Source organism: Sus scrofa, chromosome X (assembly GCF_054392235.1).
Source record: "Sus scrofa isolate SSC_HxYL_T2T_F1_AM1 chromosome X, Sscrofa_HxYL_maternal_Yorkshire_Landrace_v2.0, whole genome shotgun sequence".
In the NCBI taxonomy this organism is placed as follows: domain Eukaryota; kingdom Metazoa; phylum Chordata; class Mammalia; order Artiodactyla; family Suidae; genus Sus; species Sus scrofa.
The window spans coordinates 131,782,336-131,850,121 of record NC_139401.1 but is presented as its reverse complement, the minus strand read 5'-3'; the positions used below and the strand labels follow the sequence as shown (position 1 = coordinate 131,850,121).

Genomic DNA, 67,786 nt, shown 5'->3' with positions numbered 1-67,786 from the left:
CCCGGGGGGGACTCGAGGGAGACCCCGGAGAAGCGCGGAGACGGAGCCGAGAGCCCAGAGCCAGGCCCCCGAGACAACCCGCCCGCCCCGGGCCCCAGCCGAGGCGCCGTCGGCTCGGCCAACAGCCACGGGCTCGGGCTCTCCTTCCCCAGAAGGCTCTGGATGGTGGCGGAGGACGAGGCCTTCCCGTCGGTGCGCTGGAACGACGCGGGCGACGCGGTGGTCATCGACCAGGAGCTCTTCCAGAGGGAGGTTCTCCAGCGCAGAGGCGCGGAGAGCATCTTGGAGGCAGACAGCTTGAAGGGCTTCATCCGGCAGCTGAACCTCCACGGATTCAGGAAACTACGCCCGGCCGGCCCTTCGGCGGGCTCTCCGGGGAAGGAGACGATGATGGTAGCGTAGTGGCCCCCTGCGCCCTACGCTCGCGGCTGCGCCAGCCTCTTCCGGGCAGACCAGACGCCGGACGGGCCCAGAGGGTCCCCTTTCCGAGGGGCGCCTTTCTCACCGGAGACGGGGCCAAAGGGGCCAAGAGCGAGCCTGTGCCATTACACCCACCCCCTTAGAGAAAACCTGCGGGGGGGGGGGCACAGATCCTGGGGGGCCACTTGGTGGCAGGCAGCTAGGCGAACACCTGGGCCCGGGTGGCGTGAGCTCGTGCCAGGCGTGGCGGAGGCCTCTGACCCCCAGCTCCTGCGGGCCCTCGGGGGAGGGTGCCTCTTTTCTCCCGGAACGGCTAACCTGACTCCTCTCGTTTCAGATCTACCGCAACTCCAACTTCCAGAGAGACAAGCCTCTGCTCGTCGAGAACATCCAGGGAGCGAGGCTTCCGCGGGGACCCAGCGGGCCGGGCCCCAAGAGAAAGAAGCAGCTCGTGCCCACGAGACGCTCCCCGCGGCTCCGCCCCCAGGATCCCACCAAGGAGGCTGCCGGCTCCAAGGCCCCGAAGGAAGCTCCCAGTGCTCAGGGGCCCGGTGCCACCCGGGCTTTCACGTTCTCTGGCCTCTGGTCCAGGAGCAGTGTAGCCGGGCAGGCCGGGGCACACCAGCCCCTCCGTGAGCAAGGTGGCCCCAGTGGGGAGGGCACGTCCAGGAATGTCACGTTGGTGCCCCCGGCTACCGCCGGAAGTGACAGTGCAGAGCAAGTGCCCACCAGCCTCCCGGTTTGCCCAGCGTACGGCTCGGTGCTGTCTCTGTACACCACCTTTTCCTCCATCCTCCTGGTGGCCCTTCCAGTCACGGCCCCAAACGAGGCCCCCGAAGGGGACGAGGGGCAGGAGGGCTCCTCAGATCACAAGAGTGCCCTCTGCGAGTCGTGCAAGGACAACCCGAGTCCCTGAGCGCGCAGGCCCTGGTCACAGACAAAAAGCACCACCCCGAACCAAAAACCCAGCCTGGGCTTCAATAAAGACGAGCAAAACCCCACGGGAGGAAATAAACCACGGAATGAGAACCGCGAGTCTGTGCTCTCTCTCTCTCACCTTCTGTTCGCCACACGTCCCCACAGAAGCCCCGCGAGGCTGCAAACCCCGGCCCGAGTCGGCTTTGGTCCCGTCGTCCGCTTGCACTTGAAGCGGCAGCATGTCGCACGCGCGGCCAAGGATGTGGCTGGGGCACTGGGCCAGCCCCAGAAGGTCTGGTCCCCGGGCCTTGCCTGCCGGTCAGGAGACAGAGCGGCCCGGCTCCTGACCGTGGGCAGCATGTCCCATCCCTCGTGCGTGCTGCAGCCGTAAGGTCTTCCTCACGGGCCCCCTTGGGATGCCAGAAGTTTCTGATCAGCAGCTGAGCGTCCTCTGCTCACCGTCCAGGGCCTCCCAAAGAAGACCCCGGAAGCCAGGGCCACCCCCCACCGCCACCCCCCGCCAAGGGACGGGTGAGCAGGGCAGCCTGGCTCACAGGGGACAGGCCGCTCCGGCCAACACCTGGCGGAAAGCCCGTCACCCGCACAGGGAACAGGCACTAGAAACCCCGCTAACGCACGAGCCCAAAGCCCACCCATCAGTAAAAGATGTCCAGCAAGGGAACGGCAGCACCTCTCACCTTGCCAGCAGGGCTCGATCTAGGGGCCTTTCTTTGGATGGGAAGCAGCACGGCTCACGCGTGCGCTTCCTGAGCCTGGGGATGCTTTTCAACGGGACAAGAGGCAGCCCCTGCGAGGACAGACAGCGCCCCGTTTCTGAGTCGGCCGTCCCCTTCCCCGGGAACCAGGCCGTCGCCGGCCGGTCACTCCCAGGCAAGCCTTCAGTGCCCGCTGCCAGCCTTCCCCACCGGCCCCGACGCTGTTCAAACATCCTAGGAGTCTTCGCCGGAGCAAAGGGGGCAAACACCCCCCGGTCCTCTCCAAACCCCTCTCCCTGTCACGTCTAGATCAGCAGGACCCAAGCAAGGCCAGGGCAGCTGCCCCTTTGCCTAAAGGTCCAAGTCCTCGAGATGCTGTCACCGAGCCCCGAGTGGCAGCGCACAGGGAGCCCCCCCCCCCCGATCCTGGCACCCGAGTGTCACATCTGTGTCCGCCAACAGCAGAGAGTGGGCGGCGCCAATCCAGACAGAACCAGATGGGCACGTCTGGGCGCGACGGCGAGTTGACAGCGTCACGGTTCAGCCGGTCTCTCGGTCACCTTCCCTCGAGAGCCCACGCTGGTCAGGCTTCCTGCCCCAAGGGGATCAGGTGCTCGGGGATGTCGACCTGGAAGACGTCCCTCCCGCCTCTCCTGGGGACGGGCTCCAGCAGCCACCGGGGGTTTGCGAGCGCCGTCAGGTACTTGTGCTGCAGGCCGGTCAGGACCGCTTGGTTCTCCAGCTCCACCAGCTCATCGGCACTCAGGTCTTCTGGGCACAGCACGGTGTCCCCGACGTCAACGAGCCCTGCGCACAGAGAGAGAAGCGCACGGCTGTCTCCCTCCCCTAAACCAAGGCCCCCCCGGAGAGAGCAGGGCTCTTCAGCCTTACAACCCCTAGAGGTGAAGGGGACATCGCCACGGGGGGGCGGGTCCCTCTGGCTGAGCATTCGGGATGCGCCAACCTCTGCTCAGGGAGTTCGGGGCAAGGCCGAGGGGGGGAGACAAATGAAAAGGGGAGGCCTGGGCCTCAACGACCCCACCCGGGTCCCCGGCAGGGCAGGTCCCGGCCCGACCGCTGCAGGCAGCGGGCACAGACGAGAAGGGCCCCGGCCAGTGCGGGGAACCGATGCGTGAGCGGGTTCCCCACCAGGGAGGGGTTGGGGACTCGTTCAGGAAGCCCCAAGGGCTGGTCAGAGACCACCTGCCTGCCTCTGGGCACCGTGTTGCCTCTCGTGGTCTGGGCCATGGGCACACACAGACCCACGTGCACGCAGAGAGGGGACGGCCCCATGCAGGCCTGGCCCGTCTCTGCCTCTCCGATCACAAACGGGAACCTCGGCCCGACCCCAGCCCAGGGCCTCGCTGCCCCTCTGAAGCGGCGCTGCGTCGAGGAAGCTCAGCCCCCACATCAAGCGGTTCCCAAGCAAACAGGCACAGAAGCCCGGGTGCCAGCCTGAGGGGCGGCCCGCGCAGGTGCCTGAGCAGGGCTCCCCGGGGCCACTTGCCCGCTATCACCCCGCGGCCGAACTTCTCCCCGGCCTGCAGCAGGGCCTGGATCTGGGCGGCGCTCATCCCCAGCCGCTCCCCCAGCAGCTCCCGCCAGGCAGCGTCTTCCCAGTCCCTGTGCGCGATGTGCACGGCCAGCGTGCGGTGCCGCTGGCTGCTGAGCAGGGGCCGCCAGCGCGTCTCCAGGGTCTTGACCCCGTTTAAGACGAACCCCGCATACGGCTGCCGGAAGGACAGGCAGCCGAACTTCATGTCCGCACAGCTCCCCGGGCCTCGCGCGGCTGCGGAAACACAGAAGCACAGGGGTCAGCGGGCCTGCCGCCCCGGCCCGTGGCCCTGACCGCACCCCAACGCGCCCCGAGAGCCCACTGACCCGGGGGGAGGGGGACCAGAGAGCGCCGGCTCCTTCCTCCCGCATCCACGCGCTCAGCAGACAGGGCCTGGCACTGGGGGGGGAGGCGCCCGTCTGATGGAGTCCGTGGGGAGCCCGCGAAGGAGGGTGGGGACAGCGAGGGAAAGGCACGTGGTCAGTTCTACCACAGAGGCCCCTGGGCTCCGGGGGAAGCACAGAGGACCCAGGGCCCCATGGCTCCACAGCAGAGCGGCCAGGCTCCAGCCCCCTCCTGGCACAGAGCTGGACAGTCTGGGCTGGGCTCCGCCCCCGGCCCCGCCCCTGCCCCTGCCCAGCCCAAAGCATCACAGATGCCCCATCTCCCCGCCCTGCTCCAGGGCTGCGGAGGGCAGGCAAGCCCTTGGTATCCAACCGCAGCCAGGCCAGGCGGCAGCCCCACGGGGCTCAGGCGGCCCGCCAGCAGTCTCCTCCCCAGACCTTTGGCAGCCACCCTCCTCCCACCCTTCCTGCACCTCTGCCCTCCGCTGTCAGCAGGTGCCCTGCCCCCAACCGGAGCCCAGAGACAGGACACAGGAGACCAGCACAGGCCCTGGTGCCCTCGCTCCTGCTCCACGCCCCGGCCCTGGGGCGGACCCCATCCAGGGACGGCAGAATCCAATCATCAGAGAACCCAGGCGGTTCGGTTACTGTCACCCCCACTCTACAGCTGAGGACCAGGCGCCCAGGAACAAAGAGGCAGCCCGTGACTCCCGGGGGCCCGACTGCAGGCACCCTGGGCCCCGTCTGCTCTGCTTGTCCCTGGAGGGGCCCCTCCTCCTCCTCGCTGAGGGCACAGCTGGCGGCAGGAGGAGCAGGGCCACGGCCTGAGCCTCAGCCACGTCGCCGCACCACAAAGAGGAGCCTCAGTTCCCACATGGCCGTGAGGTCGGGGGACGAGGCGCCCAAGGCACCTGGCCCACTTCCTTCCAGGGGTTTCCTTCCCCAAGCAGAGCAGATCCACCCTTCTCACCAGCACCCACCGGGCCCCACCGCGCCTGGCTCCTGCCCCCTCTCCTCTTTCTTCGCCCCCCATGGCCACGAAGGCCTTCCTTCCATCCCCGGACCATGCCACCTGTCCCCCTCCCTCAGGGCCTTGGCAGGCGGTTACGGGTTACGAGGCTTCCCCCAAATCCACGGGCCGACCTCTCAAGCCCAAGTACCTCGCGGCAGGACCTTCCATAGAAAGGACAGGTCTTTACAGGGCTCATCATGTTCCCATGTGCGCATCAGGAGGGGCCCTCATCTAACAGGACCGAGGCCTCCTAGAATGGGGAAATGCAGAGACAGAGGCACACGGGGACTCCGTGCGAAGACGGAGGCAGAGCTGTACCAGCCAGGGGAGGCCAAGGAGTGCCAGCAAAGGCCCGGCAGCGACGGGAGGGCTGAGACAGATTCCCGCTCACAGCCGCCCTCGCAAGAGCCCTGATCTCGGGCGTCCAGCCTCCAGGACCTGAGCTAACACACGGATCTGCAGTGTAAGCCACCCCGTGGGGGGGACTCTGGCACGACTGTCCAGGCAAATGAACGCAGAGGTCGCCACGGGGTGCCGAATGATGTCTCCACTCCAGCACCTCAGGCGTCTTCCTCCACGTCACAGGGTCACTGCCTACGTGGGGTCCCGCTCTCGCTGGTCCCGTAAGTTACAGCCTCTTCCCCTGCTCGAGGGGTCCCACTCTCCGCCGCTATCAACACACACGGACTGAAGACCGCGTGAGGCCCCGGCCGCGCGGCGCACACCCCGAGATGCCTCCCCACGCCAGCGACACCCCCACAAAGGCTCCCGTGTGCACCCCACGGCCCACAGGCAGGGGCTCCTCACATGCTGCTTGGCCCTGAGCATCATCAGCCCGCTTCACCTGTGCCAACCTGATGGGTGACAAAGGGGCGCCCTATGCACTCTGTCTGGATCGGGCATGGGGGAGGCTGGCTGGCCCCTGTGGCCTGGCCCCGTCTGGTTCCTCTCTGGGGTATGTGACTCGAGCTCAGGTGTGCCAGTTTCCGCCACTGCTTCTCAGCCAACCCTCTTCTCAGTGCCGCCACCAAAGCACACCCATGACACCTGAACTGGGTGGGCGGCATCCCTGGAGAGAGCTAGCTGATGTCGCCCTAAAGGGAAGAAGGGTGCCGAGGGCCCCCCTACCTCTCCAGGCACAAGGCACCTGCTCGGCGGCCTGCGGAGCAACCTCTTCCTCTTGCCTCCGTGTCTTCACCTGCACGAGGACCAGAGGGATGAGAGCAAAGCTCATCAGCTACAAGACAGCAGTGCTGGCAGAGGAGCCAGAGCAGGGACTGGAGACCACCGGGCCCCAGGAGGGCCCTCCTCAGGAGAACCGCACATGACCACAAGCGCTCACTCAGGGCTGGTTCTGCACCAGGGCGGTGGGTCTCTCCAGCCCTGCTGGCTGAGCCAGGGTCCCCATGAGTCCCAGCCCGCAGCACTCAAATCCGTCCCGCACGACTGACTGATCGTGTTCTCACAGCCCAGTGGACCCCCAGGTCCAGCTGGAGACACCTCCCCGCACATGTCAGGTGGGAAGGACCTGGGGGTCCTACAGCCAGCCTGTCACCCTCCATGGCATCGCGGCTAGTGCCACTGGGAGGGGGAGCCTGGGAAGAGCAGCTGAGCACCGCATGGCGGGGGTCAGGTGTCCGCGATGAGGTCACAGCCTGGGGGCCTGGCGGGAGGCGGGAGGGCACGACTGGACCGGCAGCCCCGCGTCACCGGGACACACACACACACACACACACAGCGTGGGATGGTGGCGGTGGAGGGAACAGCAAAGTGCGGCCTCGGCCGCCCCGTGCGCGCTCCCAGTCCCAGGGCCCGGGAAACCCCTGCCTGGAGGTACCGTCCGCAGCCGCGGCGGGTGGTGGGCGCGCGGGGAGGGCCCGGCTTCGGCCACCGGGTAGGACAGTCCTCCGCCTCGGAGACCCCGGACCGCGGACAGGTGACACCGCGGGCGTGCTTTCAGCGCGCGGCACTGCGCAAACGCAGTCGCTCCCCCTTGCCCGGGCGGACGCACGCACGTCCATACGTACAGACGCAGCCCGCAGGTACGCGGTTACGTCACACGGGCTTAGAACAAACGCGCCTCCCCACACAGGCCCCGGCCGCTAGGAGGCATTGTTGGAGCCCCCAGGGTCTGAGGCGCGCGGGGCCACTGGGCCGGTCGAAGGCTCGAGAGCAGAGTCCAGAGCGGGACCCGAGGAGGACAGGAAGTGGGCGTGGTGCCGGGCGGGGGAAGAGTCCGGGTGGGAGGGGCCCGGGGAGGGGCTTCTGGGGTCCCCTGAGGGGACGAGTGGAAGAGGAGGAGCCGGTGGTGGAGCCTCTCGGGTGCCCTGTGGGGAAGAGCTGAGGGAGGAGGAGCCGGGGGAGGAGCATCTGGGGTCCCCCGTCGGGAAGAGCTGAGGGAGGCGGAGGGGGAGGCGGCTAGGAGGAGCAGGGAAAAGAGTACCTGGGGTCCCCCGTGGGGAAGAGCTGAGGGAGGAGGAGCTGAGGGAAGAGGAAAGGAGCCAGGGGATGGCCTGGGAGTTGCTGGGACAAGTCCCTCTGGCCGAGCTGGGTGGGAGGAGCTCGTGGCCGCGGCGGCCGAGTTGGGAGGAGCCGCAGAGGAAGGAACGGGGCGGGGGTGCTGAGGAGCAGGGAGTAGCTGGGCGGAGCAGGGCGGGGTGGGGCAGAGGGGGGAGGGGCTGGGGCGGAGCTGGAGCCGCGGGGCGGGGCAGGGGCGGGGCGGGGGTGGAGCCGCGGCGAGCGGCTGGGGCGGAGCCGGAGCAGCGGGGAGGAGCTGGGGCGGAGCCGGAGCAGCGGGGAGGAGCTGGGGCAAAGCTGACGGGGATGGCTCTGAGGCCCTGGGAGCCCAGGCCAGATGGGCTCAGCCAGCTCCTTGGTGGAGGCCAGGCAGTGCCCTTTTGAGCCCCTGACCTAGGCCAGGCCGCGGCGGGAGGCAGGGAGCGGGCAGGGCCTCTGGGCCGAGTCCTGCACCTTGGGGCGACCGCCCAGGCCCGCTCCCCTCCTCCAAGCCACCCTGGGACTGGTGGCTGAGTCCCTGGGGGCAGTCTTTGTGGGATGTTTTCTGCAGGTGAGAGGAAGGATCCCCGCCGGGTGTCTTGCTGCCTCTGGCACCTGACCTGTTCCAGACAAAGCCACCTTCCGCTCAGAAGTCTTTTCCTGTCCTCTCCCAGGTGGGGCTGGCTTCATGCCACCCTCCTGGCTCTGCTCCTTGTGTCCCGTACTGTCGCCCTGCCTCCTTGCCCTCCCCGCGCCCCCCGCCTCCCACTTCCCGGATGACCAAGTCCTGTGTCCCTGCCTCCCGAGTGTCTGCTCAGAAGAAATGCTGCTCCTTCCTGAGATCAGGCCTCATGGCCCATGGGTGGGGGCGTGGGGGGCAGGTGCCATCACCTGAGCCTCCCCAGAGGCCTGGACGCCTGCTGTCTCCTATTCCAGTGTGTGCCCACTCGCCACGGATTCCGCGTCCCAGTGCCCATCTGTCACCCCTGGGCTGACAACCCGGCCCAGCCTGTTTACGCCCCAACACCTCTGGGCCCAGAGGGCCTTCCAGTGGCCCCAGCTCTCCCTCCTTGTGGCCCTGCACGTGCTCTCCTGGGACTCGACGCTGTGACACATGTGGTGTGCCGGCCCGGAGACGATGGCCCCTCTTGTCCTGACAAACTCCTGTCCTCCTTCCAGGCATAGCTGCGGCATCCCCTGCTCCGCCTGGCCCGAGTGTCAGGCCCTCGTGTCTGTGAGTTCTGGTGGCACTCTGTACCTGCCCGCCCCGTCCTCCCCAGGGCTCGTCCTCCCCAGGGCTCTTCCTCCCGGGCGGGTGGCTGCTGTCCCGGAGACCGTGGCCCCTGCAGGGGCGCAGAGTCCCTTGAAGGCAAGGACAGAGTCTCCTCGGCTCTGTAAGCCCGGTGCCCGGTGGTTGCTCTGGAAAAGTGGCCTCGGCAGAGGCCTGCTCTCTCTCCCAGGGGGCTGCGCGTCCTCTCTCCTTCCAGAAGCCCGAGGACACAGGACTGCTGGCCATGAGGTGAGGGACAGAGGGTGTCTTTGTGGATTTTCAGCCTCAGGGCTGCGGGGACCCTAAGGCTCACGCGATACCCAGCTCCCTCCTGCCGGCGGCCCCTCCTGGGCCTGTCGCCCTCGGAAGGGTGTCCAGCTGTGGCCAGGCAGCCCAGAGTCTCCTGGGAGTGACGTCACATCACCAGGGAGGGTCCCCGGGTGGTGGGCCCTGGTGTCGCCCCGAATGCTGTCGTTGGAGCCCAGGGCACCTGCTCAGAGTCAGCTCCCCTTTCTGGCCCCGTGCCCAGGTCACCAGCAGAACTCACGGTGCCCGCCGCCCTTCTAAGCACTGGCCTTTGGGCCCCTTCTAGTCCCCAGCGACTGGGATCCATCCAGCGCCCGGCTCCAGCTGCCCCCTGGGAACTGGCCATGCCCACGCCTGGGTGCTCCCCTCCCTGGCTCTGCCAGCCCACCCAGTTTGGCCCTGGCCATCGTCCTGCCCCTCCCTCCTGCTCCAGGGATTCCTCCCCGGGCCGCTCTTCTCTGCGCCTGGCGCCCGCCCTGCTCTCCTCCTTTGCAGAGAGCCTGGGGTGGCATCTTTGAGGCCCAGAGAGGGTCCCAGTGCGCAGCTGCCGCGTGTTCTGGGGCCCCCCGGGCTGGGATCGGCTTGACCCCGTTTCCCGGTTGCCCGGGAGTCCTTGCCAGGGCCGCTTTCCTCTGGGAGAGGCCTTTGGCCCGTCGTTCTACTGAGCTGCTTGTCATCTTTGTGCCGAGTCGTGGGAGCTCTTCCTGGGGTCTGGGTGGGAATGCGGCCTGGGGCCTTGTGTTCCAGCCGCTTCCTCCTGCCCCTCGCGGGCCGGTTTCCTCCTCTCTTTGCAGGCCGCTTTGGACGCGGGGTTCGCCTAGACGCTCTGAATTGGAAGCGCCCCAGAGGTCGGGGAGTGTCCTACCCGCTGCGGGCCCCTGGGCCACTCCCAACCCGCGACGTGGGGCGGCGGCCCCCGAGGAGGAGGTGGCCTTGGGTCCAGCTCTGGGGCCTTGAGGAAGGGCCCCTTCTGGTCTGTGTAAGTGACTGGGGCGCCGCCCGGCTTGCGTTGCGCATTGACCCCCCCGCAGGACCGACCCCGGGCGGCCGCGCAGCCTTGTGTCCTCTGCCCCAGCTCTCCCTGCTCGCCTGCCCGGATCTGGGCCGTGGCCAAGACACCCGCTGCCCGGCCCGCCTTCCTCCCTGTGCCCTGGGCAGCTCCCGCCGGCCCTGGCCCTCACCGCCTGGCCCGGATCCAGTGCTCCAGCCCCAGAACCGTAGGAGTTTCTCATTTGGCCTCAGCGACCCTCGGCGGCCTCTGCAAGAAGCTGCGGCGCGGGCTGGTGCCTGCACAGGGCACGTGGTCCAGGGAGTTTCCGGGCCCTTCTGGCGCTGCCCTGCTTGCATTCCTGTCCCCGGCCATTATGTCACCTCTAACCTGGGGCGAGGGGCGCTCTTGGGCCTCGGGGGTGCTCTTGGATCTCGGGGCCCTTGACCGCCCTCAGTCTCTGAGCAGAGAAGCTCCCACCGGGCACCTGGCCCTGCTCGGCTGCAGGGCCTCCCTGCATCGGGCTGTGGCCGGCACCCGGGTGCGGCTTGTGTGTTTGTGAGACGCAGGGGCGGGAAGAGGGCTCTGGAGTGCGCGCTGCCCTCCCGGCACCCCGCCTCGTCTGTCCGGGGCTCCGGGGAGCGGGCCACTGCGCTCGCTTGGGGCGGTCGAGCCGCCCCTCGAGGGGCTGCGGGTCACCGTGACGCTGCGACGCTCAGGAAGAGAGGCTGTGAAGGGTCAGGAGCAGAGGACACTCCTCAGGGACACCCCGAGGCCAGGCGTCCCCAGCTGGGGTGTATGTCCCCTGCTTTTGCTGTGCCTCTTTCCTTTAGTCCCTGGAGCTCACGCAGTGTCACCGTCCTGCCTGGGACTTTTCACGTAAGTTAAATGCCATCCCAGGTTCTGGAAGATTCCTCAGAAATCATGGCGGGAAGCCCTGCTCCTCCTTCTGGCAGATATTGATTCCAGGCGCTCTGGGCTCAATACCAGCTGTCGTGGCCCCGGGAGTGGCCCGTCCTACCTGGGACCTGCGGCCCCTCTGCTCAGAAGCTGCAGCGCAGGGGGGGCCTCCTGAAGCCGAGACGGGGCTTTGGGCGCTCCCACCGCAGTGTCACTTGGACCCTGTGCCCGGCAGCCCCCTGCGCTCTGGTTGTCCAGTTTCCCAGCATTGTGTCACCCAGTGCGTGGCCCAAGGTCCCTTTGGGAAGGGCTGGGGCCACTGCAGTGTCTACTTGCCTCGGTGGTGCCGCGTCCTTCTCCCTGGGGACCCGGCCACATCCCCGGGCCCCAGTTCCGGTATCTGAAAACCGGCTCGGGACAGGACCTGGGCAAGGGGTCAGGACCTGTTTATGGGGGTGGCTGCCCTCGGCCTCCTGCTGTCCCGGCTCTTTCGAGTGTCCATTTTAGACAGTCCCCTGGCCGCTTGCCTGTCCTTCCCACCCCCGAAGGCCGTGCTGTAGCGCCCACCCCCCGCTCTGTGGCCAGCATCAGAGCTCCCGGTCAGCAGTGGCCATCGTCATCGTCCCCGGCTTGGCGGGCAGGCCCTCTGCCGCGGTTCCTGGGTGGCGGGGTGGGGGGTCCTCTCCTCCCTTCCCAGGCTCGGCGCCCCGCCCTCTTGGCCGGAGACTTGGCTCGGCCTGGCGGCCTGGCGGCCGGCTGCCCACCTCTTCCCGTCGTCCTGGACTCCGCTGCCTGCCGTGCTGAGGTCCCACAGCACATGGCGGGGGGGTCCCCCTGTTTCCCGGACAGGGCACACCCGTGGGGAAGACCCGAGTCCCGTTTGGCTCCCTTGGGGGGAGGGAGGTGGGTGCAGTAGCTCCTTGTGGGGCGGGGGGAGCTGCGGGCCCAGAAGTTTCAGAGACACCAGGGGTCCGTCCGATGCAGGGCCTCCCAGCCTCCCTGTCCCTGGTGTCGGGGGTGCGGGTTTTCCCGGGTGGGCTTTGGGCGCTGGTGTGACTGACCTGCTGGTGGGAGGTTCGGCCCCTCCTGTCGAACCCCACGGGGACATTTGTGGGCTGCCTGAGCCGGGGCTCCCCCGGGCTCTGACTCTGCCCTCCGCCCTAAGCTTCCCATCCCCCTGCGGTCAGCAGAGCCCAGAAGTCCCCCTCGTCTGTTCACCCCCATGCTCCGCACGCCTGGATCTTCTCCCCCAGCAGGAAATTCCTCTCCACCTGCCGGCCCAGCGAAGGCTCCAGCGTGAACGTTCCAGCAGCCGGACTCTGGCCTTGCACCCGGGGCTGTCTGCACGTGGCCTGCCCCCGGGGCAGGGTCTTTGTTGAGAGCAGGGCAGGTGATGCCGGTCCCAAACCCAGAGCCCACCTTAGCGGCTGCTGTCTGGACCAGGGCAGAGCGCGACGGCTCAGGCTGGGCCGCTCGGGAAGCTGATCCCGGGAGGGGGTTGGCGGTGCCACAGGCTGCCTGGGAGGAATGGGGCAGGCTGTGCCTTCAGCCTGCTGTGTCGCCCTCACAGTTTCTGCCAGCCCGTCTGGGAGCTGCAGGGCAGGGACGGGCATTAGAGGTCCCCGCCATGGGCCCCGGCGGTCAAGCCTCGCTGTGCCCGAGGCCTCGCGACCCACATCGACCGGCCGGCCGGCCGGGAGAACCAGCATCCGGAACTGGTGCCCGAGGCGTGGCTCTGTGCTGAGTAGGCACGCGGGGCACCAGCTGCCTCGGTCCCGGCGGCTCCGCGCTCTGCCCTGCTGCGGGCCTGGTGGCAGGTACTTTGGCCTCGTGCCCCAGACCACCCCTGGGTTGGGGAGGGGACATGCTTCCTGGGCTTTGGCTAAGTGGCCACCTCTGACATCGGTGTGAGCGCAGCCTGATGGAGGAGAGCAGATCCGAGCACCAAACATCAAAAGGCAAAGCACCTTTATGTCCTCAGACAGCCATCCTGTAGGAGGCGCCTTGTCAGCGCAGGGACACTGGTGTCCATTGGCCTCTGTGTCACTGGGGCTGGGGGCGCTGGGGCATCTTCCAGGCCGACCCGTGAACCGCAGAGTCTGAAACGAGGCAGAAGGAGGTTGGGTGAGCGTGAAGGGCGGGGAGCCGCTGACTCCGAGCAAGGGGCTGAGGAAGGGCCCGAGAGGAGGCCGTTTGGGGGGGTTCTCGACCTCAAAGGGTCTCCTTAGCTGGGGACGGGGGGAGGGCCCCCCGAAGGGCATTCAGGGAACAGAGGCACGATATATGGCTGGAGCAGAGAGTTTGTGCAGGCTCCCCAGGCTGACACTATCAATTCATGTCCACTGAGCTGCCGTTGGCATAGCACATTTCGGGATGTCCATGTGTTGTGAACTTTCATTCCTTGCCTATAGAGGAATGAGCGTGTGCGTGTGTGTGTCATTCATTGCCTGTAAAGAGAAGTGTGTGAGTGTGTGTGTGCACACGCATGTGCATGTGCACACACGGCTATCCAGATACAGCTGGGCATGCTGCAGTCCTCTACAGAGGGCGCCCACCGGAAGCACATGCCTTGTCCCACCATCACAGACCAGGGATTGAGCCGCAGCACCACCGCTGCTGGGGAGGGTTCCTGCAGATCAGTTTACCTCTGAGCCTCCATTTCCTCCTCTGAAGGATGTGCGTCATGTGAACACGTCCCCATGAGGAGTCACCATGTTTGCTGGTCTCCCTGATGGGTGACATGGGTTGGTTCATGTGAGAGCACCTACTGGCCGTAGTGGTTGAAGAGGCATCTCCGTTCTCCTGAAAGAGTCAGGAAGAGTGTGGGAAGGCAGGCTTGTGCCCCGAAGCCTGCAGCTGGGAGGCAGGCAAGCAGCGCAAAACTTCGAGCCTGGAAAGGAGGAGGAGGAGGACGGTGACACCACTGGCCGCCAGTCCCAAAGGCCCTACAGGATGTGGTGTGGTTGGGGTCCTGGGGGGCCATTGTTGGCTTTTGGCCCCTGGAGACAATGGAGGCAGCCTGGACCAAGTCAGACTGACAGGGTTTGAGAACTGGGGGCCATGGCAGCACCAGGACTCCATAAAGCTGGGAGCCTCTTCCCTGAAGCGTGGGAGGTGACGTCAGGCTGCTGCCTCAGGGAATACAGGTCTATGACCTGCTCGCCACGGTGCCATCATCCATAACGCTTTGGCAACCAAAAGTGTTCTCACCAGTTTGACCTAACCCTTTTGGTGGTAAAGCCAAAAATGGATGGCACGAGGCTCTCTTAGCATCCTGAATTTTCGTTATCCCACTTGGTGTTCCTAGTCATGCGGTTCACGTGGAGACATCGGTGTGTTCGCTAGACCCCGCCAGGGTGTTACTGATATCCACTCTGTGCCCCCTGAAGTCTTTCTGAGTTCCCAGACTCACGTGGCCCCAAGGCTTTTGGACAAAGCATTGTGCACACGTGATACTAACACCAGTAAGAGCTGACCTGTTTTGAGGACTGACACAGGCCCAGGGTTCCTGCATGTGTGACCTTCCACCAGCCTTCGGCCACCAGGGATGCCGTGCCTGGGACAGGCAGGACAGAGGCCCAGCCCGAGGTGGACCTGGGTGTCGGGATATCCGCCTTCCTGCCCAACGGCCCCAGGATGTGGAATCTCCTCTGTTACCATCCACAGTTTTCTGTGGTGAAAATGGGATGAACCTAGAGCTGAAATCAGGAAGGGCCCTTGGCAATCACGTGTGCACACTTGTTTTTCTCTCTGAAAATCTGCCCCCCGTCTTGTGTCAGGAGATCCTGAGCCCTGTGCATCTCTCAATGCAGTCACACACAGCCTGGGTCCACCCAGGTAGTCCTGGGCTGTTGCGTGATTTAGGAGTCCCTGATTTTGCAATGCAGGTGATGACACAGGAAGCTTGGCAGCGTCAGGCTCACCTGGTTGGGTTGCCTTAGCACGTTTTCACAGAGGGCCGAGTGGGAAACAAATGCAGCCGGAGGATCTGAGCCAAAATGGCGCGGCACAGCAGCAGCGCAGGTTCCTCTGCTGGGCCGCCCCCTCTGTCTTTGATACACCTGTAGCTGATGATATTATTAGGATTAACCTGGGCCCTGAATCGCAAAGCACATGTTTCCCCTGAGCAAAGTTGGGTTTTTCTGCCAGCCCATGAATTGCAAGTCCTCTTGCCTGCCCAGCCCTGCTTCCGTGCCTTGGAGACGCTTCTTCTACCCTGGTTGCCTGTGAGAACAGTGCCCTGGCCTGGGTTTCTCCTTGGCAGTGTGGCATCGTGGCTAAGAGGCCAGGGGTTAAGTTCCAGCTCTGCTGGCAGTGAGACCTTGAGCCAGGCATGACCCTTCTCCAGCACGAGTGCCCACATCTGTGTTCTGGACATACCGACAGTGTGTAGTTCCTGGGGCAGCAGTGAGGATTCAGTGACCTGAAAGGCTAGAATGAACTTGGTGCCCAAAGATGTTGTGGGGAAGAAAAGCAGGAAAATTAGGTTGGGGTCTTTAGTCTAACTTTGGGCCCTCCCACCAGCTGACAATGGCATAAAAAGTGCCAAATGCCAAATGTCACCTTGCCTCCAGCCTGCTGTTGTGTCCCTCTAGGGCTCTGGGAACTTGTTCTTTAAGCAGCTTGTTGCTGACTTAGCAGACAAGTTACACTGAAAATGGAAAACTAGCGTCGCTTTGATCATAGTGCCAGGGAAAAGGCACCAGGAGGAGGCCCTGCTTGCTCCCTGGAGTCTGTCAGGCAACTGGGTGGGCAGCACCTGAAGGAAGGCTAAAGCCTTCCAAAGCGGAAGCATCTCACTGGCCCAGCTGGCATCTCTCTGAAGTTCATGAGCCATGGCGTGGGACTCAGGAGAGCCGGAGCGAGGCTGGGGCAGGCCAGGCAGGCCCGGATCTGGAACTTCATCAGTTAGAGTCCGGCCAGGCAGGCAGGACCTGCTCTCCACAGCCCTGGTGATTGAGCACCTGCTGGATGCTGGGAACAGACCCGCAGGCAGTCTCTTTGTGGGCCTTCACATTTCCTGATGAGGCCTAGGGAAGTTAAGCGGTGGACCAGGACCCCCCCGTGGGGCTAAGGTTGAAATCACATCTATCCGACGGCAGAAGCCCATGCTCTTCAGTATCCCATCATGTGACCCCTCAACATGCCGTTGGTCAGAGAAGTGGGGGCCATGCCGCCAGCGGGAGGCAAGCAAGCAGTCAAGGGTGCTGACATTTGGTAGCTGGTGATTTCTGCCCAAGGTACAAGGTCAGACTAGGACTGGGAGTTTCAAGTCTTTGCTCTTACCCAGGGTTCAAATCCAACACTTGGGGCCCAAGATTTCAACGGAGAGAAATCCCAGCTTTGAGGACTTTCGCAAGCGGAGCCTTTCCCATGAACACGCATGCCCTTTCATCCCCTCTGGCTTGCCTTCCACCCAACTGTTTTTACTGGTCCTTTAGAGACTCCTAGAAAATTTCCCTGTATTGCTAGACATTTACATGACATTACAGAAATATCACAGCACACCAGTTACACAAGAGATGACGTCCACTGCTTCCCAAATGCCACATTTCTTTAATTATTTTGATTAATGTCATAGAAAACGAGGGCTTTTTTCCCCTCCCCAAGCCATCGAGGTTGCTCCCCTTGCTCCCTTTTAGGCGTAGGCTACTAACTTCACGAGGACCCCTGTCTGACGAGCCCCATGGTAACTCGGTGTGCCGCCAGAGATTCCTCCCACACTTCTGTTTTTCCCCTGAAAGGCTCCACGTTTCAGGCTGTCTTCAGCTGTTCCTTCTTTGGATGCATCCATTCGCGCCCGAGGTGTGTTTCCTGACACGCGTAGGAGAGGGGCCCCGGGGGGAACGTCGCCAAAGCCTCACAGTGTCTCCAGCCAGTTCCATTTGTCCTCTGGCTTTTATGTTCGAAGTGCGGGAGGGGGCGGGTTGCCCTGGCGATTTGGCTCTGGGATCCTCTGGGCGAGAAACATCCACCTGTCAGAGCCTGGGGCTGCAGGCTGCCTGGCCTGTGGGGTCCTAGGAACAGGCCTGGGGCTGACGTGCAATGACCAGAAGCCCCTCAACTATGAACGTCCTTCGTGTCTCATTTTTCCCCCTTCCCTGAGGCTTTTTGTAAAGATAGATGGCGGGGGGTGGGGTGGGGGTGGTAAGCAGAAGTCCTCCCCAGAGTGAAAAGGAGCAGGGAAAACCAGGAGGAAGGGGTGACCAAACGCAACCTTATTCTGTGCAGTACTGATGAAGATCTGATTAGGCCACTCTGTTTTGTTTTCAGCTGGTGCTCCATCTGTGTATTGTTTTAAGAAAATGAATCTCCAGGGAAGCAGTGCCAGCAAACACCAGCGCTTGGGCCGGCCCTGGTGGAGGCTTTTAGAAGTTCCTGGCTCTGACAGCACTAGGGTGGCCCGCTCCAAGCTCTAGAGGCCTGTCGGCCCAGCCAGAGCTGAGCTGGCTGAAGCAAAGAATGACAGGATGGACAAATCTGGGTTTGAGAAAAGGAAGGAAGAAGAGAGGGGAGGTGTGGACAAGGAAGGAACAGGCAAGGAGGCTGTTCCCAGGATGGTGTCCAGAGGCAGACCCGACTGGGGCCAGCGTCTTGCATGATGGGGGAATCATCTCACCTTATAAAGTCCTTGGCACAGCGTGTGACTTAGGGCAGGAGCGCAGCAAGTGTCAAGGCTGCAGTGATGCCCAGTCCCTCTTCTGCCCCCTCATGTTCCACAGGACTTTCCTTCTACTTCAACAGGATCAGACCATGGTTGTGATCTGGTTCACTTTCCCCCCGGAGTCCCCAGCTAGAAACCAGGCTGTTCCTGCTGTGCCATAAACCCCTGGGCAGCCCACTCCCCAGGCAGTTACAGAACTGTCCAGCCCACCTTGAGGTAGCCACTTCCAGGAACAGGGGAGTGGCTGTGAACAGGATGCCCAGCATATTTGGCAGCAACCACAGCCCATGTCAGGCTCTTCTCAGATTCAGTTCATATGCCCACAGAGACCAGGGCCCAGTCTCCGCTGGCAGCAGGCTGAGCACAGCCTGGGCTGCTAGGGGTCAAACTGGAGTTTCAGCTGCCAGCCTACACCACAGCCACAGCAACTCAGAATCTGAGCTGCAAATTCCGACCTACGCCACAGCTCAGGGCAGTGTTGGATCCCCGGCCCACTGAGTGAGGCCAGGGATCAAACCTACATCCTCATGGATGCCTGTCAGATTCTTAACCTGTTGAACCACAATGGGAACTCCCTCATCCAAGTAATTCTGTTCATGCTTCTCATCCCAGTGATCCCTTGAAACCCAAGGGTACTAGCCCTGGGGATACAGCAGTGAATGGAAGGAGTGGAACCTGCCCTTGAGGAATGCCCATGCGAGGATCCGGGATCCAGAGTGAGACAAGCCTTGAATTCTCCCCGGGATCCTCATCCTTCTGCTGTGGCAAGTATGGAGCAATATTTACCAATAAACTCACGTGTCCTGCCCTCCTGCCCTGCCCTGGTGTTTGGGTCAAAGGTGAGGGTGCTATCGAAGTCCAAGGACAAGAAGACTTGTGCTCCCTTGCGGAACAGTGCCCTATACAGTGCTCAGTTTTACAGTTCCCCTCACGTTGTCACAGCTCAGCTGCAGAACTGCCTGGGGCAGCCCCCCCGCCCCCGTGCTTCCTGTCTTCCTGTGGCACTAAAGCGGCATAAAAAAGCAGCTGAATTTGCCTATGCCCCCAAGAATCGTGTGCGTGTGCGTGTGCGTGTGTGTGTGTGTGTGTGTGTGTATGTGCGCGCGTGCGCGCGTGCGTGTGCATGTGAAAGCGAGAGAAAGAAAGAGTCGCCCTCCAAAGAATGTCACAGTGGAATGTGTGGACTGTGTAGCTAGAAGCCAGGTTGGGAAAATGGCTTGGAAGCCAGCATGAAGTGGTCCTCTCTTTGAGGGCCAGATGCTCTCTCTGTTCTCCAGATGCCATGAAGCTAAGTAAGCCTCACGGAATTTAGGTGATAATTCAGTTCAGTTCCAGAAGGAGAAAATCTTGACTTGCTCGATAACAATAGTTGGTAATTAGGAAGAGGACCCTGAAGTAACTGGGAAAATGTGAGGTTAAGTTTTCTGTTATCTGGTGGAATTGAGGTTGAAGACAGGGCTCCTTCGTGGTAGGTAGAATTCTATACGGCCCCCAACTTTCCCACCCCCCTACTGTATATGTTCTTGTGCGGGTGCAATGGACTACTTGTTTGTAAACAATAGAATGTGGCAAAGGTGAAGGGATTTGGCAGGTGTAATTAAGGTCCCTAATCAGTTGACTTTGAGCTCATCAAAAGGGAGATTATCCTGCCTGCTTCTGACCTCATTGGGTGAGCCTTTCAAAAGCGGGCCAGACCTTCCCTGAAGTTAGAGATATTCCACTTCTGGCCTTGATGAAGGAGACTGCCATGTGAGGACACCCATGAGCAGGCCATCAGCAAAGAACTGGAAGTGGTCTCTAGGAGCTGAGAACAGCCCTGGGCTGATGGCCAGCAAGAAAATGGGGAGCTCGGTCCAACACCCGCAAGAAACTGAATTCTTCAACACCCTCAATACGTTGCAAGAGAACCCAGAGCCTCAGATGAGAACACAGCTCTGGCCAGTACATTGATTGCAGCTTTGTGACACCCTAAACAGAAGACCCAGCTAAGCTGCACCAGACTCCTGACCCAGGGAACCTATGAGGTATTAAAATGGGTGTTGTTCACAGCCACGAAGACGCTGGTTACGCAACTCTTTTTTTTTTTTTTCCATTCATTTATCTCTTGGACTTGAACATTTTCCCCCCTATTTTTTTTTTTTTTGTCTTTTTTGCCATTTCTTGGGCCGCTCCCGCAGCATATGGAGGTCCCCAGGCTAGGGGTCCAATCAGAGCTATAGCCGCTGGCCTCTGCCACAGCCACAGCAACACGGGATCCGAGCCGCATCTGCGACCTACACCACAGCTCACGGTAACGCCGGAACCTTGACCCACTGAGCAAGGGCAGGGAGCGAACCCACAACCTCATGGTTCCTAGTCGGATTCGTTAACCACTGCGCCACGATGGGAACTCCTGGTTACGCAACTCTTATTGGCCCCTCTCCCTCATTCACCGAAGCTCAGGAACCTGGCTCACAGGTTACCTTGGTGTCTTGAGTCCTGCCATCATCCTGGGTGACTTCAGTGTCTACCTGGGCATCCGGTGCGACTCTCAGCTCCTTGACTTCCTCCTCACCTCTGACGCTCGCTCTTCCTCTCCGCCTCCCCCCACTCCCGTCCCCCGTCTTCAAGGCCACATCCTAGACCTTGTGGTCATCAGAATCCGCTCTACTTCAAACATCTTAACCCTCAGGATCACACTCTCTGGCTGAAGCCAGTTCTCTCACACTCTCACTCTTAACCACGGTCACCCAAACTGCTCTCTCACTGGCCCTTCCTGTGTGCCTTTACTCTGGTCCTTCTGCTGCCACCACCCAGCAAAACGACAACAATGACATAGTTATGCCAAATGGTGCATGTAATTTTCTATCTCAGCTTACTTTCTGCATAGCTCATTACATTCCTTTTTTGTCCTTTTAGGGCTATATCCACGGCATATGGAGGGTCCCAGGCTAGGGGTGGAATCGGAGCTATAGCCGCTGGCCTACGCCAGAGCCACAGCAATGCAGGATCTGAGCCATGTCTGCGACCTACACCACAGCTCACAGCCACACCGGATCCTTAACCCACGGAGCAAGGCCAGGGATCGAACCTGTGTCCTCATGGATGCTAGTCAGATTCATTTCCGCTGAGCCATGACGGGAACTCCAATCTTACTACATTTTAAAATGTTTTTAAGTTGTGTTACTTTGCTAGGGCTGCTGTGACTAAGTACCACAACCTAGGTGGCTGAGAATAATAAAAATGTGTTGTCTTACAATTTTGGAAGCCAGAAATCCACAATCAAGCTCTTAGCAGACTTATCCTCCCTTGCCTCTCGGAGCTTGTAGTGGTTTCCTGGCACCGTTTGCCATTCATGGGCTTGTAAACGCATTACTGCAAACCTCCATTCTCACGTGGGCATCTTCCTTCTTTGTATGTATATGTCTGGGTCCAAATTTCCCCTTTTTATATAAGCATATCCGTCAGATTAAGTCCCACTTTAATGACTGGATTTTAACTCCATTACCTCTGTAAAGACCCTATGTCCAAGTGAGGTCACCTGCTGAGGTACTGGGGGTTACGATTCTAACCACACTCTTTTGTCGGGGGTGGTGGTGGTGGTGGTGTGGGCAGACACAACTCAAGCCGCAATGAAAGTCAAAGAGAACAAAAGGCATATAGTGCAAAGCAGGAGTCCTGTGCCCTGCCCCTCAGCATCCCATTTGCATTTTCAATGTTTCCAGTTTCAGTTCATCTGGTAGTCCACCCCTATCTTTGTAAATACTATGCCTGGATCTATATCAATTTTTTGTATGTTGTTGTCAACTTTAGGCACTATCTGCTGACTTCCTGCTATGCTCGATAAGATTATAGTTCACTCATCCTTTCCTCTCTTTAAGTATACATTTTAACCTTTATTGTTTTTTTTTTTTTTGTCTTTTTGCTATTTCTTTGGGCCGCTCCCGCGGCATATGGAGGTTCCCAGGCTAGGGGTCCAATCGGAGCTGTAGCCACCAGCCTACACCAGAGCCACAGCAACTTGGGATCCAAGCCACGTCTGCAACCTACACCACAGCTCACGGCAACGCCGGATCGTTAACCCACTGAGCAAGGGCAGGGACCGAACCCGCAACCTCACGGTTCCTAGTCGGATTTGTTAACCACTGCGCCACGACGGGAACTCCCATTTTAACCTTTATTGTAATGGGTCAAATGTATACAAAAGTATAGAAAATCGAAGAATAAAACTCATGTGCCCATCACTGAAGTTCATCAGTTATCAACTCATGACCCATTTCCTTTCAGCTTTCCCCACCATTTTCCCTTTTCCTTTTATTAATACATAGATGTAGCACTACTTTCAGGTCTTCTATTGACTAATTTTGTGTCTTTGAATAATACCCCTATACCTTTATTTCTCTCTCCATAAACTAGGGACAATAGCGATGGATTTTCTACTTTGTAATCATGATATGAATGTGCCTACACCCCCCTCCACTTCTTTTCCTCCCTTCCTCTTCCCAGCGTTCTGTCAGTTGTTATTGCAGGTTGGGTTCCCACAGAAGCAGGCTCTAAGATGAGATTAAAATGCAGGAGTTTCTTCGGGAGTTCTCTCAAGATCAGCACCTGCGGAAAGGAAGCGAAGGGGAAGGGAAGGAATCAGGAGGGGGCAGATGGAAAAGGTGGGCTGTGATGCAGTCTCAAAAAGGCCAACCCTCCAGGGAGCTCTCAAGCTGGGATGACCTTTCAGAGATGTTCTAAGCGGGGGCAAGAGGCTGAACCTCTATACCTCCCCATTGAATGGGGGCTCCCTAGATACAACTCGGGCCTTGGTTGAATTGCCTGGGGAGGGCTGACAGCAGCTGACAGCACCCAAGCTAGCTAGGGAGAGAAGAATTTTGGTCTTAAGGGAGTTCTGAGCACTAATCATAGCAGCAACATAGCGGCATTTGTACTTTGCCATTGTCCATTGCTCTTTCACCATAATTAGGTCTTCTGGGCTTTGTTACTGATTGATAATCTAAGTTGAAAAGCAAACCACTGTCTTTGCAGGATTATGATTATGGTAAGATTATTCATTACAGCACAATGTAGGATTAGGATTCCATTTCCATTTCTATAGTTACAGCCATGACCCCCCAACGCTGCCCAAATGGGAATGTCCAAATAGAGTCTCCATTTTTATACTTTTTGTCCCAAATCTTAACATGTCCTAGTTCACTTTATATTAAACCATGACTATCTTTTATAGGTTTTGTTTTTCATGGAGTTCCTGGTTGCGTCTTTTGCAGAGGGAAGACTAGGGCTATGCCTTCTTCTAGCCATAGCCCTAATATCTTTTAGCTTCTTATTCTATTTACACCCTGGAATCCATCCCATTCTTATTGAAGGTCGCTGACTTCTGTGCCAATTGGAACTGTTTCCTTAATATTTAGAGACTTTTCTTTGGGGCACACTATGCTTTTAGCATATAGCTGAGTTCTTCCATTATCTCAGTTACACTGTCTATTGAATAAAATCCCCTTATTTCCTGGAGGTCTTCCTCCCAGAGTCTCTAACCTTTTGTTGCAATCTGGACTGATCATCCTCCAGGCCTGCTGCACAGGAGAGGATTTTTCTAAGTAAATAAATAAATAAAGATATAATGCGGGAGTTCCCACCGTGGCTCAGTGGTTAACGAATCTGACTAGGAACCATGAGGTTGCGGGTTCGGTCCCTGGCCTTGCTCAGTGGGTTAAGGATCCGGCGTTGCCGTGAGCTGTGGTGTAGGTTGCAGACGCAGCTCGGATCTGGCATTGCTGTGGCTCTGGCGTAGGCCGGTGGCTACAGCTCCGATTCGACCCCTAGCCTGGGAACCTCCATATGCCGCAGGTGCAGCCCTAAAAGGATAAAAGACCAAAAAAAAAATGATATGATGGATAATGATATAATTTAATTATATCTGATTAGATTTATATATTATTTCCTAATGATATAAGTATGTGTTATATATACACGTGTGGGCATGTATGCAAGTTATGGGGCGGGTGGCAATGGTGGCGCACTTCCATACTCCCTCTGGTTGCTGGGGGACATCCTTAAGCAGCCTCCTAAGAAGGGGTCCAGTAGGAGGGGTGTGGTTGAAGTCTTGCATCTCTGAGAAAGTCTTCATTCTATTCTCACACTTGTTTGACCGTATGACTATGTAGAAAACTTCACACTGACATTTTGTATAATTTTTACTCTCTGCAAGCTTTTAGAATCTTTTCCTATCCTTGCTGTTCTGAACTTTCACAAAACTGTGCACACGCTTGGGTGTGTTCTCATTTGTTGTGCTACGTCCTCAAACTTTTCAGTATGAACTGCTTTTGCTTTAGCTCTAAAATTATTTTTCCGATATACCTTTGTTTCCTCCCCTCCAGTTTTCCCTTTCCATTTCTATAACTTCGTAAGATGTTGGTCTCTTGCCTTTTGTTTCATACGTCCTGGATTGTGTCTCGCCTGTGTTATTGAGGCATAACTTGCATATGCTGAAGTACCCAAATGTTAATAATATAAGTATGTGTTATAAATGTTAGGTGTAGAGCTTGATTTTTTTCATATGTGCTCACTCATGTATCGCTAATCACGTAAAATACCAGAACTTTTCCAGCGCCCCTGAAGACTTCCTCACACCCCCCTCCTGTTCCCTACCTTCCCCAAAGATAACCACTGTTCTGATGCATCGTCACAGATCTCTTTTGCTGTTCTAGAATATGCCATATAAATGTCATTGCACACTAGGTGCTCTTTGATGTCTGGCTTCTTGCAATCGACATTGTATTTTTGGAATTTAACTGTGTTGTTGCATGTATCGGTAATTTGTTCTTTTTATTGCTGCGTTGCATCCCAGTTTGTGATTATATCCGTTTGTCTATCCAAATTATTGGATACAACTGAAGGACTTTGGGGCTGCTCCCGGTTGGGGGCGATTACAAAGAACACTATATCAATATTCTCGTCCGTGTTGTGTGGTGGCCAGAAGTCTCGCATCTGCTGGGCATCAGCCCTGGGGTAGAGTTGCTGGTTCATGAGGTAGGCACATGTGTAGCTTTGGCTTTGGTAAACACTGCCACAAAGTTTTCCAAAATGGCTATACTCATGAACATTCACACAAGCAAGGTATGAGGGTTCGAATCCTGTCATATTCTTGCCAGCCCTTGGTGATATCCTTTCTGTATTTCTGTTCCACATTTTAAAAATTTCTCTAAGCTTAATTTTCCATTCTTCTGCTGAATGTTGAATTTTGCGATCGTAGTTTTAATTTCCAAGTGGTCTTTCATGTTCTGTTGTAATTTTTCCAGAGCAATCTGTTTTGGTTTCATACATTCAATAGCTTCTCAAATCTTTCTGACATCACTGAAAGATGTTTTTATTTGTCCTTTTCAAATTATTCTTTTCTGTCCTTTATTTGTCTCTCTCCTCTAGGCCAGCTTTGCTTTTGTTTTTCTGGATACTTCTCTGTCACTCTGGACACCATCCTCAACGGTTTGGCCTTTCTTTGGTATCTGACTGCACTTCAGAATGAGGCTGCCTGGCGCTCTGTCTGTACCCATGGGTGGGCTTTGGCTTTGCAGGCTTTGGTTCAAGATGAAGAGGCAGCGAGCTGAGACTTTCGTTGGGGGTCCTCCGAAATGTCATGATATGCAGAGATTTTTGTGTACGTGGTGGTTTCAATACCTACTCCTGCTTTCTTGGCCCTCTCCCAGACACTTTATTCAATTTCTTTAGAGAAGAACCCTTCTCTTTGTCATTCTTGGGTTAAATAATGGCTTTGGGGCCCCCGGGGGAGATGACCCTTCAGTGGATCTCTCTGGTTTAAGTCCCACTTCTTACTCCTGCCCACTGTCGCACCTGCTGTCTCTGAGTCGGGACAGTGTCTAGGCTAAGTTTTTTCTTCCTTAGGTGAAGTTCCTTTGTGGGTATTCTTGGCTCTGACTTCCTTAGTCTGCACTGTGGCAGCTTCCAGAAATTTGGTGGAATTCTTAAGCCTTTGTAGGTCTCCTCCTTTTTTTTTTTTAACTTTTTAAGAATTGAGACAAAATTCACATAATATAAAATTAACCATTTTAAAGTAAACAATTCAGTGACATCTAGTGCATTCACATGGTTGTACAACCCCACCTCTATGTAGTTCCAGAACATTTTTATCACCCCCAAAGGAAACCCTGTAAGCATTAAGCACTTGCTCCTCATCCCCTCTCTCCCAACCCCTGGCAACCACCAATTTGTGTTATGTCTCTACAGATGTATCTATTCTGGATATCTTATATAAACGGAATCATACAATATGTGACCCTTGTATCTGGGTTCTTTTGATTAGTATGATGCTTTCAAAAGTCATCCATGGTGTAGCATTGACCACGGTGTAGCATCGTTCATGGTGTAGCATGGTTCATGGTGTAGCATGCATCAGTACCTCATTCCTTTTATATGGCTGCATAATATTCCACTGTATGTATATAATACAATTCCTTTATCCATTGATCCGTGGGTGGACATTTTGGCTCGTTCCACTTTTGGCTATGGTGACGTGTTGCCATGAGCATGCATGAATATATGTTTGTTCTCAAACCTTATAGGCATACTCCTAAGAGCAGAACTGCTGAGTCATATGGTCAGTCTATATTCAACTTTTTGAGGAACTGAAAACTGTTTTTCACAGGAACTGAATCACTTTACATTCCGAAGAGCAGTGTCCAAGGGTTCCAATTTCTGCATATCCTCACCAAAACTTGTTATTTTTAATTTTTGATATTAATCAGCCTGATGGCTATAAAGTGCTACTTTACCGTGATTCTGATGTACAGATCCCTAATAATGAGTTTGAGCAGCTTCTTCTATCCTTTTTTTTTTTTTTTTTGTCTTTTTAGGGCTGCACCTGCCGCATGTGGGATTTTCCAGGCTAGGGGTCAAATCGGAGCTACAACTGCCGGCCTATACCGTAGCCACAGCAACGCAGGATCTGGGCGGCATCTGCAGTCTACACCACAGCTCATGGCAATGCTGGATCCTTAACCCACTGAGTGAGGCCAGGGATCAAACCCGCATCCTCCTGGGTCCTCTGGTTGGTTACTGCTCAGCCACAACAGGAACTCCCCCATCCTTTCTTGCTCTGAGCTTAGAGTATTTTCTTTCCTTCATGGTTATTTCAAAGGGCAGAAGAGATGTGAATACAGAGGTGTAGACATCACCCCCCCCCCAGTGGAGGCCTCTTTGCCCCAGTGGCTGAGAGGGCAGCCCTCCAGGGCTGTCTGCCCCTTGAGGGCTTGAGTCAGCTGGGGAGAGCCACCTTGCCAAAGATCGCACCTCTCTGAGGGTAGGCACATTCAACGACTCATCAAGGTGATATGCAAATAGCTGGCCATCTCAGCCTAACTTGAGACAACTCTGGAGGGCTATTCTAGCTCTAGATTGCCCCGTGGGGTTACCCAAGGCCTGTTGCACAGCTCGACTGCTCTTTCTGTCCACTCTTGCTCCCTCCCCACCCTCTCCATGGACATTTCTCCTAAAGGCACTTCCTCCTAAACATTCTGCACATTCAGCTCTGTTGTAGAATTGACTTTCTGATGAGCCCAAGCCGTAAGAGACAGTAAGCGCATGTGTCTGCTTAAGGAACTTGAGCTGCAAGTGGAACCAGTCATTATTTCTTCAATATCCCAGAAATGTATTTAATATTTTCTTGTTTAAACTATTTTTTTTTTGTCTTTTTGCCATTTCTGGGGCCACTCCTGCGGCATATGGAGGTTCCCAGGCTAGGGGTCGAATCAGAGCTGTAGCCACCGGCCTAAGCCAGAGTCACAGCCACGGGGGATCCGAGCTGCGTCTGCGACCTACACCACAGCTCACGGCAATGCCGGAGCCTTTACCCACTGAGCAAGGCCAGGGATTGAACCCGCAACCTCATGGTTCCTAGTTAGATTCATTAACCACTGAACCATGATGGGAACTCCTGTTTAAACTATTTGATAAGATCGGGTCAGTGTGATTTGGATGCTCCTGTTGAATCTCTTGTAGGTACTGAGCTACCCATCTTGCCCATCCTGAGACATCCAAGGCCTGAGTTTATTATGATGCTTCCAGCTAAATATTTTAGTTTTTAGTGAACGTAGTTTTCTCCCTTAAAAAAACTGCTCAATGAATTGAAGGCCCTGTATGAATGTAGCTGAATGCGGCTGTTGGTGAGAAAGGCATTTCACATTCTGGTCTGTTGGGGGTGTTGGAGCACTTTGAAAAAATATTGGCTTTGACATTTTCCATAATGGGACTCGTTAAAGTCTAAGGTGTCCACAGCAGTCAGGGCTGCTTCGTGTTCCTGAACTTGGACCGTGTGTCCAGCAAAGTCAGCCTGTAGTTTTTGCTTTCATGTCTTCACCATCATCTCCCCCTACTTCTGCGTCTCTTCTTTCAAGCCTTGTCAGTTGCCCTCCAAGTTCAATGTCAGCTGAGCCTAAGGCCTCTTGGCCTTTGTTGGAGCATTGAAAGGCTCCTCCTTGCCCTCAATCTTTTCTTCCATTATGGCCGTAGCTAGATTGAAGACATAGAGGCTGTCTTTTCTCTCCAGAATTGTGTCGCCATCACACACCTGGCAGAGCTGGTGGCTCGGCCTTCATGGGCCAGTGAAGACCCTATGGTGCAATGGGTCTCAAGTGGCCCATTTCTGTGGTTTCTGTGGAATGATGCAAACCTGCCCTCATGAATTCTCATGGCATCTGTGCTTTCATGACCATAAGAAGCCACGTATACATCTGCTTGAGTTTTGTTAGGGTCACCCTGGGAAGGGATCGGACCTTGGAGTCAAAGGTCCAATCCCTTGTACTCATTTTATAAAGGAGTAATGGAGTCGTATTCATCTTGTATTGCTTCACAACAAGTTACCACAAATTGCGTGGCTCCAAACAACACATTTATTTGTTCACAGTTTCCATGGGGCAGAAGTCCGGGCACAGCTTAGCTGGATCTTCTGCTCAGAGTCTCACAATGCTTCCATCAAGCCATTGGCCAGGCTGCATTCCCTTCTGGAGCTGAGGGCCCTCTGTCAGCCTCATATGGTTGTTGGATGAATCCATTTTCTCAGGGTTCTAGGACAGAGTTCTCTTGGCTTCTTCCTGGCTATTGGCTAGAGGCCACCCTCAGGTCCTGAAGGCCACCCACAGTTCCCTGCTCTGTGGCTCTCTTAGGGGAAGTTATAATATGGCTTCAAGACCAGCAGGAACTCTCGAGTACGCGCTAGCAAGATAGACTCATATCCAAGACATACTGTAGTCACAGCTGTGACATCCCATCTCACCTTTGCCATATTCTATTGGTTAGAGGCACAGGCTCAGAATTCCCACTGTGGCACAGTGGCTTAAGAATCTGACTGTAGGAGTTCCTGTCGTGGCTCAGTGGTTAATGAACCCGACTAGTATCCATGAGGACACGGATTTGGTCCCTGGCCCTGCTCAGTGGGTTAAGGATCTGATGTTGCTGTGAGCTGCAGTGTGGATCGCAGACGTGGCTCGGATCCCACATTGCTGTGGCTGTGGTGTAGGCCATCAGCTACAGCTCCGATTCAACCCCTAGCCTCGAAACCTCCATATGTTGTGGGTGCAGCCTTAAAAAGACAAAAAAAAAAAAAAAAAAAATTCTGGCTGCAGTGGCTCAGTTTGCTGCGGAGGTACAGGTTTGATCCCCGGCCTGGCACAGTGGGTTAAAGGATCTGGTGTTGCCACAGCTGTGGCTCTGATTCAATCCCTGGCCTAGAAGTTCCATGTGCTGTGGTTTCAGCCATTTAAAAAAAAAAAAAAGCACAGGCCGGAGCCACACCCACACCCACACCCACACCCAGTGGGAGGGGATTACACATGGGCAGGACTCAGGGGGCTCACCTTAGGGGTGTGTACACCACGGCTGTCGGTGAGTGCCAGTGCTCACCCTTGTTCAAATTTAAACTCTTCTAGAAAGACGCAGATGAGCCTGCATGCTCCAGGGCATCATAGCCCTCATGAGTGGTCTCTCCTACCTGGCCTTAGAGGCCCGGCTGTTGTGCAGAAATTCTCCGTGCCGCCCAGTCCCTCGGCACCAAGCCACAGGGTGCTTGAATCAGTGTTGGATCCGGTGCATTTGTCTTCACATCCGATGCCTTCCTCTGGAGAGGCTCTCTTTTTGACAAATCAGAAGTCCGCCTCTGTGATGGGCATCAGGTATTGCTGCTGTCCCACCTCCCGGTGGCTGGAGGGGGCGGGGAGGCAAGGACCAGTCTGCCTGCCTCCTGCCCGCACTGGACAGGCTGGCGCACAGGAAGCGTCCGCCAGAGAACAGCAGACATCTTTAGATGCAGGGACTGTGTGCGACTTTTGGCCTCATTCCCTTCTTTGATCAACCCTGGGCTTTACTGAATTATTATTATTATTTTTTTGTTTTTTAGGGCTGCACCTGCGGCATATGGAAGTTCCCAGGCTGGAGGTCGAATGGGAGCTGCAGCTGTCGACCTACGCCACAGCCACAGCAACGCCAGCTCCTTAACCCACCGAGTGAGGCCAGGGATCGAACCTGCGTCCTCATGGATCCTTGTCAGGTTCATTACCGCTGAGCCATGACAGGAATCCCCTACTGAATTATTTTTTAATTAATGGTGTTTTGATAAAGACAAGATTGCTATCATTTGGTCCTTAGTTCTTAAGCTTGCAGGAGGCAACTGTCGTGATGCCAAGGAAAGAGGAAATAAGAGTGATTTTCTAAATAGACACTGGGGTCCTTGTTGATGTCAGGCTCAGAGTTTCCTGAAACATTAAGGCCATTCTTTGGGGAGGGAAAAGCCACCCATACAAGGGAGGTGTCAGGATGAGGAGGAACAGCTGAGATGCCACCTGAAGCCTGGCAGCTTGGGTGCTTGTCTGGGGCTGGCCAACCGTGCGGGACTCAGGATGCTCTGGCCTGGGGAGGGCAGGCGGAGACCGCCCTTCCTGAGGGGACAGCAGCCAGGCTGTGGTGTGAACACCACCACCAACGCCACCCTTCTGGGACCCGAGGAAACAGCAAAGCAGATGCAGTGGCAATGGCAGCAGGCCTCAGACGAGGCCCACGCTCTGCACTGGCTATCAGCTAAGGAGCCTGCCTCTCAAGGAGAGCTGCCCTGCGCTTCCACGCCCCCAACGTGTGCCACATCAGGAGATTTAACCTCTTGGGGTGTTAATTTCTGGATCTGTAAAACCGGAAGGACAGCAGCATTTAGCTCACAGTGTTGGTGTGAGGAGAAAATTAGCATGTTGCCTGGGGTATAGGAAGCCCCCAATAACAATACTAATATTTCTGCATTCCCGCAGGCAAAAGCAGTAAGATCTCTAATCGGCCTGGTATTGTGTTAGCTTATTTCTTTAGGAGGCGGAGGGGGTGGGAGGGGTGAGTCAGAGACGGAGAGGGGATTGTCACACTTCCTGCCCAATCTTCAGCCCCAGGCAGACGGTGGTGACTGATTCTTGCCTGAGAATTCGCCTGAGAATTCTGACTCTCGCTCTTCCCACCGCCTACCTGCTCCCCATCTCCTGTTTCCTCGCCAGCCACACCAGCCTCTGTGCCAGCCGTGCCAGCTACACCAGCCTCTGCCATCGGCTAATACTGCCAAGCATGCTCTCCACAATGGCTGCTCCCTCACCTCCAAGTTTGTGTTCGAATGTCGCTTTACGAGCAAGGCCTTGCCTGGCCACCCCATAGAAAATAGCGTGAAACTCTCCGTGTGCCCCGCTCACCTCCTGTGTTAGTTTTCTCCAGAACACGCATGCCCACTGCCATTCAATGTTTATTTGGTCATTAATTGTGGGCGAGCTCCACCAGGGCGGGGACTTAGAACTCCAGAACCGCCAACAGTGCTTGGTATACGTATCTGGGGTACTCATTATGTATTTGTTGAACAAGTGCATAGAAAAGGGGTCCCTTTAGATGGAGGAAGGCAGGTTCTCATAGGGTCTCATTGAAGGAGAATGGCCTTTGGGCCGGTCTGCAAGGAAGATGTGAATTTTGTAGAGAGATGAGGGAAGGGAAGGGCTCCCAGGAGAAAGCATAGCAGGAGCAAAGGCAAAGAGGCAGGAAACCGCTGGTTCAGAAAAGTGCTTGCAAACTCAAACCAGAGACGCCTGGAAAGACTCGCAAAGGAGCCGTCCTGCTGCGGCGGCGCGCCCTGGCCGGACGGTGGGCGGGGCACCTGGGCGGGGCCGGCCCCGCCCTGGAGCCGCGGCCCCGCCCTCTGTGGCCCGGATTTCGCGCAGGCGCACTCGCGCCCGGGCCAGCGCCCGGGCCTGTGCGCCGGGCGGCTGCGGCTGCCTTGCGCGGTCCGCTGGGGCTGCCCACCCGAGGCTGGCGGCGGGGGCGGCCCGGCCCGCCTGCCCAAGCTTGTCATCGTTGTCCCGGAGCGGCCGCGCTGGGGCAAGAATGCTGCCGCCCGGCCGGGGCTTGCTCTGGCTTGGCCTGGTCCTGGGCTCTGCCTGCGCCTCCCTCGGATCCGCGGCGCCGGGCAGCGTCGCCACAGGTGCCTCCTGCGCCCTCGCCCACGTTGCGGGGCTCCCTCCCTTTTTCCCTGCCCACGTCCTCCCTTACCCGCTTCGCTCCCTCCTTCCTACAGTTCCTTCTTCCATCTCTCCCTCCCCTACCTCCCTTCCACCCACTTCCCTCCCTCCCTCATTCTCCCTCTGCCGTCCTGGTTTGAGGCCATGGCCAGAGCCTAACCCTGCCACCCAGGACTGGGGCTTCCTCTGTGCACCTACCCCCACCTTCCCTGGCTTGGCTGGCTCAGTTGTCAAGGTGGCTGGGGCCAGCTATGGGCCTCTGGGTACCCCGGCGCCCACCACGGGTGGGGGTTGGGTGTCGCTGCAGGTGATCTCACTGAAGCCCCTGTCTCGAGTGCAGATGCTCTGAATGTCCTTCTAATCATCGTGGATGACCTGCGCCCCTCCCTGGGCTGTTACGGGGACAAGCTGGTAAGGTCTCCAAACATCGACCAGCTGGCATCCCACAGCCTTCTCTTCCAGAATGCCTTTGCCCAGGTATGTGTGCGCACCTCGAGGTGTGGGTGTGCTGCCTCCTGCACCGAGGGTTGGGGGATGGCACCCACTGTGCCGGGCATCTCTTTATTAGAAGGGAGCATGGTCTGGGAAATGGTGGTTGAGAAGAACCTGGTTATTCACTGGCAAGGAAGCTTATGCCTTCACGGTGCTTCTCCTTGGGTAGAGGGTGGCATGCCATAGCCCGGTCCTGCCCAGCTTTCCTCCCCAAATGGGGGATTGCTGGGTGCTAAGGAGGGAGTGTTGCCATGGTGGCACTCCTCCCTGTGTCCCTTCCTGTGGCCACCCCCAGGATCCTTGCCTGCTCTGGGTACCCAGGAGATGCCATCAAGCAGAAGGGCACAGTCATCGGCTGGAGTGAGGGGCTGAGGGCGCCCCCCGCCCCCAGCCCCCAGCCTGGGGAGACTTCTTTCTTTTTGGCATCTGGGTGAGGCCCAAACCCTGCTGGATGGCTTGGAGAGCTGCCTGATGCAGCCACCCCAGCTCTTCACTGAGGACCTGGAGGTTGCCTGGTTACCTTTCAGCTCACAGACTCTTGTTTTCCTCTGAGGACGTTTCCTTCTGCTTCTGCTTCCTACTAGCAAGCGGTGTGCGCGCCGAGCCGCGTGTCCTTTCTCACCGGGAGGAGACCGGACACGACCCGCCTGTATGACTTCAACTCCTACTGGAGGGCGCACGCCGGGAACTTCTCCACCATCCCGCAGTACTTCAAGCAGAACGGCTACGTGACCGTGTCCGTTGGAAAAGTCTTTCACCCTGGTACTACTTGCCCAGCAGAGTCTGGGCTCTGTCCTGTTTTGTGCCTGAGTCCTGGGGTCCCCTCCTGGGGTCGGGGCTGTCTTTGCAGGGGCCTCTTGGGGAGAGTCACTGCCACCTTGGTACAGAATACTCCTCAGCTTGGCGGTGTGTTCTCACCCAAAGTGAGAAATGGCAGAAGGGCTTTTCTTCCTTCGGAATCCAGGTTCCTTTAGCTCCTCGGCTGGAAGGAAGGCCACTGGTGGGGGCACGGGCGTGGTGGCCTTGGCTGCGAGTCCAGCTCTGCGCCTGACCCTCTGTATCCAGGCTCCCTGGCAGTAAGGCGAGACCAGGGCAGCTATGCTGACTCGCCCAGCGAAGAGGCTGCAGTTTGGTGGCGGTCGCCTGCCTACTGTCTGAATTAGATCAGAAGGAGGAGGGTAAGCTGGGACCCAGGGTCCCTAGAAGTGCCAGGGGCCACCAGCCCTGACTTTCAGCACTGGTCAGCTGGCTCTCTTTAATGCCACAATGAGAATGCTGAAGCACAAACTTTAAACCTTTTTTTTTTTAACTTGAAGTAGTGCATGATTATTTGATGAAAAGTTTGGGGGGGAAGGAAAGTATAAATTGAAGAATATAAATTACATGTACGTGCACCACACAGAGGAGGGGGGCGTTTTGATGTCCCCATGTTCTGGGCATATTTTTTTCTGCTTCGAGCTTTTCCCGTATATACAGCTTTATGTCGTGAGTGTTTTAAACAGACATTTTCCCACATAGTTACTCTTCGTGCAACATCGTTTTTAATGGCAGCACAGTCGTCTAGCAGAGGTACTGGGGTTTAGTTCCCCCGGTTTTCAGGCCTCCCTGTCTGGCAGAGCGGGGCGATGAGCTGCTCCGGAGGCAAACTGAACCGCTCTGGGCAGTGGTGCCGGGAATTCGGGCCCCTGGGTTCCAGTCCCGGCTCTGCCACTTCTTGGCTGTGCGCTTGACCTTGACTTCCTTCCCAGGGCAGCCTCCCAGGGGTGCATGGAAGTGTGTAGAAAGCCCGAGCGCTGCGCCCACTAGCGCTTATCATGAGGGGCTACCCAGTTTTGAAGGCGAATCTGTCCGGAATCTTGTTGTGCAGCGAGAGGCCCGCGGGAGTAGGACTTTCTGCCGTCGGTGGTGCTCGGTGCTCGCATGTCGGCCCCCTGGCCTGAGCACAGCTGGAGGGAAGAGACGGCTTTGGGGAGGGAGCGATGCAGCCGAAGGGAGATCAGGCTTCAGGAAGGCAGGCAGCCCAGCGATGGCGCCCGGCCTCCTGCCTCCTGCCAGTTAGAATGTGTGGGTGGCTCTGGGGACTGTGGCTGAGCCAGAGCACAAACGCTTTGCCTGCAGCCCTCGGGGGGGCACATTTTCCAGCTGGGTCTTTGTTCTCAGCACTTGGTTCTGTCAGGGAAGGGCCTATTTGAGGAGGCCACCCGCCACCACTGATTGAGTGCCAGGCATGTGCCAGACACTGTGGTGGCTGATGCCCTGATCTTTTCCTCAACGGCCAGCAAGGTGGGTTGTCACTGTTGTCACTTGGTCAAGTCATTTGCCTGGGGTTGCATGGGAACCAAGGATTGGCTCCCCCCCCTCCCATGGGCCTCTGTGCTGGCGATGCTGGTTCCTGGTTCTGCCCACACCTCCCTCCAGGTCCCTCACAAGCCTCGCTGCCTCCTGGAAGCCCTCGCTGCCAACCCCCACCGGACCCACGTCCCCCTGCCTGGGGTCTCCCCTGCCTAGACAGCGCCTCTTCTCCAGACAGCTGGCAGGCGGGCCTCGTGTCCTGCGGTGCTGTCTTGGCTTCCCAGGCAGCCCGTCCGCTGCCCAGCTCAGGGGAGGGTTTCTGCGTCACGAGCGAGCACGGAGCCTGGAGTCCCAGGGCAGGGGATTGAGTCTCAGCCCACTCGTCTGGCACCTGCTTGGCATCTGGCAGGGCGCTGATCCCCCCTTTGCCTGGCAGCCCCCCTCCGAGGCTGGGGGAGCGGTGCACAGTGTTCTGTGGGGCTCTCAGCCCGTCGGGTTCCTTCCTCAGGGCCTGGCACTTGGTACTCAGAAAGCAGCCCACAGAGCTGGCTTTCGTGGGGCCCGTGGGCTCTGGGTTTTATAGGTAAGGAGACCGAGGCCAAAAGAGAGCGGGAGGCTCTTCCCCACTGTCTCTGAAGCGTTCGCTTTGGGTGGGGAGGGCGTGGAAAACTCCGCACGCTTTTATTTCACGACTTTCTTTTTCCCCCAAGGAATATCTTCCAATCATAGTGATGATTCTCCGTACAGCTGGTCTCTTCCGCCTTATCACCCCTCCTCTGAAAAGTATGAAAACACCAAGGTAAGGCTGCGAAAGGGGTCCCGGCTGGGGAGGCAGCTCTTGCCTGTCTCGCAGATGAGCGGGGCTGGTGTGGGGGGGGCGCGTCCCTCGAGCTGCCTGTGCGGTGAGGTGTGTTGGTTGGTCTGTGATCACGACTTGACAGAAGCGAGGGTTGGGGTCTTTAGCATCCGATCCGGTGGAGAGGGAGCTTCGTTTTAGAAGCTGGTGGGGCTGTCTTGTTCTAGAAGCTGGTGCTCTAGTGCGTAAGACTCGCTGAATGCCCTCTGGCACTCACGCTGGCTAAGGCTCGGTGCTGAGGGTTAAAGGAAGAGAGACCTGCGCTCAGGGGCCTCGGCCCAGACTGGGAGAAGGGCTTTGCATTCGGCTGCCTGGCTGGCCGCCTGGCTGGCTGGCTCAGGCCTAATGGGGGTGTGCGGGTGCTGAGACCTTTGATAGGGGTTTTAAAATTCTGGAGCCTCGTGGGGCAAAAGGACGCTATAAGGAAATGTAACCTGGGTTCCCCTGGGTCTTTGTGAGGTAGAAATTATGCATCTGGAAACTCCACGCACTGTCACCTTAAACAGTTAACTGGGACCCTGTCATTTAGAAGCTTTCGTCTGTCTTTGACGTTGAAAACAGACTTTTCGTCTTTTCGTTAACATTTCTGAGCGATAACCCATCTACCGTAAACCAAGAAAAATGAAAGCACACACCTTGGTGATTGTAGTGCCCTCACAGGTTCGTGCAGCTGTTACCAGTTCACCTTCATGCCGTTGTCGCCGCCGCAGGAAGTAGCCTGTACCCGTGATTGTTCCCTCCCCATTTGTGCTCAACCCCCAGCCTGTGGCAACAGCTGATCTGTTTTCTTTCTTGGTGGATTTGCCCGTTCTGGACATTTTGTACCAGTGAAATCCTGCAACTGGTGACCTTTAGTGTCTGGCTTCTTCCACTGTGTCATGTGTTTGAGGTTCACCCATGTTGTCGCTTGTGCCAGAACTTCATTCTTTCTGTAGCAAAGAGCACTCCGTTTTAGGGGAGCTGTACATTTTATTTGTCTGTTCAGCAGCCGCTGGACCTTTGCGTTGTTTGCCCTGTTTGGCTGCGGTGAATATTGCTGCTCTGAACAGCCCCGTCTGGGTTCTCGCGTGGAGTTAAGTTCTCAGTTTTCCGGGGTGGAATTGCTGGGGGAAGTGTTCGGGTGGACTCGGGTTTTCATTTTTCTTGGTCTGCGCCTAGGAGCAGAATCGCCAGCTGGTCCAGGAACGCTGTGTTTAGCTGTTTAAGGAACTGCCAGGGTGTTTGCCAAAGCAGGTGCTGCGTTCTATGATTCCACTAGCATTTGTCAGCGAACTGACGATTCTAGTTTGTCCACGTCCTCACCAACCCTTGGTATCTTCCACTTTAAAATTTTTTAATTAGAGCCATCCCAGTGGGCGTGAAGTGCCATCTCACTGGTTTGTATTTGCAGTGTTTTCATCTGCGTTTCCCTCGTGGCTGATGATGCTTATGGGCCGTTTGTATATCTTCTTTGGAGAAATGGCTGTTCAGGTCCTCTGTCTGCTTTTGTAATTGACTTGGACAGGCATGTTTATTTTCAGATCATCAGTTTGCTTGGCTTTCCTTTAATTAATCAATTATGACGTGAAGACAGAGGAGGAGCAGTAGGAAACTAAGTGCCGGTGGATTTTTGGCCTCTGCCTGGAAAAGAAGAAATCCTTCTAAGTTTTATTTTTATTTCCTGTGTGCCTGTCTAGTCTGAGTGACTAATACTGTTTTTTTTTTTTTTTTTAAAAGGGCCACTCCTGCGGCATATGGAGATTCCCAGGCTAGGGGTTGAATCAGGGCTGCGGCTGCTGGCCTACACCACAGCCACAGCAACACGGGATACGAGCTGCGTCTGTGACCTACACCCCAGCTCACAGCAGTGCTGGGTCCTTAACCCACTGAGTGAGGCCAGGGATCGAACCTGCGTCCATATGGATACTAGTCAGGTTTGTTCCCACTGAGCCACAGTGGGAACTCCTGGATGCCTAATACTTCACGGGCTGGATATGTAAAGGTTAAATCCATTGTGTGGAACTTTCACGACTTCTCTTTCTTATATTTAAAAAGCTGACTCGCGCAGTTCCGTGGTGGCTCAGCGGGTTAAGAGTCCGGCCTTGTCAGCGCTGTGGCTTGGGGTCACTGCTGTGGTGTGGGTTCCATCCCTGGCCCAGGAACCTCCACATGCTGTGGGCGCAGCCATAAAACAAATACGTAAATAAAAAGCTGACTTGAGATGTTTTGTTTTGAAAGACCTGCAAGGGACCAGATGGAGAACTCCATGCCAACCTGCTGTGTCCTGTGGATGTGGCGGAGGTGCCCGAGGGCACCTTGCCTGACAAGCAGAGCACCGAGCGAGCCATACAGTTGTTGGAAAAGCTGAGGACGTCGGCCGTTCCTTTCTTCCTGGCTGTGGGCTATCACAAGCCTCACATCCCCTTCAGATACCCCCAGGTAAAGAGCTGGCTGGCCCCACACAACAGTGACAGCTGTGTCCCTCGTCGAAGGAGGGCGACAGGGATGCCTGCTGGCGTTAGTGTGCTCGGTGATGTGGAGACGGTTTCAGAGGCCAGGGCTGAGACGTAGACCTCGGACGCGTGAGAACCTTGCGGGAAGCGCCTGGTTTTCCGCCTCCTCCGCTGGAGAGTTTTTCCCGTACAACTCGGAGCACATGTTGGGTTGGCCGCTGAGATCAGCTTACAGAAGGGAGGCAGTAAGCCCTGGCCCTTGCGACACAATTCCAGGGACCGTGAAGCCATCTGCAGTAACTGCCTTTCGCCCTAAGTCCTTAAACACAGGGCGCGACATTGCTTGTTGGGGCCTCGAATTCTGTGCTTGCACGTGTATCTTTAGAGTATGTAGCCCCTTCTGTTTTAGAATATTTTTCAGGTTTTGCCTGTCGTGTTTTCCCCGGGCCGGAGCAGCCCATTCTTCTGACTTGGCAGAGCACAGCCCTCGCTCGGGACAAGGCCGGAGGCCGGAGGCATATGCCCTTTGATGCTGCAGGTGTCTGCCTTTGACTGGCCCAGGAGATCTGGCGTTCCTGGCAGGAGCTGTCAGCCCCCTGGATGGAGAGGGACTCACTTCTGGCTCTTGGGCAGAAAGAGTTAACCTAGCAGACCTGGCCGTGATCCTTTGAAAGGCCCGCTTGTGCCCTTGGCTGGCCTCTGGGAACTGGGATCCCAGGAGTCTTGGCACCGTTTCCACGGAGTTCTGCTCTGTGCAGGCGGAGGGTGCCTGGCGACCAGCCCCGGTAGAAAGCCCAGGTGCTGAGGCTTTAACAAGCCTCGGTTTCCCTGGCAGCAGCATCGCACACAGGTGGGCGCACCGCTCGGCGCAGGGGGCGTTAAGCACATCCCGTGTGACTTTGCCAGGAGAGGACTCTGGCAGCGCGTGCCTGGTCCCCCCGACTGCCCTGTGCATTGCGATCGGTAGCCTTCACTGCAATCCCCGTAGCCGCGAGTGTGGCTGAGCCCTGGGTCTTGCGAGCCCTCCTGGTGATTTGCTGCGCGTGGCGGAGATTTGGGGATGGGCAGCACCTCTCCACACCTTTGCCAGTGGGAGGGGAGGTGGGGGTGGGCACGGGAGGGCATCGATCTCCGTGGGAGAGAGCAGGCGCTGCTCGCTTTGTAGAAACAGCCAGATGCCTTCATTCCCGTTGGCATCTCGGGAGAGTGACTTTGCGACGGGGAGGCACCCGGGGCGCGTTGGCGGCCTCTGTGTAAAGGGGTCACAGGTTTATAGAAGTGTTAGGGGGAACAGTACAGGTGCGACCTTGCGCCTTTGCCACAAGGATAACAGCCTGGTGGTTTCATGTGCTTTTCCCCCAAGGAGTTTCAGAAGTTGTATCCCTTGGAGAACGTGACCCTGGCTCCTGACCCCCAGGTCCCTGCCGGCCTCCCTCCCGTGGCCTACAACCCCTGGATGGACATCAGGCAGCGGGAGGACGTCCAAGCCCTAAACCTCAGTGTGCCCTATGGCCCAATTCCCACGGACTTTCAGGTACCGAGGATGAAGGGGGGCATGACGTCATCGGCTTTCCTCCGGGGACCCTGCCCCGCCCCTCACGTCTCTGCGCGGGGCGCCCTGTGGGCGTGCTGGGCGGGTGGAGTCTCCCCTTCAGCGTCTCCACTCCCAGAGGAGGGGGCGTCTGGAGATGAGGGCAAGAGACCTGCGCCTCCTCGCCAGCCCTGAACCCGGGTCCCTCAGGTCTGGGGTGGCTGGCGGCTCCCTGCCACCCAGATCTCTCCGTCTGCCAGTTCTTGCGGGTACCCCCATGGGAAAGCTGCCACCACCACCGCCACCCACTACTCTCGTGAGGTGGCTTGGTGAGCGGGGCCTTGGCGCAGAGGCAGCTGGGGCACCAGTGTGGCCAGTGCCGTCCAGCTGCAGTGTCTGGGTGGCCACGATGTGGGGGTGGAGCAGCCACGGAGTTGCTGTCCTCATGCTGATTCCTCAGCCACCCTCTCCCTGGAGTGCAGAGCACATGCTGAGCAACAGTCATTCCAGAATGTTCCACACGCCTTTTCAGGGTGTGTTTCCTGGGCCACCTCGTCAGCAGCCCCACAGGGCTTTTAGAAGCAGAGCCCTGGCCCCACGCGGACTCGGAGCTGTGATGCCAGACCCCCGGGCTTTGTTGTCTTGGTTCCAAACAATCTGGTTCGGGTTCTTCTTGTGCCCCCGCCATCCCCCACCTGCCGTGTGGCCACGGACCGACCAGTCGTTGTAATGCTCTGAGCTTCAGTGTCGTTAGTTGCAAAATGGAAATGAGCCAGAGGAAGGTTTTCCGTGGTGACACCTGCTCTGGAGGTTGTCACTGCCTAGGATGGCGATCCCCTCAGTCACTTCAGAGTGTGGCCTGGAGGACCTCGCTGCCCTGCTCATGCGCTGATCCCTGCCCCACGTTCGCTTGCCACCCGGCCCTGCGTGTCGGCCTCCCACAGCTCTGGGGGTCCTGCCCCAGCCCCACCTCAGTCCACTGTTGAGCGCCTCGGTTCTGTGCCCCCTCAGTCCCCAGCCCTCCAGGTCAGGGGCCACGCGGGGCTGCTCAGCACCCCGACCACAGGCAGCGCCCTTCCTCCAGGCCCTCGTGCCCCCCCCCACCGGCCCTGACTGCAGAGCCCCCATGGCAGGTCACCTATGCTTCCCGCCAGCCCATCAGCACACATGTCCGTTTGTCGTCCTGACCACGACACCCCCTCCACTCAAGCTCGCATCCTGGGGTCGGGGCAGGGAGTCCCTGCGGCCGTGAGGCAGAGACGTGTCCACGCACCCAGCCTCCAGCCCCACAGTCTCGTGCCGTGTGGGCCCCTGCCCGGTGCCCTCTCGGCCCCGCCTCTCAGCGGGTGACAGCACTTCCTGTGCCCCTCGGCGCTTGGCAGCGGTGTGTCTCTAGGCCTGTTACTCCGCCTCTCTGAGCCTCGCGTGCTCCTGCGTGAGGTGGAGATGGCAGCGCTCCCCTGGGCTGGTTTGGGGGACCGGGTAGCGCCCAGCGGGTACTTGGTGAACGGGCGCTCCGAAGAAGCTCCTCGCCTGTAGCCAGACTGCGCCGCTCCAGCCTCTGCATCTGCTCGTCTTCTGCCTGTTTCCCCGTCCCTCCTTCTCCTTTGCTCGCCATCAAGGCGGAGAGAGTGCTGGGTGGCCTCTCTGTCCTTCCTTCCCCGCCCACCTCTGCGCGGCCTTCGGCCTCCCCACGCGCTAAGAGCTCTCGCCCCGCGTCAGCACTGACTTTGTTGGCGAGTAAAATCCATCCTCGTGGGGCCTGGCCTTCCCCGAAGCCCTGCTCTCTCACCATTGACCAGGGCCACCCCTTCTGGAACTGTTCGCCCCCTGGGCTTCCTTGCCGCCCCTTCTGGGCCCTCGTGGTCCCCACAGCAGGCCCCTCCTTCTGTGTCGGCCACTTAGGAGGGGCTGCATTCTTCCTGCCCCGCATCTGCCAATGACCCCCAGCCTCGCTCCTGATCGCCAGGCGTGAACGTCCGCTGGTTTCGAGAGACCCCACGTGGGCCGCCCCCACCCCTGCTCGTCCTCTTCTCCCTCCTCCTCCTCTCGTGACCCCTGGGTGCTGGCAGCTGAATGAGAAACCCAGTCACCCTGGGCGCCCTGGGCTCCTTTCCCCGCCTGCTCCCGCCGCTCCCGCTCTACCCCCCAACCTCTCTCAAGCCCGCACATCCTCTTGCTCCTTGGGCATGGCTTCCTGGTCCGCCACCGGGGTTTGGGGTAGACGTATCCCTTCAGCAAGTGCCTGTGGACCCCCCCCCCCCCCCCCCGTGTACCAGTGCTGCTCTGGTGCTGGCTCCTGTGATCTGCGCTGGGCTCTCGCCCCAGGACCCTTACTCACCTGTCACCAAGATCACGTCGCTCCCCACCCCCTGCCCCCCCGCCGGTGACCTCGGTGCCTTCCTTGCTGTCCAGCCCGGGACCTCTGCTCCTTGGAAGGCCCCTCCAGGCCTGTGTCGTCTGGCCCTGACCTGCCTTTTTGGCCTTGTCTCCACCCTGGCCCAGGGAGACTGAGGGCGCATTCTCCTGGGTCGTCCCAGGGCCTCATGAAGATCATGCCTTTTCTGGTCTCCGAGCTTGTCCTCCCTCCGTGGTCGGGTGGCTCACTGGGGCGAGGGCCACGTCTCTGCTTCTCGTCCTGTCCCCAAGGGCAGCATAGGAAGGGGGTGGATCCTTGAATAGGACACAGCCATCCTGACAGGTGTCTGGTTCTGGGAGGACCAAAGGTCCCCACGTCACAGACCAAAGACTTTCCTAGGAAGTAGAGGGAGGCTGGGGTTCAGCATCATCCTTCTAGAAGGTTGGATATCTGTCGTCTCCCTGGCTGGGGAGCGCGGGCGAGCCCTGTGACTGTTCCCACTGCAGGTCCAGCTGCCAGGATCAGCTGGGCGCACAGTGGAAGCCGGGGCTGCTCTGATCTGTCAGTGGCTCCCCGGCTTCTCCCCCAGGATCAGGGTAGGAGACCCATCTATTCTTTAATATTTGTGACCAAGGCTGGGGGACAGTCACCCAGAAGAGGCTGTGGCTCCTTCATGGGGTCTGTCTGCTCCAGAAGCCGCACTGGGGTTTGGGGCCCGCAGAGGGTGTCTGGCCTGCCGGGGGTTTGTTGGAAATGGGCCGCGCGTGCCAGCCACGGGCTGTGAGGGCAGCGTCCACGCCTCGTGCTGGGTTAGAAAGGGGTCAGGGGAGAGGCCCACTCAGGGCTGACGTTAGGACTTGAGTTGTGTCCCTCCGTTGAAGTCCTGACCCCAGGACCTCAGACTGTGACCTTATTTGGAAATCAGCTCACTGCAGGTGTAATTAGTTGATACAGGTGAGGCTGGAGGAGGTGGGCCCCTCAGCCAGTGTGCCTGGGGTCCTTGGGAGAGAGGCAGACACAGGAAGGGCTCCACGTGAGGGTGGAGGCAGGTTGGAGGCTGTAGCTCAAGCCAAGGAGCGCCAGGGGTTGTCCACGGCCGGAAGCCAAGGCTTCGTCCTCCCCCGGGGCCTTCAGAGGGAGCAGGGCCCTGCTGGCGCCTTTGGCCCTCTGTCTTCTGGCCTCCACGACTGGGAGCCAATACATTTCTGTTGTTTCAAGCCACCGGCAGTGTCAGACTTTGTCAGAGCAGCCCGGGAAAGGAGCCAGCTCTGAGCAGAGTTTGGGAAGCTAGGCCTGCATTTCTGTGGATGTGGCCATCTCCTGGGCCCGGAATTATGTGAAGGACACAGAAAGGACGAGTACGTGGCACTTCCATCCGCCGTGATCTGTGCCCCGGAGTTAAAACTGATTGGCTTAGAAAGAATCTTCCTTTTGGATGGGCTGTGGCTGTGCTGGTTGGGGAGGGTGGGTGGGTGCAGACGGGGGGAAATGAGTGTTATGTTGGGTTGAGAGCTCGGGCTGGGGGCTCAGGCAACCGCCGCGTCTGTGTTCGCCACGGCGTACGCCGTGCCACTTTGAAGCCCAGTCACTCTCGTTGTCATTATTTTAACTTGCAGCGGAAGATCCGCCAGAGCTACTTTGCCTCTGTCTCGTATGTGGACACGCAGGTTGGCCGCCTTTTGAGCGCTCTGGACGGTCTCGAGCTGGCCCGCAGCACCATCGTGGCTCTTACCTCGGATCACGGTGAGCATCTGGAAACGTCCTGGGGAGCCCGTCAAAGCCCGGGAACTTTCCTGTGAGAGCTTTCCTAGGTCGCCTTAAATCGCTGTGTGTTCCCTTTGGTGAATCAGCAGTGCCCTGAGTCTGGCATCTTGGATGCTTTAAAGCCCACCTTGTTCGTCCTGGGCCTGTCTCCATGGAGGCAGGGCCTTGTTTGGGTCAAAGAAGCGTCTTGGGAGTTCCCGGGTGGCCTTGTAGTTAAGGATCTGGCATTGTCACTGCTATGGCTCAGGTCTCTGCTGTGGCCTGGGATCTTCCATATGCCATGGGTGTGGCCAGAGGAAAAAGGCATCTTAAATGCTTGGTGTCTTCGAAAGCTCCAGAACAATCCTGGCAGAGCCCAGCAAGCCCCTCAGACCTGGCTCAGCCCTTCCACCCCCAGCCCCACTGTTCACAACTCCGTACCTCTTCTAAGGCAGTTTGCCACTTTTCCCAAAAATGGAAGGAAACAGCTTTTAAAAAAAGGTCCTTTTAAGGTTTTGCCAGGGTGTGTTTGGGGCCTGTGAGCCATGGTCCCCATCTTCGGGCTCCGGAGTTATCCTCTCCCAGCCCCCAGAGTGGTTTGAAGCAAGTCTTAGGTGGTTCACTTTTCTGAACAGTCTCTCTAATAAATTTAGCCCTTTTGAGGTTTACCATTATCATACCTAGAAATAGGAAAACAATTCTTTAATACCATCAGATATGAAGTATGACAACACCAGACGATAGCACGTGCTCGGTGTAACGGCACAAAAGGGCTGCTGACTGATTAGCGTCCATCCGTCGGCCTTCGGTTGTGCATATGCACGTGGCCCTGTGTCGTGGGTGTCTGTGTGTGTGTCATACATAGTCGTGGGACATGGCAGGATCGATTGCACTTGGTTCCTGTTTTGTTCCTTTCTTTGTGTTTTCTGCCTAATGTCACAGACAGTTCTCCGTGTCATTCCCCAGAAGCCTGCCTTAGTCTTGTAAAGACCTGGGTGCTTGTGTTACACATGGAGGTGGCCTAGTTGCTTGGTGTCTTCCCCCTGATGTTCTGCCATCCACCTCTGAATCCTCAGCACCCAGTTTCCTCTGCTGGTGCTAACACAGTCCCCCCACCCCCCTGGGAGGGCACGGGGGCAGCTGCGGTTGATTCGAAATGGCCCTTCTCAAGGGCCCTCCTAGGACTGCCCAGATCTGAACCACAAAAGCCTTCTCGAGCCCAGAAGTGGCAGCTTTTTGTGGCCTTTTTTTTTTTTTTTTTTTTTTTGGTCTTTGTGAAGGCTGCCCCCATGCGGCACATGGAGGTTTCGAGGCCATGGGTCGAATCAGAGCTGTAGCCACCAGCCGCCACCACAGCCACAGCCACGCCGGATCTGCGCCATGTCTGGGACCTGCAGCACAGCTCACAGCAACGCTGGACCCTTAACCCGCTGAGCGAGGCCGGGGATCGAACCTGCGTCCTCATGGATGCTAGTCAGATTCCTTTCCACTGAGCCACGACGGGAACTCCTAGACGATTTCTCAGGTTGGGGCTTTAATGTTTTTTTTCCTGTTAAAGTTTTCGTCATTGAGGATAGGCGTCTGATTTCACATGCAGCAGCCCTCAGGGGCAAGGTCCCTTTCTCTGGTGGTTCTAGTGGAGTTTCTTTCTTCGGGACGAGGAGCTCTCGCGTCCCCTGAGCGAGCCGCCAGGCGCTGGCTCAGTCTCTGTCGTTCTGTGCCTTGTGTGAACCAGGCTGGGCTCTAGGCGAACACGGCGAATGGGCCAAGTACAGCAATTTCGACGTCGCCACGCGCGTGCCGCTGCTGGTCTACGTCCCGGGGCGGACGGCCCCGCTTCCCGAGGCAGGCGGGCGGCTCTTCCCTTACATCGACCCCTTCGCTTCCGCCTCCGAGTCCATGGAGCCAGGTAGGGAACCTGCTGGAGTCCTGTCGCTCCTGGGCAGCGGCGCCTTCAGTTCATCCATAAACCGCCTTCTCCGCCCTCGGGCCCCGGGCCGGGAGGGGGGCAGGGCCAGGGCCCACGAGTATGGCCTTGTCCCCAGGGTGAGGGTGACGCTCACGTCCGGCAGCTCCTCCGTCTGGTGAAGCCCTGGGTCCGTCAGAGCTGGCGGGGGGCTCTGCTCCTGCCTCCCCAGCAGTGAGGGGCAGGTGCACTTGTACTGCCACGTCTCAGGCCCCCCCAAGCGGTTCTTCCCCAGGGAGTGGCCGGCCGCTGGTTGTCCCAGTCCTTGTCTTCCAAAAAGCTCCAGTTTGGAGTTCCCGTCGTGACGCAGTGGTTAACGAATCCGACTAGGAACCATGAGGTTGCGGGTTCGGTCCCTGGCCTTGCTCAGTGGGTTGACGATCCGGCGTTGCCGTGAGCTGTGGTGCAGGTCACAGACACGGCTCGGATCCCGTGTTGCTGTGGCTCTGGTGTAGGCTGGTGGCTACGGCTCCGATTCGACCCCTAGCCTGGGAATCTCCATATGCCGCGGGAGTGGCCCAAGAAATAGCAAAAAGACCAAAAAAAAAAAAAACCAAAAAACCAAAAAAACCCCGAAAAGCTCCAGTTTGAGAGCCGATGTTTCCAGAAACGCCACTTGGACGAGATCCCCCTCCCTGCCATGTGGGGTGACCCGCGTGGCTTCTCTGCGAGTTGTCCCCGCCCTCGATCTGCTCAGAGCAATGAGTCACGTCCTTCGGGTGCCATTAGCTCGGTGGGCGGGCTGTTCCCTGAGCCCCACCGAACCAGGCTGCCCTCTCTCCGGGCTTCTGCATTCACCCATCTTTTCCGTCTAAATCCTGTACTTCATACTGATTCTCGTGTAACCGTCTCTGGGTTCTGGGGCCATCAATCTGGCCTCTCTGGATCTTTCCGAGTTCGCTTTACACTGCCCGTTTCACCTTCTGCACGTTTGCTCTCTGTGCGCTGCGTGCCCGACCTGCGTCGCTGGGAGGAGGCTCCCGCAGACGCAAGGTGCCATCATCTCCCTCTGTTTACTGGGAGGAATCTCCTGACAGGTTGAGGATTTTGGTGGTTTTTTTTGAGAATCTTTTTTGAAACTTTCGTTGGCAGGTGTTCAGCAGGTTATAAGCTGGTGTAACTGCACTGTCATCTAGTTTATTTCTAAATTTTCTCTCTAGCCCGTGTTTCTTCCCTGGTCTTTGGACTTGGATGTCCAAGAGCCTGTCCCACTGGGCTGGTCTAGCCCCTTGAGCCTTTCCTGGGACACTTCTCAGGAAACGGTGGTGTCCCCAGGCCAAAAAACCGTGCAGTCGCTGGCCCCTGTCTGTCTCTCACAGTAGGCGACACGCGGTCTGCCAGCAAGCCTGTCGCGCTCCACTCAGAATCTGTCCACACCACCTCTGCCCACCTCCCCGCCACTGCCAAGGCCCACACTGCCACCACCTCTTGATCCCCAGACTTTGTCCTCAGCCATCCTGACTTGAGCAGCCGCAGTGATCCCGTTAAAACCCAAGTCAGGTGGCATCACAGCCCTGCCCTGGAGCCCCTACACGCCTGTCTCAACTCTGAGTGAAAAGCCCTTACAGCGGCAACAGGCCTGCTGTGACCTGGGCCCCGTGTCCCCGTGGCCTCATCCTTGGCCGGCCTCCAGGGCAGCTTTCTTGTGCAGCCGCCTTCATTCGGCGTTTGTCCGATCACTTCCTCGTGACCCGGTCCAGGGTCGGCATTTCGGACCCACGCACGGCGTGTGCGGTGGGGCGCCCTGCTTGTCACGCATCGGGCGGGCACTTGGTGGCCGCCGCCCTTCTCAATGATGCCGCATTTCATTACGTGGTTCCGGTGGTTGTGTCGGCCGGGTCTTGCCATCGTAACGATGCCATCTTTAAAAACGTCCTTCACGTATTTCCCTTCTGAGACAAATGTGTCCGAAATCAAATCGGGCAGCATAAAGCAAGCTCCTCAAGATCCAGAAAGGCCAGAATGATGGCCCAGGAGTCAGTATAAAGTGCAGCATTTCGACTTTAAAGGTGCAGCAGCCAAAACGAGATACTATTTTACACCCAGGAGAATGGCTGTCATCAACATAGACAGAAAACAAGAGCGCTGGCGAGGGTGTGGGGGGCCTGGACCCCTCAGAAGTGGCTGGGGCTCGGGGGATGGAAACTGGTACACGGGCACTCTCGGAAGGTCTCTGGTGGTTCCTTCCAAAGTTCGCCAGAGGGTGATCCTGCGACTCGCACTTCCACCCCCGGGTACGTGTCCCCCAGAACGGAAAACAGGCTCAGGGAAACCCTTGAGACAAATGTTCACGGCGTTATGAACGCCGGAAGGTGGCAGCCACCCGCATGTCCAGGGACAGACGAAGGGACGGGCGAGGCGTGGCGCAGACCCACGACGGGACGGAGCTCGCCTTGGGGCGGGGGGCTCTGGCGCCTGCTGCGGCGTGGGCCAGTGGGCGAACTTACTGTCCTAAGTCAGAGGGGCCAGGCACGAGGGGGCACTATGTGCTCCCACCTCTGCGAGGTGCTCAGAGTAGTGAATTCATGGATTTAGAGCGGGGGAGACAAGACAGGGAGCTGCCGTCTGATGGTCCGGTTCCAGTCATGCCCACGGGACAGAGAGCTCAAGGCGCTTCCTGCTCCTGACCCGGCCACTAGAAACCGGAGAGGCTGGTAAATCGTATGTCGTCTGTGTTTTATGACAATAAAAGGGAGACGGGTCAAATGCAGACATCCAGGGAGGGGCGGTCTGCACGGTGGTACCACGAGGCTCGGAAGAGCCTGTTCTCCACGGACTTTTCCCCGGAGGTCTGGGCCCCCACCAATGCGCCTTTTGCCTGATTCGCTTAGACACTGGTGGGTCCAAAGTGCAGATCGTGCTTAAAGGTGCCAACAGGCAGAGGGCACCTTCGTTCTGCGTCTGGCAGCATTTGTTTTTGGCTGCACCCCTGAAACTCCTGTGCCAAAGATAAATGCTGTAAAAGAACAAAGGACGGCGCGTGGAGCCTGGGCAGGCTCTTTACGCGAGCCGCCTGGCTGCGGCAGGTGTCCGGGATGTAACCCGCTCCGCTGGGCTGCTTCCTCTTTCAGGCCGGCAAGCCGGGGACCTCGTGGAACTCCTCTCGCTCTTCCCCACGCTGGCGGGGCTCGCGGGCCTGCGCGTCCCTCCTCGCTGCCCCGTCCCCTCCTTTCACGTGGAGCTGTGCCGAGAGGGCCGGAACCTGCTGAAGTATTTTCAGTTCGGTGACCTGGAAGAGGAGCCCCACGCGCGTGGCAATCCCCGTGAGCTGGTGGCCTATAGCCAGTACCCCCGGCCTGCAGACGCTCCTCAGTGGAACTCAGACAAGCCGAGTTTAAAAGACATCAAGGTCATGGGCTATTCCATACGCACGGTGGATTATAGGTATACCGTGTGGGTTGGCTTCAGCCCCCGGGAATTTCTGGCTAACTTTTCAGACGTCCACGCAGGGGAGCTGTACTTTGTAGACTCTGACCCTTGGCAGGATCACAATGTGTATAATGCCTCCCAGGGGCGAGCCCTTCCCCCACCACTGATGCCAACCCCAGAGGGCACATAACGCGCTCCCCTGCTGCTGGCGAGAGCAGGAATGAGAGCCGGTTGCTGCGTGATGACCTGTAATATTGGAAGCAACCCGAGGGGTAGGCAGTCAAAGCAGGCATCAACAATTTGGCCCAAGAATATGTAACAGCTGAAACTTTTGATTTTATCTTTATAAATTGCACATTGGTCATTGAACTGGAGCTGAAACTTTTCCGCTTTTTTTTTTCTTTTTTTTGAACAGTCCTAGCTTTATTTACTGAATGAGTAAGGGTGGAGGGAGCGCACTGAAATGGTCATTCTTTTAGAGGTCAAGACCAAGGTTGGTCAATAACCAAACAGAACACTGTACTCACTCAAGAAACGCTTTAGTTATTTGTGGGATTTAGTGCATTTCCTTACATAGCAAATAAGATTGGACAGTAAGTTCCTGGTTCTTTTGTTTGTCATTTAATAATATATCTTATTTAACCCAATACATTCAAGATACTATGTCAACATGTAATCTAGGTTTCTTTCTAAAGTGTGCAGTTAAGTAATAAGGCTAGATGCCAAGCCTTAAAATCGATCTTCAATTTTTCTAAGACCACAGATTTCCAAACCCCAAAATAAAATACGCGTTCAGTGATTAATGTGGAATTTGTCCTTCAAATAGATAATGTTCAGTAAACTGGAAGCATGAGGTGTATGAGAAATGTGGTTAATTTTTCGTAAGAGACTTTCTGGCCCAAAGAATAAATTGTTAGCAAATAATATGACCCTTGAACCCAAAGGCCATCTATTAAAAGGCATCTTTATTCACAGTGGAGAACAGTTAAAGGCACAACTGTATCCATGAATCGAGTCATTCAGAACCATTGGTGTTCGCCTTCTCTAGGGATGGTTGATTGCAACACCCCTTCTCCAGGAGGCAGGAAATCGTCTACTTTTCCTTTTATTAAATTCTAAATTATTTTGAGAACTGAAAACTTTTCATGAGTATAATTTTAGGCGATTTCGAATCCTCCAGAACATAGTGCTGTATTCCCTAAATAAGAAAGCAACCAGAAGGGCAGGTGGTGGTCATAAGCTTATTAGCCCGTGTCATCTTAAAAGGAATGGAACAGTCACAGGTCGTATTTACAGCGTGTTAAAGTTGATTATCAGTAGTCACCAGAAGAGTCCAGCCCTTTCTTGATACACATCTAATGTAGTCCTGTATCCAAGTGAATAACTTCTAGCCGTTGTTTCTTTGCAAGTGCTGCGTCAGTGTTTAAAGGTAAATGTTTGTGAAACAAGATGAGAGCAAATTAAGTTACTGCACTGCATTAAATTGTGACCAAAAAGGCAAGATATTATATTGAAAGATTACTTCAGACCAGTACAATTTTAAATACAGATTATTTTTCACCAATTCGCGGACAGCGGAGGCTTCTGCGGTAACACCCCAAGCTTCGGTCGACCACGTGGCGTCATGTTATGGCAGCAGTTTCTTCTGGAGGAGGAAGGGGCCCGACTGGTCTCTTGGGATCCCGCAGCTCCTCTCTCTTCTGGAAGCCTCAGCTTTTGCAGATGGTTTCCCGCCGCCTTTTCTTCCTCCTCCGTCCTCCTCTCTCTCGCTCACGTCAGTGTCACTTGACGATGCAGATTCCTCAGGACCTGTTTTCCGTGGGCTTAGCTTTACCGCCGGCTCCACAGTTAAAAGGCTACGTCGTGACATAGACGACTCTTCTGCATCCGTTTGTTGCTCCTGGTTGGCTGTACCATGTACACATCATCGATTTTTCTCACTTGATTTCGTGAGGCAGAGTTTGAGCATCCAAACCCTCCAGATCCTGCCCTCGCTGAAGCTGTAGGCGGAACTGAGCCGTGCCCGGGGGCTGGGCGGCTGCCGCCTGGCAGTAACTCGCCCGCGTGACCGAAGCCGCAGCCGGGCTGGGGCCGCTTTGGGGTGTTTAGCGTGTAGATCTGTCTGTGCTGGAAGAGCTTCCACTCTCTCTGGCTCTTCGCTTTCCCTGCCCCCCTGTGCCGGCCTCTGCTTTTAGAAGCGCGGGCTGCCTCTCGCGTTCAGGGGTGTGCTCCCCTCAGCTCGGTCACTTTCTGCGGTTTTGACACCGAGCCCCGCTGGGAGCCTCTTTCGTGCATCTCCGGTGTTCCTCGGGACGGGAAGCTGCTTTGTGCTTTTCAGATGTCAGAGTCGACCAGGTTCCTCATCTCGATTCGGCTTAGAGAAGCCCCATCTTGGTTGCTTCGCTGAGCTTCCCTTGATCCCCGCGGGCTGGGCATGATGTAATTCTCCAGTCGCTCTCCATAGAAATCCCGATTTCACTGGCGTGAGAGGTTCTCTTTTGCCGTTTGGCTGGAACCCGAACTAGTCAGCCCGGAAATTTGGAATGGCCCTAATCCAGGGGCTCACCCACACGAGGGTGCATCAGAAGGCCGCCGCGGTTCTGATCCGCGAGGCATGGAAGGGCGCTGCCCTGGACCCCCTCTGCATCGGAGCCGGACCCGCCTGGCTGTTGGCAGGCTCCTTCCGGGGCCTGAGTCTCCGCTCCGCCTTGGCCCGCAAAGCCTCTTTGGGCGAGCAGGCGGGCGGTGAGTGAAGCAGGTTTGGTTGACGCTTGGCACAGGGAGTTCGCTCGGCCTCCCCCGCCCCAGTCTCATCGCCATCGCCCAGCCCTTTGCACCTGCTTCCCAAGTAGCCACCCTCCCCTCCTCTCTCCGCCCTCGGTCCTGAAGAATCCACGTGTCTTCCTGAAATCCCTCTTTGATCCTGCCCTTTGAGAACACCGTTAGTGCCTACTACTGGGTCTGCACAGACCTCCGCTGAGCAGTCAGAGTCTTCCCTGACTCCACAAAGCCCCTTTCCTCGGCTGACCAGTTCGCACGCTGGTCCCTGACTCTCCCGTGCCAGCCCGTGCCTCCCCGTCCACAGTAGGGTCTCCCGCCCCCTCTTCCCCGTCCAGCCAATCATGCTCATCCTCCAGGCCGCTCTCACGCCCCCGCTTGCAAGAGGCCAGGGCTTTGGACTCTCTAGACCGTGTCATGGGTGAAATGCTCGTCGCCAAAGAATCCTGTGGTCACCGTACTTTAAAGAGTGGCGTTTTTTCCCCTGATTATAAAGTTGTGTTAATGTTAGAAAAATTGGAAAAGACAAATGGAGTAAAAACTAAGAAAATGCATTAGTATTTTACACCAAGATGGTCACTTAATATCTTGTCTTTTTGGGGTGTAAATTTCTGACATCGTGATCATATGCAGTGTCACATCCCTGCTCTTTGACCAAGTATTATATGTGGTTCTTTCAGATCTTTGCAAAGGTACTTTGTACTGGTGGTAATATATTTCGTTGTGTAGTTGTATCATAATTTACTTAACCTTCTTTCAATTATTGGAAATGTAGTCAATTCCCACGTTCTCAGCGCCGTAGATCCTGTTGTGATGAGCAGCTCTGAATCACGTTTTTTTGCGCATGTCAAGAATTCCCTTAGGAGGCGCTCGCAGTGCCACATTGTAAAGCATCTCTCCCCGCTGTCCTTGCTGCCTTAGGGCAGTGAAACTAAAAATCAAGCAAACAGGCATACAAATAATACCCTAACAGCTGCCAAACAACCCCTGACCCCCGTAATAATAGGTGCAAGTGGCATCTTGTTTCCGCTTTGAATTCTTTGCTTCTTAGTGACCTTGAGCATTGCTATTTCTGTCTGATTTTTGGGCACTCGTGTTTCCAGTTGTGTGGATTTACCTTTAAATTTTGATGATGGGTTTCACTTTTTTAAAGTAATCCAACAAATTGCTCTTTTCCGATGTGATTTTCCTCTGTCTTTTCCTCTTAAACATGGAGACCCTTCCCACTCTGGCGATTTAATAAATATGCATACTCCTTTGCTTTTCTTGTGGTTTGTTTTGATACTTATTCTCTCTCCTCCCCCCCCCCCCCCCCGTTATCAGAGTAATACATGCTCCTCTTGTAAAATCTGGCAGAGGCAGGAGAAGGTGAGGATGGGCCACTCCTGGGCGCTGCTTTCTGCTCTCGTCCTGCCCGCACCCGCGTGCAACAGATACAGACGTGTTTCCATAGCTCAGATCTACCACGTAGAATCAATCCCATGTCCAGCTTCTTTGATCTAAAAGGATGTCGGCCTGCTTTTTCAGGTCATTGACAGTTCTGGGCTGGCAGTTGTAATGACTGCGCCACCCTTCCTGCATTAATTTTTTTTTTTGACACTGAAATTCTCAAAATTTTGTATGCCTTTAAAAAAAATTGTGAGAGTTCCCATTGTGACTCAGTGGGGTTAAGAATCCAACTAGTATCCATGAGGATGCAGTTTCAATCCCTGGCCTAGCGCAGTGAGTTAAGGATCCGGCGTCGCCGTGAGCTGTGGTGTAGGTCACAGCCGAGGCTCGGATCCCATGTTGCTGTGGCTGTGGTGTAGACCAGCGGCTGCAGCTCCGACCTGACCCCTAACCTGGGAACGTCCACATGCCGCAGGTGTGACTTGAAAAAGAAAAAGAATAGCAAAGTAAAAACTTGTGGTGAAATACACGTAAAATTGACCATCTTAGACATTGCGTGTGCGGCTCAGTGGCATTACATGCACATGGTCATGCTGCCGTCACCACAGCCATCCTCACAACTCTTGCGCCTGCCAAACCCAAACGCCGTCCCTGCTCCCCAGTGACCCCCCACTCCTCCCCTCCCCCGACCCCTCGTAGCCACCATTCTGCCTTCTGACTCTGAATTGGACTGTGAACCTCATATAAGGGGCGTCATACGCTTTTTGCATTTTGTGTCTGACTTTGTTCACTTGGGGATAATGTCCTCGAGGTTCACGTATGTCGTAGCAGGTGTCAGAATGTCCTCTTTTTAGGCTGAATGACGCTCCAGCATGTGCATGGACAGCACCCCAGTTACCATTCATTCCGGATGGACACTTGGGGTGTTTCTACCTTCTGGCTATTGCAAGTAATGCTGCTGTGAACATGGGTGTACAAATACCTGTTTGGGTGTCTGCTTTTAATTCCTTTGGGCAGATACCCAGCCCGAGCTCATCTCGAATCACTTAAAAATGTTGCCGTGCGTGCGGAGCATGAGCTCAGCCGGGCTCCAGAGGGCAGGATTTCTCTGAACCTTGGCTAGTGGCTGGCCCTTCCCCGCTCAGGCCAACCTCCTCCACGCCTGCCAGGCGCCCAAGCTGTCCGGCCTCACCGAGCCAGAATTTGGGAGTATACACTCCCAAAGGAGGCTTGGCCGCTTTTCCTTGCCCAAGTCCAACCTGCAGGCGTCAGCACCTCTGCAGAGTCTCAAGTTCTGGCCCTGGGCTCCAGCCTTGAGCTAGAACCTGGTCGTCCCCCTTGGCCTCTGCCCATTGTCTCTTTGGGCCTTGGGTGTAGCCTGTTGTGGTTGAACCTGCTGTCGGCCTCGCCCCTTCGCAGCCTCGTGTCCCCTTGGCTGTCCCAGGCAGTCTGTCTCTTCCGTGCATGAGACCCTGAAGCTGAGAGAACTGTCACTCATCGGGTCACCCACGGTGCTGTCCTGATGGGTCAGACCTTGACTGCTGCCGGGACCTGCCTCCCACCGGAACTTGCCGCTGGTGTTCCTTCCGTGTCTCCACCCGCTGGCGCAGATGCTGCCTTCCTGCGAAAACACCGACCTGCTGCTGTGGTGGGGAGCCCACCTTTGGGACAGAGTTTCCTGCTCAGGGTTGCTGGCAGCCAGTGGTGCTGGTGACCGGAGGATGGATTTTGGATGATGGTTTCAGGCCTCTGATGGGGGCAAGTCTGGGCTCGGGTCGACTCTGGACAAGGGGTCCGGGAGACCACCCCAAGGTGCCTGCAGGGGATGCCATGGCCCAGTCCGGGCCAGAGGAGCAGGCCTAGTGTGCTTGGCACCTGCCAGGAAGCAAGAGTTAGGATGCGAACAGAGAGAGGGGCAAAGGCCAGGAGTTATCCGCGTTGGCTTTTTCCTGGGACAGTCGGGGCCCATGATGTAAGTGGGTAGGATGGTTGGCAGTGGGAGTGAGGCCGACATTTACAAACCCCACTTCCTAATGTATCATTGTTTAGAGTGGGTTTTGGAATGAACCTTTGGCAGGTGATTTCTAGTCCAAATGCATTATTGACTTAACAGTTTTTATCAATTAATCTCTTAATTGAAAAAGTAGGCTTGTATGTGTGTTAAGTGCAGCATGAGTTAGTACAAATAAATCACATGCATTTGCCACGATCACTGTGCGTGTCATTCTCGCTGCTTGACGCTGCCTTAAGAAAAATGAAGCCCTTTGGTGGCTCTCAGGACAGGGTCGCCGCCGGGCAGAGCAGCACAGGTGCACCCTGGGGTGGGTGCAGGAGCTGAATTGAGGTCTTGATGGTGGGATCGAGCTGCACGGGAGTCCAGAAGCTCGCCCTGTAGTCAGAGACGCCCTGGAAAGGAGGAGGAAGTGGGGTGGCCAGTCGGGTGGGCTGACTTGTCTTGAAGGAAATGAGTGAGTTCCCGAGGTCCCAACGGGAAAAGTCCCCACTCGCTACCTTGACTTACAGGGGCCTAGGTGGGCCTCGCCTTGTCTTTTTCCACCTTGCCTTGTGGACGTGGCCTTGAGTGAAGATGCGGAGGGTATTTGGGGATGGAAGTGAGGATGCGAAAGACAGATCCATCACCAGAGGGGTCAGGACAGGCTGGTGGCTCGGGTGATGAAGCAGGTGAAACATGTCCCACGTGCTTATCTGCCTGCTTGTTTACTGTGACTGCGTAATATATGCGCGCAGCGCAAAGTGTAGAAGGCACAGGCAGAGCTCTCATTGTGGCTCAGCGGGTTACGAACCCAGTTAGTACCCATGAGGATATGGGTTCGATCCCTGGCCTCACTCCGTGGGTTAAGGATCCGGCGTGGCCGTGAGCCGTGGTGTAGGTCGCAGACGCAGCTCGGATCTGGCGTGGCTGTGGCTGTGGTGTAGGCTGGCGGCTATAGCTCTGATTCGACCCCTGGCCTGGGAAGCTGCATATGCCGCACGTGTGGCCCTAAAAAAGCCAAAAAAAGGTGTCCAGCAGGAGAGGCGGCCAGCGCCATGGTCAGCCAGCACCTGGGGAGTCGCGTGTAGCCGAGGACCTGGGACCGTCACGGAGAAACAGGAGACCCAGCGTGTCCTGTGAGGACCAGCCGAGGGAGGAGCGTTCCGCTCGGGAGAGGAGACTCGGAGCAGGCGGAGGGGGCGATGGGGAGCAGAGCATGGCGCCCTCTTGCAAGCCCTGCAGAAGCATCCTGGGAAAGAGAGACTGGACGGGCGCGCTAATGGCCCTGAGGGCGGAAGCAGCACCGATGCTGTGGGGAGACAGATGGCCGCTCAGTGGAAGGCTGACTGTCTAACAGCAACTCAAGCTTGGAAGAGCCTGCTCCTAGGTGGGGTGAGCTCTCTGTCACCCGAGGTATGTAAGCAACACCTTGGCAAGTGGATCTCAACGGGGGTGATCATGCCCCTGGGGACATTTGGCAGTGTCTGGTGTCACTTTCGGTTGTCACAACTCGGTTGGGGAGGGGGTGCTACTGGCGTTGAGTGTGGAGAGGCTGCGGGTGGTAGCAGGCACACACAGGACAGCCCCCACGACCAAACCCAGCCGGCCCCACAGGACTCCCTAAAACCCCTTCTGTCTCTGAGACTTTTATGACTTGGGGATACACACTCGATTATGAAAATAACATGCTGACTGTAGAAGGGGAGTGACCCTTTGCATATAGCCTTGAAAAAAATCTTTCAAGAGGGCAAGGAGCTTTCAAATACAGAGGAAGATTTTTCAACAGCAAATATTTTCTTGGGAGTTCCCATTGCGGCTCAGCAGTAATGAACCTGAGTAGCATCCATGAGGATGCGGGTTTGACCCCTGGCCTCGTTCAGTGGGTTAAAGATGCAGTGTTGCTGTGAGCTGTAGTATAGGTCGCAGACATGGCTCGGATCCAGTGTTGCTGTGGCTGTGGTGTAGACCAGCAGGCTACAGCTCCAGCTCCAACTTGACTCCTAGCCTGGGAACCTCCATATGCCGCAGGTGCAGTCCTTAACAACAACAACAACCAAAAAAAAAAACACCAAAAAACCCAGAAACAAACAAAAAAGAATTTCCCGTCATGGCACAGTGGAAATGAATCTGACTAGGAACCTTGAGATTGCGGGTACGATCCCCCGCCTCGCTCTGTGGGTTAAGGATCCAGCGTTGCCGTGAACTGTGGTGTAGGTCGCAGACACGGCTCAGATCTGGCGTTGCTGTGGCTGTGGCATAGGCCGGTGGCTACAGCTCCGCTTCGACGCCTAGCCTGGGAACTTCCATATGCCGCGGGGGCAGCGCTAAAAAAAACAGAAGGAAAAAAAAAAAAAGATTTTCTATAGTAGTAATTGATTGGATTTCTCTTTTCTTCCTGTCCAAAGAGATTTTTCCCATCTCAGCTTCCTGTCTGATAACAGAGGATTTAGACATAGTAGGTCATTTCTTAAAAAAAAATAATACTGGATCCTTCCCTTATTGCAAAAGTATTTACATATTCATCACAGAAAAATTAGAAAAATACACAAAGCAAAGACAGTCTAACATCACATTAACCTGGCAGAGCCCTCCCCAGGCACAGTATCTGAAACGACCCTGTTCTCCATCCTCTTCTTCTCCAACCTGTTTACAAGCTGCTTTTTATACTGCGTGATTTCTTTATCTTTTTATTTTTAATTTTTTTTGGTCACACCCACGGCATGCAGAAGTTCCCAGGCTGGGGATTGACCAGAGAGAGCTACAGTAGTGACCATGCCGGATCCTTACCTACTTGGCCACCAGGGAACTCCCTGCAGAGTTTCTAACGGCTTTCCCAACCCCACTTTTCTATGACACGCAAATCGGAAGCATTTCCCCGTGAGCACATGACGCGCTTTCCTGGAGGACGAAGCTGGCAGCTGCAGCGCGTCCTTGCTCTCCCACCACAGCTCATCCACGAGACTTTTCTGCAAAGGTTAACACTGAGAGCGCTGCTCTTCGCAGCCTTGACCTTCAGGACTCTGCTGGCCGCGGGGGTCGGGAGAGCCCTGCAGCTCCAAGGGGCGTAGACATCCACCTACAAGCCATGGATCTCACCTCTCTGAGCGAATCCCGAACCTGCCCAGGCCTCTCTCTGCCCCTACCGTCCTATTATCACTTGGACGCGCAACCACTTCCTAAGCGGTTTCGCCTTCCTGCCCCACAGCAAGTGGGTCCACCGAGTTCTCAGGAGGATCTCTGCGACCTGCAGAACTGTCTGGGTCGCCCCTTTGCACCTCCCTCACCTTCAAGTATTCCAGTGGCTTCCAGTGAAACGAGGAAACACAGAAACGCCTCCACCTGGCCTTCAGAGAGACCTTTCTGGTTTGGCCCCTACTGACCTGCCACGTGTCCTGGTCCCGACGCCTCTTCCATCTGCCGGGTGGCAGGCAGAGCCCACGTGCCACCATAGTGGCACAAGAGGTCGGGGACCCAGCTTCCCTGGGGCTCTGTCCTGGCTGCAGTGCGGGTGCGTGACCTTTACCCAGCTAAGCACACACCCTTCTCCCCGATGTCCCCTAGGATGCCATGGTGGCCCGGAGCAGCGCGCAGGCTCTAGGGTGTGCACGTGACAATCTGGAGGCTGGTGCGAAACTGGCCTCCAAAGAGGTGGCGCGAATTTACACTCCCATCAGCAGGGCCCGGCAGGCAGCCGGCTTTACACCTCTCCTCTGGTGCGCCTTCTGTCGCTTTGCAATGACCTTGTTCTCAGAAGGGGCATTCCCTCTGCCGTTCTCTATGCTCGGCCTCTAACCCAGTGTCTGGCACGGTTTAGGCACATACATGTTTGGGAAATGAAGGAGCAAAAAGAATTTGGAGAAGACGCCCCGGCGGCTCCTCGTTCCACGAGGGGGCGCTGAAGGCTGGGGCCGGGAAGCCGCTGGGCCGGGTTCCCCCGCAGGTCCCCCGCAGGTCCCGGGGGAAAGCAGGCCTCAGACCAGGTCCACACGCCTCTCCTGTGGCCGCCTCCGGTCCCGCTGACCGTGGCCCCGCTGCAGGGGCTGCTGCGCGGGCATCGGTCCCGTCCTTGGGTCTCCCCAATGTCCCCGCCCCGGAGGTGGATTTCAGCTGAAAAGATGTGCAAAGGAGCCAACGGAAAGCTGTGGGGCTGCCAGAGTATCAACTTGTGAAAAGGGAAAGGCTGGTGACCACCCGTTCGGAAAATTGCCTTTGTATGTACCTGGAAGGCGTGTGTGTGTGTGTGTAAGTGTGTAAGGATCAAGCGCCCGCCCCTCTATGGTCACATTTTTCATTTCCCTTTATTCTTTGTATTGCTTTCAAATCAAAGGGAAGCTGCGGCAGAGAACCTTTTGCCCCGAGCTGCATATATGAAAATGAACAACGGCACGGGAGCCGTGTGTTTTCAATAATGGATCGGCGGTGCCGCCCTTACTCGGAAATGAAGCGAGACTGTTGCTAGGTTGGAGTTTAGAGGCAGAGGGTGGGAGCGAGAGCCCTAATTCCGGTGGTTTTGACCTTCCCCCCTCCCCCAGCGATCCACTTACGCATCACCAACTGGCAGAATAAGAATCTATTCCTAGCCCAGCCTTCTCTGATTCTATTCAAAAGGGTTTTTTTTAATTAAAAAAATTTTTTTTTACATTTCCATCACCACGGCTTGATAGTGAAAGAAAAACATTCACAAAGCTGAGTCCGTTTGGAAGAGGACATCTGTAAAACCGGGTCAGCGGACACGTCACAGTTGGGCCTGCGGGATGAAATATAACCCGGGTCTGGTCGGTCTTCACAGCAACAGGGAAGAGCTTTGTTTCCACGTGGCGCCCTTGGATTTGTGCCTCTCGAGCCGCGATCCTCCCACACAGCCTGGCCCTGAGCGGCCGCCGCCGCCGCCGCCCCCGCTGTGTCTTCCGCCCCCGCCAGGGCCGGCTCGGACCGGCGGTGGAGACGGCGTGCGGTTCCTCGCGCGACCACTGGAGGCCGCTGTGGCACCAGGAACGCGCGCGGAGGGCGCCCAGCTGGCGGAGCGGGCGTCTCCTAGGAGTAATGACTGTCACACTCACACCCCGACTGTTCTCGAATTCTAGTCCAGGATTTAAAAGACACTGTTAGGAATTAACGAGAATAAAAGACTCGGCAGATGAAGCGCGCGGGCCTCGGATTCCCTGGGGTTGTTTTGTAACTGCTTTTCCAACTCATTTTCCCCCCTCTGGGACTGGGTCTCATTTGCATCCCACGAGACCCGGGCTTTCTATACGATGGAAACGCCCTCCAAAAATGTCACAAGAGGAAGAAGTGCCGCGGCGACAGCCTGTAGTATTTATCCCCTAAATATTTGTGCAAAACAGGATCTTCTTTCTTTGTTTTCTCCATCGACTAGTTTCGGCGACTGGTGCCAGCCACCAAGTGGGCCGCAGGCATGGGGCTGCCAGATACAATCCTGGACGCCCAGTTAAATAATGCATTTCAGGTCAACAGTGAATAAATTCCTTACTGTAAGTACGTCCCAAATATCGCCTGGGGCGTACTTGACGAAACCGTGATTTGTTTTTCCGAAATTCCAATGTAACCGGCTGTCCGGGATGAAGATTTGCCAGTTCTGACCTGGTCCACAGGCAGAGTTCATGGTGTGTGTGTGTGTGTGTGTGTGTGTGTTTGTGTGTGTGTGAGATAAGTGCCATTTGACAGAGAACAAATAGGCCCTTCTACCTCGGCAGGGATTTGCTCAAGTGGAAGCAGCAATGCAGGCACACCCGTTGGGGTGTGTGTGTGTGTGTGTGTGTGTGTGTGTGTGTGTAGGGGGTGGCTTTAATCCGAGTTCTACTGAGGTCAACTGTTGGTCACCGCGTTTTTGGCTCTGGGAAGGCCCGTGCATACCCCGTGCGCTGATGCCCGCCCTGCCCCTGGCATGGGCATCCCAGCCCGGTCCTGATAGGACCAGCGGTATTGAACTCTGGGAAACCCGAGAGGGAGGTGAAGCCCACAAAGGGGCACTGGCCTGGTATTATAGGTGGCACATCAGGCATTTCGGGTTCAGGGCTCCTGAGGTCCCTGGGTCCCAACACCTTAATGGTGACAAGGCTCTCCCATCTGGTGGGAGGGCTCCAGGCCTCAGTGGGGACACACCACCATGGGACTTCTATCTATCTTCTGGTCTGGGCAAGTAAACCGGATTTCCTGAGGAGCCCTTCCACCTCTGGTCCCCCCCTTCTGGGTTGCCGTGGACCTTCCAGTGGCCAAGGAGACATCTTGGGAAAATCTCGAAGACCTGGGTGGATCGCATGAGCTCAGGGACCCTCTTGAAAGTCGCGACCGTGCACACTCCAGGCCACTGTCGTCGGAGTAGAAGCATTAAGAGGGAAGCAGGGAGTTCCCATCGTGGCTCAGCGGGTTACGAGCCTGACTAATATCCATGAGGACGCAGGTTCGATCCCTGGCCTCACTCAGTGGGTTAAGGATCCTGCGTGGCTATGGCTGTGGTATAGGCCGGCAGCAGCAGCTCTAACGCGACCCCTAGCCTGGGAACTTCCACATGCCACAGGTGCGGCCCTAAAAAGACCAAAAGAAAAAAAAAAGTGGGTCTCTGGTCACAGATACTTCTGAACGAAAGAGGCTAATTAAGAGAGTTGTTATTTGGAACATGGCTTTGTTGTTTGCCTGAGCCGTGAGCACTTGGGGGTTAGGGTTTCCGTTCTCATCTCCTCCCTTTCAGTACTGAGGTTCAAGCCCTGCCCCCGCCCGGGACCCATGGAGCGGCCCCGGCCAGGTCGCCTTCCCCGGCCTGGGTCTCCTCATCCAGGGCCAGCTCTTCTCTGCCCACATTTATTGTCTGTCTTTCTTTATGAACCAGACTTGGATGAGTTTAACCTCGAAAGAAACACGCGCGCGCACACACACATTTCCTGACTTCCTGGGGCCAGCAGGGTCCTGGGCCAGGCCGCTGCTCGGCGGCCACTTCCAGGGTGGGCACCCAGGCAGAGGAGGCGGGGACATGGGGTTGCTCCGCGGGTCATCACCCCCAGAGGCCAGACCCTGATCGGAACCTCGTGGTTTCCCTCTTCCCCAGAGGCCCAGTCTTTAGACCCGCCGCTCTGGCCCTTTCCCGTATGCCTTGGCTTCACTGTTTTCTGCACTTGAGTTCTGTTCTCGTGATCGGGTCATTCGTGTACATTCCCCTCGCTGGAATATCAGATCCAGAGAACAGGGACCTTGTGGCATTTTCTTCACCACTGCCTTCTCGGCGCTCGGCCCTCAGAACAGGGCCTCCCAAGGGCTTGAAAAGTATTCGTGGCATGAATGTTTGATCCCTCCCTGAGAGCGGGGAAGAGAAACCGTGGCAGGTGAGCATGGGCCCCGATTTTGGAGTCTGAGTTCTGACTCTAGGCCTGACTCGCTGTGTGGCCTTAGGTAAGGGCACGAACCTCTCTGGGCCTGGAGTCTCCTCGTGTGTAAAATGGGAGGATACACCTGCTGATCTCACTGGTGTGTCTTCAGGATTGGCCTAGACCACGGACGGCCCAAACCCAGAGCCTCAGACAGGTTATGCTCTGGGTTCCCTGTTCGTGGTCTCATTAATGTGACCGTGACAAACCGTGTCCCCACATGAGAGAAAAGCACGCCCGTTTCCTGCTAGGAACTGGGAGCCGTGGCTGATCCCAGGCGTCTTCCCTTCCGCCGCTGGGCCCTGCGGATCAAAGCGGGTCCAAGGTGGGGCCGAGGGCTCAGAGGCCTGGCCTTGTTGCTACAGCACTTCCTCTGCCGAAGGTTCCGGCTGTCTTCGGCCTCACATCCCACTCCACCCGCAGCCTGGAGCGTGGTCTTCCTTCTCTCCTGATGTGCTGCGGCCTGGAGGCGGGAGGGGCCGGCTGTGCCCCCGCCTCGCGCTCCCAGGCGCTGCCTTTGTCCCCGCAGGGAGTGGAAAGAGCCCCCGCTGGGCCAGGGGCCCCGCACCAGCTCCTTCTGCTGCCATTAACCTGCTAGGGCCTTTGCCATCTCTGCCGAGGGTGTCTCGCGAATCCACTTTCCCTGATCCGTGGCCTTAGAGTCCATAACAAGAGAAGCTGCAGCATCTGTAAGCACTTTGGCAAATATTTGAATGAGCTCTGGGCTCCGTGTGTGAGGACTGGAGAATAACGGGGCCAGCTCTACGACACGTTTTTGTGCTTTTCTTAGCCAGCTCTCCTAAAGGCCCCTGCAAGGAGACTTTGAAATAAGTCCCTGTGCCCAGAGCGGATCATTCACCCTGAGCCGCTTCCCTCGGTCCGTCATAGGAGCACCACCTCCTCGTGGCCAGCCCTGGGCGAGACTCGGCCTTGGCTGGGCCTTCGGATCTGCGCTCTGAGAGTGGCACTGAATTCCCAGCTCAGTGCCCTGGCGTGGGTGCCCGGCGGGGAGGGCTGCTGTCAGAAACGGAGTCGGCTTGCCTTGGCATTTAGGTGTGAGGTGGGGGCGGGCAGGTGCCCCTGACTCCCGCTTCAAGGAGCCGGTGAGGCATCCGAGGTGGGTGGGACCAGTCAGACACTGCCAGCTGCCACCAAAGTCCGAAAGGGTGGTGGTGCGTTTCAGAAGGGTTCTGAATGCGGTCGGAAACAGGGACGGCAGACCCGCCTCTTCTGCACACCCGGCCCTCTTGACTGCAAAAGGCTGCCCACGGTGTGGCTTGAGAACGTTTCCAGAGCTCTGACGGGGCCAGAGGAAAAGATGAACCCACCATGTCTGTGTAGACGTGGGAAGGGGAGGGCTAGGCAAGTGTTGGCCAAACGTTCGTAGGTGGAACCAATGCCAGTGAGGAGATGGGGCTTCTAGGCTGAGCTCCACATCAAAGCTGTTTTGTGACTTCAGCAAGTCACTGAGCTCTATCTGTCCAAATATATCCATCCAAATATATATGTATATAAAATATACACACACATGTACAATATGCACATATGTATACATATAATGCATATATGTATCTACTCGTGTATATATTCATGTATACATTTCTATATTTGCATAGATATAGCTATAGATCTATGATGTGTTTTAAGGATTTTGGGGGGCTGGCAAGTCTGAAATCCTCAGGGTAGGCCTGCAGGCCAGAGGTGCAGGGCAGAGTTGGTGTTGCAGTTCAAATGTGAAGGCAGTCTGGAGCAGAATTTCTTCCTCGTTGGGGGAACCTCAGACCTTTGCGCTTAAACACCTTCAACTGATTGGACGAGGCCCACCCACATAGGGAAACCAATTTGCTTTACTCAAAGGCTACTGATTTAAATGTTAATTACCTCTAAAAAAATACTCTCGTAGAAAATGTAGAGTTTGGAGTTCCTGTGGTGGTGCAGCGGTAACGAACCCGACTAGTATCCATGAGGACGTGGGTTCAATCCCTGACCTTGCTCAGTGGGTTAAGGATCCGGCGCTGCTGTGAGCTGTGGGATAGGTCACAGACACAGCTCCTATCCTGCATTGCTGTGGCGGTGATGTAGGCCGGCAGCTACAGCTGTTTTGACCCCTAGCCTGGGAACTTCTATATGCTGTGGGTGCGGCCCTAAAAAAAAAGAAAGAGAGAAAAGAAAAGGAAGAGAGTTTGACCAAATGACTGAGCCCCGTGGCCTAGCCAAGTCGACGCATAAAATTAACCATTAGAGAGGTGATGGCAGGAAATAGCTACCGTGGAGTGTAGAAATGATACAAGAAAGGAAAGCAGCCCGCAAAGGGTGTGTTATGAAGTCTGTTACCTCTGTGGTCTGTCATGGGAGCTTAAGCCTTCTGGAGAGCTCTAGGTATCAAAGCAGAACACCTGCCTCTAAGTTGTCCTGCCCAAGGGGTGAAGGGCTGACTAGGTCATTGATATACTGACTCCCACCAGTCGTTCATCGGTTCAGAGCTGCTTCCAGGGTAGGGGTTAATTCCTCCTCCTTCAGGGCTGCCATGTAGGCAGGTGGAGCAGACACTAGTGGTCAGAGACAGTGCTCAGGCAAAGAGACTTGGATACTGGCAGTTGGAAGTAGGGCCAGTGTGCATGGTCATACAGAGGGCTAAGGGACACGTCTGTGTGGGTGGGACATAGACAGGGTCTACCCAGAGAGAATAATTTCATTCTCAGTCTCCCTCATTGAGAGTTTCTAACAGTAAAGTGAGACAATAGAAATGAAAGTACTGGAACTTTAGTCTTTATGAATGAGCTATGATTAATTATTTAATTTAAAAAGCTAGAACTTTTAAATACCCTAAGTGCCCTATTTCTTTTTCTTTTATTTTTTGCTTTGTAGGGCCACACCCATGGTGTATGGAGGTTCCCAGACCAGGAGTCAAATCGGAGCTGCAGCCGCCGGTCTACACCACAGCCACAGCAACACAGGATCCTTAACCCACTGAGTGAGGCCAGGAATCAAAGCTGCATCCTCATGGATGCTAGTCAGCTTTGTTAACCACTGAGCCATTTTGGGAACTCCCTGCCCTATTTCTTGAACATTCCATTTCTTACTGACACCAAGATCTTACTGACAGCTGCCATGTCAGGCTGATTCCTATGCATCCTTCGGGTCTCAGAGAGAGCGTCATGTTTTCTTTCTCCTCTCTGGCTAGGTCAGTTCCCCTGTTATACAGTCTCAAAGCACCCTGTTCTTTTCCCTCAGGACATTTCCCAGCTCCTTGAAGGAAGGAACCTTATCTTTCTTTTTGACTATTGATACCCCATCACCTAGCAGGTTACCTGAAACATTGTAGGAGCTCAATAAATATTGGGCCAAAAAAAAATATGGGTGTATGGCTGAAAACCTTTCTTGGAATCTATTGTAGATTGGCAAATGCTGTAAAATAAAATCATACAATGACTCAAACCAGGATCCAGAAAGTATCTCTGAGAACTTGCTTTAATGAAGAGACAAAAATGTCATCTTATCAACGTGGCAAGTTTTGATTAGTAAATAGGTGCTCTTAAAATACTTGAGGAACATTACTTCCTTGAGTAAACTGTCCGACTTCTGCAATTATGTTTCTACTACTATAAAACTCCTTCATCAAATATAATCTGTATTAGTCAGTATGGGTTGGGTTATGCTGCGGTAACAAACAATCCCACACATCTTGGTGGTGTAATGACAAAGCTCAATTTCTCATTCAAGTGACCTCTGCAATGCAGGTCAGCAGGGGAATTTGCTCCTCATGGTCACTCAAGAATACAGGCTTTGGAGGCTCCCTTGTCAACACTTGCTTTCACCATCACCATGGCAGGAGCAAGGAACATCAAACGTTATGCACTGGCTCCCAGGCTTCCACCAAAAAGTGACGGGGTCATGTGTCTGAGAGGGGGTTAATATCTGAAATATATAAGCAAATCACACAATGCCATAGCAAAGAAACAAACATCTTGATTTAAAAATGGGGAAAAGCCCTGGATAGACATTTACCAAAGACATACATATGGACAAGAGACACATGAAAAGATGTTCAGTGTCCGTAATGAGTAGGGAAATGCAAATCAAAACCACAGTGAGATATCACTTCACACTTGTCAGAATGGCTATCATCAAAAGGTCAAAGGATAAGTGTTGGCAAGGATGTGGGAAAAAGGGAACACGATGATACTGTTGGTGGGCATGTAAATTGGTGCAGCCATTATGGAAAGCAGTGCGGTCCTCTTCGCCATCTTTCCTCCTCCCCAGTGTTAGCAGCCACGAAGGTCAAGCCATGCAGTTTCAGAGGGTACAAGATCTACCCAGGACCTGGGAGGCACTACGCCAGGACTGACGAGAAGGTTTTCCAATTTCTTAATGCAAAATGTGAGTCAGCATTCCTTTCCAAGAGGAATCCTCCACAGATCAACAGGTCTGTTCTCTACAGAAGGAAGCACAAAAAGGGACAGTCAGAAGAAATTCGAAAGAAAAGAACCTATCGTATAGTCAAATTCAAGAGATGCACCAGGGCCATAACTTGCTGACATAATGGCCAAGAGGAATCTGAAACCTCAATTTAGGAAGGCTCAACGAGAACAAGCTCTCAGGGCTGCCAAGGAAGCAAAAAAAAAAAAAAAAAAAAAAAAAAAAAAAGGCTAAGCAAGCATCTAAAAAGACAGCAATGGCTGCTTCAAAGGCTCCCACAGAGGCAGCACCCAAGCAAAAGATTGTGACGACCGTGAAGGTTTCTGCTCCCCGACTTGGTGAAAGATCAGATTTTTAAATAAAGACCTGACTATAACTACCCCCCTCCCCCGCCAAACTACCATATGATTCTAAGTATATTTCAGAAGGCAGTATGTTCATTGCAACGTTATCCACAACAGCCAAGGTATGGAAACGACCTAAATGTTGATAAATGAATGGATAAAGAAGATGTGGTTTATAGACAATGGAATATTATTCAGTCATAAAAAGAAGGAAATCCTGCCATTTGCAACAACATGGATGACCTCTATGCCATTATGCTTAATGAAATAAGAGAGACAAATATTATATGATCTTACTTAGATGCAGAAGTTTTTTAAAAAGTTGAACTCATA

At 56.1% G+C, this 67,786-nt stretch overlaps 3 protein-coding genes and 1 pseudogene across 19 annotated transcripts in view; 3 read left to right on the top strand and 1 right to left on the bottom strand.

Moving 5' to 3' along the window:
* Window positions 1-1,336, top strand: part of LOC146394814 (heat shock transcription factor, X-linked member 3-like) — a 1,423-nt gene extending 87 nt beyond the window's left edge. The window contains exons 1-2 of the mRNA XM_085007197.1: window positions 1-393; window positions 758-1,336. The exon at window positions 1-393 is cut by the window's left edge and continues 87 nt beyond it. Coding sequence (XP_084863323.1) covers window positions 1-393; window positions 758-1,336 — 972 coding nt within the window. The remainder of the gene's footprint in view (window positions 394-757) is intronic.
* The window catches only part of EOLA1 (endothelium and lymphocyte associated ASCH domain 1), a 13,928-nt gene extending 6,363 nt beyond the window's left edge, over window positions 1-7,565 (bottom strand). The window contains exons 1-8 of one of the 15 annotated variants that reach the window (XM_085007188.1): window positions 7,409-7,565; window positions 6,094-6,163; window positions 5,114-5,215; window positions 3,936-4,028; window positions 3,562-3,843; window positions 2,615-2,861; window positions 2,037-2,146; window positions 1-1,748 (exon numbers count right to left, since the gene is read on the bottom strand). The exon at window positions 1-1,748 is cut by the window's left edge and continues 209 nt beyond it. In XM_085007188.1, coding sequence (XP_084863314.1) covers window positions 2,638-2,861; window positions 3,562-3,843; window positions 3,936-4,028; window positions 5,114-5,180 — 666 coding nt within the window. In that variant the 5' untranslated portion in view covers window positions 5,181-5,215; window positions 6,094-6,163; window positions 7,409-7,565 and the 3' untranslated portion in view covers window positions 1-1,748; window positions 2,037-2,146; window positions 2,615-2,637. Of the gene's footprint in view, window positions 1,749-2,036; window positions 2,147-2,614; window positions 2,862-3,561; window positions 3,844-3,935; window positions 4,029-5,113; window positions 5,216-6,093; window positions 6,164-6,792; window positions 6,958-7,408 lie in introns of those variants that run through there. The other 14 variants (XM_085007189.1, XM_085007187.1, XM_085007186.1 and 11 more) reach the window with 14 other exon arrangements.
* A 24,263-nt stretch (window positions 7,566-31,828) lies between these two features.
* IDS (iduronate 2-sulfatase) lies at window positions 31,829-55,527 on the top strand. 3 transcript variants are annotated; one of them, XM_085006511.1, is made up of 10 exons: window positions 31,829-32,074; window positions 32,452-32,588; window positions 33,188-33,365; window positions 33,568-33,781; window positions 35,606-35,694; window positions 37,969-38,169; window positions 39,547-39,717; window positions 43,690-43,816; window positions 45,552-45,725; window positions 48,854-53,188. In XM_085006511.1, the coding sequence occupies exons 7-10, from the start codon at window positions 39,640-39,642 to the stop codon at window positions 49,339-49,341; spliced, it is 867 nt and encodes a 288-aa protein (XP_084862637.1). In that variant the 5' UTR covers window positions 31,829-32,074; window positions 32,452-32,588; window positions 33,188-33,365; window positions 33,568-33,781; window positions 35,606-35,694; window positions 37,969-38,169; window positions 39,547-39,639; the 3' UTR covers window positions 49,342-53,188. The 3 variants fall into 3 exon arrangements, with proteins under 3 accessions (XP_084862637.1, XP_020936136.1, XP_020936135.1); XM_021080477.2 differs by lacking the exons at window positions 33,568-33,781; window positions 48,854-53,188 and adding an exon at window positions 54,738-55,527; XM_021080476.2 differs by lacking the exon at window positions 33,568-33,781.
* A 10,806-nt stretch (window positions 55,528-66,333) lies between these two features.
* LOC146394813 (large ribosomal subunit protein eL24 pseudogene) lies at window positions 66,334-67,564 on the top strand (annotated as a pseudogene).
* Window positions 67,565-67,786: the final 222 nt, after the last annotated feature.

What these genes read in the sequence shown, in the direction of transcription:
- IDS (XM_021080476.2), top strand. Translation starts at nt 31,978, where the DNA reads ATGCTGCCGCCCGGCCGGGGCTTGCTCTGGCTTGGCCTGGTCCTGGGC. An exon ending in CAATTCCCACGGACTTTCAG is followed by an intron (nt 39,718 to 43,689) that starts GTACCGAGGATG and finishes TTTAACTTGCAG; the next exon opens with CGGAAGATCCGCCAGAGCTA. An exon ending in GGCTCTTACCTCGGATCACG is followed by an intron (nt 43,817 to 45,551) that starts GTGAGCATCTGG and finishes TGTGTGAACCAG; the next exon opens with GCTGGGCTCTAGGCGAACAC.